This window comes from Seriola dumerili, unplaced genomic scaffold (assembly GCF_002260705.1).
Source record: "Seriola dumerili isolate Sdu_G_001 unplaced genomic scaffold, Sdu_1.0 BDQW01000226.1, whole genome shotgun sequence".
Classification (NCBI taxonomy): Eukaryota; Metazoa; Chordata; class Actinopteri; order Carangiformes; family Carangidae; genus Seriola; species Seriola dumerili.
In genome coordinates this window covers 1420107-1490031 of record NW_019174481.1, presented here as the reverse complement: position 1 = coordinate 1490031, position 69925 = coordinate 1420107, and the positions used below count along the sequence as shown (strand labels likewise).

General features: G+C 42.6%; 7 protein-coding genes across 9 annotated transcripts in view; 4 read left to right on the top strand and 3 right to left on the bottom strand.

Annotated features, from left to right (window-relative positions):
* Positions 1-13126, top strand: part of LOC111228756 (cAMP-specific 3',5'-cyclic phosphodiesterase 4B-like) — a 34790-nt gene extending 21664 nt beyond the window's left edge. For both annotated transcript variants that reach the window (XM_022754780.1, XM_022754781.1), the window contains 10 exons: positions 233-345; positions 7883-7976; positions 9376-9608; positions 9700-9798; positions 10228-10392; positions 10673-10772; positions 11010-11164; positions 11296-11418; positions 11511-11693; positions 11787-13126. In XM_022754780.1, coding sequence (XP_022610501.1) covers positions 233-345; positions 7883-7976; positions 9376-9608; positions 9700-9798; positions 10228-10392; positions 10673-10772; positions 11010-11164; positions 11296-11418; positions 11511-11693; positions 11787-12164 — 1643 coding nt within the window. In that variant the 3' untranslated portion in view covers positions 12165-13126. The remainder of the gene's footprint in view (positions 1-232; positions 346-7882; positions 7977-9375; positions 9609-9699; positions 9799-10227; positions 10393-10672; positions 10773-11009; positions 11165-11295; positions 11419-11510; positions 11694-11786) is intronic.
* Positions 13127-20455: 7329 nt separating this feature from the next.
* LOC111228884 (fizzy-related protein homolog) lies at positions 20456-26107 on the top strand. Of its 2 annotated transcripts, none has more exons than XM_022754993.1 (14): positions 20456-20641; positions 21003-21183; positions 21436-21537; positions 21668-21731; positions 21853-21980; positions 22548-22630; positions 22724-22907; positions 23042-23107; positions 23223-23325; positions 23513-23694; positions 23852-24085; positions 24715-24819; positions 25201-25293; positions 25622-26107. In XM_022754993.1, the coding sequence occupies exons 2-14, from the start codon at positions 21106-21108 to the stop codon at positions 25661-25663; spliced, it is 1464 nt and encodes a 487-aa protein (XP_022610714.1). In that variant the 5' UTR covers positions 20456-20641; positions 21003-21105; the 3' UTR covers positions 25664-26107. The 2 variants fall into 2 exon arrangements, with proteins under 2 accessions (XP_022610714.1, XP_022610715.1); XM_022754994.1 differs by having other exon boundaries at positions 20456-20684.
* A 448-nt stretch (positions 26108-26555) lies between these two features.
* Positions 26556-34915, bottom strand: LOC111228883 (importin-13-like). Its single transcript, XM_022754992.1, has 21 exons — positions 34842-34915; positions 34066-34191; positions 32957-33597; positions 32738-32878; positions 32479-32620; positions 32236-32402; positions 31907-32027; positions 31668-31815; positions 31409-31590; positions 31286-31312; positions 31026-31160; positions 29597-29743; positions 29296-29376; positions 29029-29166; positions 28824-28920; positions 28701-28753; positions 28550-28616; positions 27865-27923; positions 27662-27751; positions 27333-27514; positions 26556-26712 (listed from the first exon to the last, which is right to left on the bottom strand). The coding sequence occupies exons 1-21, from the start codon at positions 34908-34910 to the stop codon at positions 26619-26621; spliced, it is 2907 nt and encodes a 968-aa protein (XP_022610713.1). The 5' UTR covers positions 34911-34915; the 3' UTR covers positions 26556-26618.
* A 658-nt stretch (positions 34916-35573) lies between these two features.
* On the top strand, positions 35574-41426 carry LOC111229120 (protein let-653-like). Its single transcript, XM_022755307.1, has 5 exons — positions 35574-35808; positions 36558-36872; positions 38327-38617; positions 38713-38879; positions 40090-41426. Exons 1-5 carry the CDS (start codon positions 35742-35744, stop codon positions 40132-40134), a joined length of 885 nt encoding a protein of 294 aa, XP_022611028.1. The 5' UTR covers positions 35574-35741; the 3' UTR covers positions 40135-41426.
* Positions 41427-41638: 212 nt separating this feature from the next.
* On the bottom strand, positions 41639-43669 carry mgst3 (microsomal glutathione S-transferase 3). Its single transcript, XM_022755309.1, has 6 exons — positions 43513-43669; positions 43009-43135; positions 42784-42857; positions 42614-42671; positions 42370-42442; positions 41639-42278 (listed from the first exon to the last, which is right to left on the bottom strand). Exons 2-6 carry the CDS (start codon positions 43123-43125, stop codon positions 42145-42147), a joined length of 456 nt encoding a protein of 151 aa, XP_022611030.1. The 5' UTR covers positions 43126-43135; positions 43513-43669; the 3' UTR covers positions 41639-42144.
* A 5012-nt stretch (positions 43670-48681) lies between these two features.
* Positions 48682-56419, top strand: LOC111228744 (leucine-rich repeat-containing protein 52-like). Its single transcript, XM_022754761.1, has 2 exons — positions 48682-49330; positions 56091-56419. Exons 1-2 carry the CDS (start codon positions 48682-48684, stop codon positions 56417-56419), a joined length of 978 nt encoding a protein of 325 aa, XP_022610482.1.
* A 9146-nt stretch (positions 56420-65565) lies between these two features.
* Positions 65566-69925, bottom strand: part of LOC111228900 (protein zyg-11 homolog) — a 7110-nt gene continuing 2750 nt past the window's right edge. The window contains exons 5-14 of the mRNA XM_022755011.1: positions 69175-69351; positions 68850-68914; positions 68467-68566; positions 68192-68242; positions 67691-67852; positions 67526-67573; positions 66903-67103; positions 66765-66817; positions 66112-66209; positions 65566-65857 (exon numbers count right to left, since the gene is read on the bottom strand). Coding sequence (XP_022610732.1) covers positions 65676-65857; positions 66112-66209; positions 66765-66817; positions 66903-67103; positions 67526-67573; positions 67691-67852; positions 68192-68242; positions 68467-68566; positions 68850-68914; positions 69175-69351 — 1137 coding nt within the window. The 3' untranslated portion in view covers positions 65566-65675. The remainder of the gene's footprint in view (positions 65858-66111; positions 66210-66764; positions 66818-66902; positions 67104-67525; positions 67574-67690; positions 67853-68191; positions 68243-68466; positions 68567-68849; positions 68915-69174; positions 69352-69925) is intronic.

Here is a 69925-nt window from a genome sequence, read left to right as displayed (position 1 = left end):
TGAGAGTACGACTTCCCTGAACTTTCTGAGGCGGTGGAGCGTAACGAGATGAAGGAGCTTTGTGTACACACCTCCCCCTCTTCCTCTGCCTCTCCCGGATGTCCTGCGGGCCAGTCCTCAGTACGATCAAGCCACTCTGGGACCCTCGGACCTGCATGCATGGTGTCGGGGGGCTCGGCTATGGACATGGATCCTCTTGGCCCTGATTACGTGTCCATGTGTCTGTTGGCAGATGAGTCCTACCAGAAGCTGGCTATGGAGACCATGGAGGAGCTGGACTGGTGTCTGGACCAGTTGGAGACCATCCAGACCTACCGCTCTGTCAGTGACATGGCCTCCAACAAGGTAAGACAATTCATTTAATATACAATATATTTATGTATGTATATATGCAAACAATGCATTTGCTCAAACGTTTTTATATCCATACATCAAATACTGTGTTTTTTTATTTTAAACGTTAAAAATCTGTTCTCGGATGGATGGGACTTTTGCAAATGAAACTGCAGTTGTTAATGTTGATCCTCATTTAAACGTCTTCCTGTGCAACACACATTTCTCTTCTTCAAACAGAACACTGTAATATTTTTAATATTTTAAACAATTAGCTGAAGGGAATCATATATGGGGGGATCTGGGGTAAAAAAAAAAAAAAAAAAAAGTGAACTCTCAGAAAATAGGGAGTTCGAGACAATCGATAATTCTTTAAGTTCAGCAGCGGAACCTGTAATTTGCTATTGACACATAAACAGCTCTGTGCTCAGCATGTCTGATAATTATAAATGCGTCTTACAGTGCAGCTTAAACTCTTAACATACATTTCACTGTGTCAATGCCTGTTCCACCCAGTGCACAAATGATCACCATAAGATCTCCCAGGAACACAGCACACTGAAACAAAGATTTAGACCAGAGGTGATAATTTCACAGGTTCAATCTAGGTATATCTAATATATCTAACAAACAACTACGTATTCTGTAGTGTTCTGTCAGAAGCCATGATATTGAGACTAAAGGCTTGACTGACTTGTTCACAGCTGTACAATAGGTTTTTGTTGCAGTGTGGTTGTCCATTTGCACAGGGTATGCAAAATGTAAATTGCTTTTTGCCACACTGACGCACTTGCAAAGTAACAGCTGTTCTGTGGTAGGGTATGAGCTGGCATCATCATTTTATGGATCTCTTGTAAAAAAAAAAAAAAAAAAAGTGTGTGCAGTGTTTGTTTTGCATACATGACTACTAAGTTCCTCTTACCTTTGAATAGCATAGCAGGCATAGCATTGCCTGTGTTCCACAGAAAACGTTCTGCTTCAATGTCCTTTCCTTATTCAAACGACCTGAGACACATGGTGTGTTATGCAACAGGCTGTTATACAGGAGTAGTTACAGTGTGATTTAAACTGCACACAGATGCATTTGTCATTGTTTTATGGTGGTGTGGATGTTGGCTCTGTTGTTATGTTGGGCTCTGTGGGACATGGGCACTCTTTCTCAACTGACGTCATCTTAAAAGGTCACATTCAACTGACAGACAAAAGTGAATCCAGACTATAGTTTAAGATTAACAGATAAAATGAAGACTGATTAGACTAAAGTTCAGAGTAGCTTTAACTGAATACCCCAATCAATCAAATCTTCATGTCTTATTCAAATGTAGTCATGACTCGTGAGTCTCTGTTGCAGAGACTGACAATTAAAAACACTCAATTTATTCTCCTTTTGTATTGATATTTTTTCACCAGCTGTTGAGTAAGGAAGGTCACATCTGCTGCATGTCTGCTTTGAAACCAAGAGGCAGTGCTGCAACAATAGCTGATATTTTTCAATTTAGTTCTGAAGTTTATGTCGGACCAAACATTTGTTCTTTGTTAAGAATTTACAAACGCAGACAATAACACAGTTTGGTCAGTCAAAACAATAAATGTTCCCATATTAATTTCACCTATTAGCATGTCAGGAACTTAGAAATGGCGACACGAATGTTGGCAAGCTAAATCCTTCAGATGTGGCGCCGGTTCCTTTCTAAGTGCCATGCGAAGGAGAGTGGACTTGCCTGAGGTTCTTGAGGACGTTTCACCGTCTTCAGTTCCAGACGTTTAACTTCTTGTGGGCTCATTAACACCTCGAGGGTTGTTGGCCATCATGTGAGCCGTTAGGGTCACATGAGTCCTGGAGTGGACGGGTGTGAAGCTGCCTGAGGAAGGAACTCAGGACTGCACTCCAAGTGGCTGATAAGCGGTGTCGTAGAGCGCCTCCTCTGTTTAGCAATGTTTGTTCCAATTTAACGTAGATGACTTGTGTCTTTTTTGAAAACAACTTTCATGGCAATCATCCAATGCTTAATGATTGCACTGAAAAAACAGAAAACTCATGGCGGCTCTGGAGGAAAAGTCAGAAGATCCCCAAAGTCACGGGAACTCATCCTCCAGGCCCCATGAATGTCTAAACCAACCCTGGAGAACCGCGCTAGAGTAGTTAAAAAGATAAAGAATCCATTCTCATTAATTGGCATGACGGACTGGATGAATCCAACTTGTCATTTAAAATTTTAAAAAGTCAGCTTTCTTATTTGTTTTAAGTGAAGCTAAATAAACACATTGTGGTACTGCAAGACTACACAAAGCAGCTATTTAGAACTAATTACTTCCCGTTGCTTTGATGCACAAAAATGCTTCTTGCTGCGTATTTCATTTGTGTAGAGCTCAATCAAATTACTATACACTGCACAGTTTTACTCAACCCCCGAGCAGACTGTGGAGACTGTGTGGCGGCGTCAGATTCTGAACACCCAGGGTGGCGTTGTCCATTTCCGCCTGTCTTCTATACTGTGGTCTGAGGGCGGATCGGGATGGGGAGGGGAGCTGTCATACCGTGCCGGGTGGCTGTGACCGTGACACCAGTTTCCCGTCTCTTTATTTCCTGTGCCCCCCCCCCTCTCCTCTACTCTGCTCCCTGGTTACTAGACGACAATAGCTGCGCTTTGACCAGGCGGCCAGGTTGAGTCTTTGGGACGTCACTGGGACTGTCAAGACAATGAGCACAAGGTCCTGCAGGCGCAGCACAGCGCAGCACAGCCGCCCGGTCGGGCTGGCCGGGCACATAATTTGCCATGACTCAGAGTCTCAATATGAACCAATACCCCCACTAAGAATTGTTGACCAATCATGCTTTTGAAAGAGCAGAGGTCGGCAGTTTATCATGTTCCAGTTTGGATTTATCAGTGGGCTGGATTGTTGTGCAATTGTACAGAGGTGGAAAGAAATAATATCAGTCATGCTTTTATTGCAAAATTGGTGTCAAATACCTTTATATTATTGCACCATTAATGCAGCATCTGCAGACTTTTGCTTCTCCCCAGCATTCATATGACATGATGCCCGACAAAGAGACCATTTCTTTTCGGAACCAGAGAGGATGTAATTGAACCCACGATCAAACCCAGGGTGTCTCCACTTTCAGTGTCCAAGGGCACAGGTGTATCCGGGGCTATGGGACCACACACCCTGCTGACCACCAGTCTGGTCGCTGTGACCTCAGTGCGAGGCGCTGCTTCCCTGCCCCTCACTATCATTAGCCTCGCCACACTTCCATGCTGATGCTGGTGACGGCCTTGGACAAACACTGCCATCTGAATCCAGTTAGAGGAGTTTAGCGCTTTGCGGGTTAGCGTGCGAGCGAGCCCCCGAGCAGAGCGCGAGCGGGTAGGAAACTTTAACTCACGTGTGGTCACTTCATCTTTGAAGCCCCGCCGTCTTCAGTGGGGAAAAAATGACAAAATTATTGAAACAGATGTAGTGGTGGGCCTGTAGCTGTAGCAGGGTAATGGACATTAAATTATAGTGTTGTGATTCCTTTTGACTGAAAGGGTGGTGAGGAGATCAGACAAGCTACAGTAGTGATTATGGTGCCTAATTGTAATTAAAAAGTTTAACCTCTGTAATCTGCTGTTATCATGGAAAATAAGGCAGAATGAGAGAGGTAAATATGAAACCTGTTTCCATGCTTCTTACCTACTTTTGATCAACACCTTCTAGGAAATGTGTCTTTCTAATGTTGCTAAAGTGTGAAAACTTGCTGGGCCTAATCGGCCGTGTGTTGACACTGTAAACAGCCACACATGGGACAGAGGCAGCATTAGCTCACTCTGGGCTTTTGTCAGATTGCACAGGAACAGCTTTGACATCATATCGCAATACCACTGCTGTGCAATCAGGTTTCTGTTTCTGCTGTTTCATTCAAGGTTCAAGGAACTGAGCCAACTTTTAAAGACTTGTCCCAAATATCTATCTTTTGTCGTTTTCCGCCACAGTGTGTCAGCATTACAATCTGCCAAACTTGTTTTCTGGGACTTTTCAGTGATGAGCTCAGGTATGTTAGTTGTTTGGTGCCTGAGGCCATGTTAGGAAGCAGGATGTCTACCAGTAAATGACCTCAGTGAATTACTTTATCAAGTAAAAGGGAAGTAGGTGGGACTACATGCTCGGGCCTGTGTCGGGGGGGAGGAGCCATCGATCTCTTGTTAGACTGTGTAGGCCAGTCAGTCAAGTCAGCTTTATCGCTATACGTTTCCTGCCCGGTGCCACTTCAGAAAACAGAATAGAGAGAGGAGGCAGGCAGAGTCTCAGACGCGCTGAACAGAGTTACTGCTCGTGTAACTTTACGGGATTTCTTTTGTGTTGTGTTTGGGTTTTTTTAAGTAACAATGGGACTATGTTGTTCTGAAAAGCAGAAGAAAAACTTTGGGATGCTTACGAGTTGGAAAAAGGTGAGTTAGTTGTGAAGCTGCTTACACTGTGTGTGTCTGTGAGAGTGTGAGAGAGAGTGTGGTTTGCCACATGGAGAGTGTAATTTATCCAGGAATATATTATAGATTTCATCTAAGTTAATTAATCACCTTATAAAAAATGATTAAATATTTTTACAGATTACATTGAGAATCTTGTGTTGGTTTGGTTCTTTTAGGATTCAGGTCAGCAGGACAAAGCTTGCAGTGTGGTGGTGTATATGGCTTAAAAATCTTTTTAAAAACTTTTTGTGTTAATTTTGACGAGTTTAGGTGTTAATCGTGTTTTAGCCTACTCCCTAACATATCATTTACCTTTACATTTTGCAAGACAATGGCTTCAGGGTGCACCTATTTTGAATATTCAAACTTGATGAGGCATCTGCTCATCAATTTCTGCGAACTGACCACAACTTTTTTTTTTCGGTAGCGTTTATGTAACTTCTCTGTTCTGAATGTATGCATTCTCTGCTAACGCAAAAGGATGTATGAGTTAATGCCATGCCTTGAGTAATCTGTTCTCCTGAGCACAGTCATCTACTTGTCACCATGCCGTGAGCGTATGCTGTGTGTCTGAGCTGAACTACATGACCCTGGGTGACTGACATGTGGCTTTGTGCCTGATTCATTTCCTAGAGGTCACACAAATCCACACTGTTCCGCTGCTTTAAAGAATCAATTACAAGTTCCCTTTGAATGGAATAAAGCCGTCTGATTCCAAGCTCAAATTTTTGTTCTTACGAGCTCTCTTTGATTTTTATGGACTGCCTCTGGCAGTCTGGGTTTTGAGTGCAGCCAACGCTTTGAAAGTGGTATTCAAGTTTCACAGTCAAGTAGATGTTAGCTGTCTGCTTGACAGCTATTAGACAGCTGTTGAGACCAGAGAGAGTCTGGTCCAGTCTGAAAAGAAAAGACCCCATTGTAAGAAATAATAAAAGCCCTGGCAAAAGGCAGAATCATGGTTGATTTATTTTCTCATAATGTTTGAACACATTATAGAAGCAGGAAAGCACAATCACGTTTTCAGGACATAGAATTGATTGCACCATTATTCCATTGTATTAATTATAAAGAGTTTGATGTGGTTTTCCATTAGTGCTTCTCTTTATTCACAAGAAAAGCCATTTTGCACCACTGATCGGAATCTGTGTTCTGTAAGAAAGACAGAGTCTGTCCTTGCAGCTTTCAGCCTAGTTGTGTCTGTCTCGAGCTTCTCTGCTGTAGATTGTGTATTGAATGTGTGTGGTTGTACATGCCTGTGTGTGTGTGTGTGTGTGTATGTGATGTGATGCAATGTGTTTGGAGTAGGGACCACTGTGAGAACGACGGAGTGGGCCACGTGACTCTGTTGCCATGGCGTTCAGGTTGTCGTGCAATTGGTGGTACACTGGTGGGCTGCAGACTGAACACTCTCTCATCTGTTCGTCTCCCATCGTCTCTATTTGTGTCTTAAATACAGAAAACTGCTGCAGTGAGACAGGAAACTGTCTTGGGGTAACATCGTAGACAATAGCTGATACTGAGAACAATACAGTCCAACATAGTGATTAAGGACTGAACAGCAGCTTGTGGTTCCACTCTTAAAATGTAGATTAAAAAAGAGTCAAACCCAGTCTGCTAAATTAATACCCAGCGTCTCCTCGCCCATGTGATAAACACTCCGGTGCTTTGAAGCCTCACATTGCGCAGTATGCGTTGGATCTGTTCTGCATTACTGAGCAGGGGAGCAAATCAAGAGGGGAGGAAGACAGAGATGGGGGGGCGAAAGAGACGGTGGGAGGGGTTTTGCAGAGAGCATAGGAGTTAGGGAGAAAGAGAGAAATAGCTAGAAAGAGAGAGAAAGATGGGGGGGGGGATTCTCCAAACTCCCGTTTTCTGCAGTGCTGTGCATGGCTCAGTTTTTAGCAGGGGTGGGAGGCAGAGAGAGAGAGAGAGAGAGAGAGACTCCACCAGCCTGTCTGCCACAGGGGACACTTACAGCAAGAGTGCACCCCCCTCCTCCTCCTCTCCGCCTTTCTCCGTCCCTCCTTTCCTTTTCTTTCTCTGTCTTAGCGCCTGCAATTTCTTCCTTTCTTGCTCAATCTGGCTTGGGAAGGCGGATATTGCCCCCCCCCACCCTCCCACCTCCCCCCCCCCACCCTGCGTGTCACTGGATAACATTTGGATGGTGGCAAGAGGAGAGAGAGGTTTAGAGAGACGGACGGAGGCAGCGGGAGCGAGAGAAAAGGGAAGGAAATTGATTGCGTCCAGGGGGATTCCATCACTCTCGCCAGTGGCTTGCGATCCTGGAAAACAGTGGGCGACGCTATGAGGAGGCGCATTTGGCCAGGGATGTAGGGGTCCACCACAGCCCCTCTCTAGAGAGTTCAGCCAGGGCGTTTTTTTACCATAGTCGACCGTTGGAACAGCGGCGATTTGGTGGCGCCTTGAGCTTCAGGCAGTAGGGCTGAGCGCAGCCTTGGGGGTCCACTCAGAGAGGAGCATACAGGGCTTCTGCTGGGGAGCACCAGGGGCTCAGCACAGCTCAGCACCATGCCTGAGGCCAACTACCTGTTCTCTGTGTCCTGGGGATACATCAAGGTGTGTCCCAGAGGAGATTTGCCATAGATGGGACTCTGTGTGTGTGTGTGTGTGTGTGTGTGTGTGTGTGTGTTCATGCCTTTTCATTGCAGCTGCTGAAGTGTCTCAGATTACCCACATTGATTTGATTGTGTTTTGATTACACACTTGGATGTGTTTGATTAGCTCAGTGGTTGCGTGCACTGACAAAAATCTGGCGCATTTTGTTCCCCTAGAAAATTGTGCATAAACATTAGCTTTTTGTATATTATGCATTGCAGTATTTTGTTTGTTGAAATGCTAAGCAGTCAAGTGTCTTAGTGGCTAACTCAAACCAGGACCAAGAAAATATAAACACAGACCTTATATGGCGCATAAGAAACAGAGCCCATGTTCTCATGGGACATATTCCAGTGGAAAATAACAGGAAATGCTTCTTCTGTTTGCCTGGAAACAGAAGTAAAATGATTTAATGAATATGTGTTTGCTTGTACAGATAATTTAACCTGATGTATTTTTTTAAACCTCTTTGCCTCTAGTTCAAGAGGATGCTGAACCGGGAGCTAAGCCACCTGTCTGAGATGAGTCGCTCAGGCAACCAAGTGTCAGAGTACATCTCCAACACCTTCCTAGGTGAGCACTGCAACACACTCACACACACACAGACCATCACAAAATGTATTGTATGCATCACTGCAATGGGAGACTCAAATGAGCCAACATCCTCCAGGACTCACACAGTCTGTTTGTGGCAGAGGTTGTGAGGTTACGCAGGGCATGTGATAAGTAGTAGAGAAACTCATAGTTGGTCTGCACCACTGCTCTCAAACCAGTCTGATCTGGTCTGAGGGAGAGAGAGAGAGAGAGTCCCCTCGCTCTGACTGCAGAGAGATGTGTGTGTGTGGGGAGGGGGGGGGGTTAACTCAGGGAAGACTTCCCTCAGGAGAGATCAGGGCAGTGAGTGGGGGAGAGGGAAAATGTTTGTGTGCACACAGTGCCATCAGGTCCAGATAGACACTGCATTATTCATCATCAGGACAGCAGTGTTTCCTTGTCTCTTACAAGCCCGGCGGCGTTTCGTGACTCGCAGCCAGTCAGCCAGCTCGCTCGCCCTGCAAAACAGACAGCCAGTCTGCCCCTCAGCTTTTCCACCTTCTCATCCAACAAGGCGATGGATGATGCATGGTGGAGAAACTAGACCTTTCCTAACAATAGAAGTGGTGCAGCGAAAGCGTTTTCTGCACGAGGAGAGGAGACAAAGGCGAGAACTTTTCTTTGAAGCTTTAGCGGTTATTGTTGTCATCTGCATTGCAGCTAACTCCTGTCAGGTGTAGAGAGAGAGAGAGAGAGAGAGAGAGAGAGAGATCTTTCTCTTCCTGTGCTTTGTGGAGGATGCAGCTGAGATATTTTTTCTCACTGCGGTGTGTGTGGTGCACATGCACAGACTGACGGAGCCTTGCACTCACACACACTGTCAGCTGTGTGCAGCATGTGAGAATCACACTCAACCAGCAGACAGACTTGAATCACATGCTGCAAACAAACCCGCATATTAATAAGTCCCTCCTCTAAACATTTCAGCTCAATATGAACCAGTTTTCCACAATTCTCTGGATTGTTATTACAACAGGGCTCAGTTTCTCCGAATCCATGGGCCACTGACTCATGGTCAGGTCACTTGACCCTTTATGTTGTAATAACATTCTCATCACCTCTGTATTGGAATATTTCTGTATGTAATTAAAACAAATTTTTTTTTGTCTTTGCTGCTGGCAACAGAAATGTATTCTTAGTGAAGAAGACTAACTGAAGAATTGTTTGCTAATTAGATAACTGTCAGTGTAGTTTTAAAGTGTTGTCATGTAGGTGTGAGAGGTCAACTGCCTCCCTGTGTTAACTTTGTTTACTCAGTACAGTGGCAACACAAGCCGGGGTGCTTATCCAACAACCCGTAGCTTGGTTTGTCGTCGTGTTTTTTGTCTGAAAAACATTGTCTTAATCTTTTTGTGTCTCCCGTCTCCATTTTCTCCAGACAAGCAGAATGAGTTGGAGCTTCCATGTCCAGTTCCAAAGTCCAGGGAGAGGAAGAGGAGGCAGGGCCAGCAGCAGCAGCAGCAGCAGCAGCAGCAGCAGCAGCAGCAGCAGCAGGGTGGGATGATGACTCAGATCAGCGGGGTGAGGAAGGTCAGCCACACGCCCAGCATCTCTGGGAGCACAGGCAATCGCTTCGGGGTCAAGACGGACCAGGAGGAGCTGCTGTCGAAGGTAGATGACTGACAGATTATACAGCAAACAAAATTAATAAATTATGTGATTTGCTGAGACGCTCACAGTCGTCTTATTTATTCTCTAATAGGACCTGGAAGACATCAACAAATGGGGACTGAATATCTTCAAAGTGGCTGAGCACACCCACAACCGACCGCTCACATGTATCATGTACACCATCTTTCAGGTCAGTGTCCTGCCTCTTCATCCTCCTCATCTTCCACCATCCAGTCAGGAAAAAAAACTAAATAAAAGTGTGAAAGCATTCATACATACAGACGCTGCTATAGAAGGCATGAAGCGTAGCCCACGTCGGTGTGTACAGTACGTTCTCTGTGATGTATCACTGCAGGAGCATCTGCTAGAGGAACATTAGCAGCTGAAATTGATTTCTAGCCGTGCATCATCTTGGCAGGAGAGCGTATTTTCATATTTCAGCCTTTGCTTTTCTGTAGTATATGATTCACAATTTGATGAATGCGGTTTTATTAGTCTGCGGATGAACACATCCACCGTAAGAGATGCTTGAAAAGACAAACAACGTGCTGTAACGTTATCATTTAGGAATCGCTTAGGCCTTGTTTTTCTCATTTTCTTCCTCTTGTGTCGCACGCAGGAGCGAGACCTGATGAGGACGTTCAAGATTCCAACTGACACCTTTGTGACGTTCATGCTGACCCTGGAGGGCCACTATCACTCCGACGTGGCCTACCACAACAGCCTGCACGCCGCCGACGTAGCCCAGTCCACACACATCCTCCTGTCCACCCCCGCGCTGGATGTAAGTCGCTTAAAATCAGTTTCGGTCGAGAATGCAGCTGAAAAATAGTCACGTTTGATTAGTAGGTGCAACGTGACATTATTAAAATGTCCTCACCTTTTTCTCAAGCTATTTACTATGATTTATTGAGGCGACTGGCATTACCGTCACCAATACTGGCATGATTTCAAAACTGCATTCCTTAGAGGACAACACACTGAACAATCAGTCTCTGTTTAGCCAGTTTATTAATTGTGAAAGCTCATCTGTGTTTATTCTTCCTCCGTCTCTTCAAACGCAGGCGGTCTTCACTGATCTCGAGATCCTGGCAGCCATTTTCGCTGCAGCCATTCATGACGTGGACCACCCAGGAGTGTCCAACCAGTTCCTCATCAACACCAGTAAGTCCTCTTCACTGCCACTTGTCTGTCGCAAAAGTCAAGAGCTCTGATTTATTTAGTCTGCGTGAGCATAATAGGCAGAAATATGTGCATGGTTTAACAGGATATGTCTCCAAAGGCAACAACGTGGGTTTTTTAGGGACTTTGAATGGTTACCATAGTTACCTGACCTGAGTTTAAAAGGCTCAATTTAATTTCTCCCTTCCTGTCATTTCTCCCTCCCTCCTCTGCCTTTAGACTCGGAGCTGGCTCTGATGTACAACGATGAGTCAGTGCTGGAGAACCACCACCTGGCCGTGGGCTTCAAACTGCTGCAGGAAGACAACTGCGACATCTTCCAAAACCTCTCCAAGAAGCAGAAGCAGACGCTGCGGAGAATGGTCATAGACATGGTGAGGAAATGTCTGCATATCTGTCGGAGGCGGCACGCCAGCTTTAGCATTCAAAATGACGTCTTGGCTACTTTATTGCTCCTTTCCTGAATTATTTCTTACATCAATCTCTATGTCTTTCTGTCTCCTAGGTTTTGGCAACGGACATGTCTAAGCACATGAGCCTGTTGGCTGATCTGAAGACGATGGTGGAAACCAAGAAGGTGACCAGCTCTGGAGTCCTGCTGCTGGACAACTACACAGACAGGATGCAGGTAAAAGGCGTGCGTCTTCACACACGATACACACTCTTATACATGCCACAGAGATATGCAGTATGCTTAAATTGTTGATTTTCTTTCTGCAGGTTCTGCGTAACATGGTTCACTGTGCCGACCTGAGCAACCCCACCAAACCTCTGGATCTGTACCGGCAGTGGACAGACAGGATCATGGATGAGTTCTTCCACCAGGGAGACAGAGAGAGGGAGCGGGGGATGGAGATCAGCCCCATGTGTGACAAACACACAGCGTCAGTGGAGAGAACACAGGTAGACAACACACACATCCAGCTCCAGAGATGAGGAGTTAATATTGTGATTATTTTTCCTTTTTACTGACGTCATCCCTGTTTGTTTTCCCAGGTTGGCTTCATCGACTACATCGTCCACCCTCTGTGGGAGACGTGGGCCGACCTGGTCCACCCCGACGCCCAGGACATCCTTGACACACTTGAGGACAACAGGAACTGGTACCAGAGCATGATCCCCCAAAGCCCCTCCCCTCCCTTCTACACCAGTGACGGAGAAGGAGGCCCACACGGGGAGTTGGAGGGGGGGCCTGTGGCGAGTAAATTTCAGTTCGAACTGACTCTGGATGACCAGGACAGAGAGGGTGGTGACGAGGAGAGCGGGATGATGGAGACAACTGACGGATGCGACGCTGTGACACTCCAAAGCCACCCCTCTGATGAAGACGGGGTAGAAATGGCGACGCGCGACGTCTCCCCAGCGGAAACATAGCTGAACTGATGGTGTTCTTAGAGTGCAGCACGTTTTTGCTGTTTTTGGCTGAATTCATTTTATTGCAGTGGAGCAATCCTGCAATCTGGCTCCTTTGGAGCTGCCTGGCTAAGAGGGCCTGACTAAATGTGGGGCACCCCTGCAAACGAGGCTTGGAAACCCTGTGGCAGTTTGTTTTTGAGCTCTAGAAGGGAGCTGGAAGAGTGTGGCCTCTGTTCTTTAAAGAAGGGACTACTGTCAGACTGCACAGGCAGAGCTGCATCTTGGTCCTCGCAGACATAAAAGGTGAAGTGGACGATATGAATCCGTGTACTGGGACAAGTAAAAAAAAAAAAAAAAAAAAAATCCAAAACTTGCACTTCAGGACATTTTTTATGTTCATTACGATTCTTAGTATTGTGTCAGGATTGGATGCCACCAGGTAAAGTGTCCAACCAAAACTACTGGTCAGCAAGTTATTTGTAACCAAGTAGTTTTTTCTAACACTTGTCTAAAAAAAAAAAAAAAAAAAAAAGTTGTGTGCCTTTTTTTTTTTACAGCCGTGTCTTTTTTGTAAGTGTTTTTATAATTTATTGAACACATTCATGTAGCTGTAAAATGTGTCGAGTTTTCTACAGAGAGGACATCTTTGTCTCACACAGTCTTCCTAATGTTCTGGCAATAGTATAAGCTTGTTCTCACAAAAGCGTTCAGTGGATGTATTTCTAAAAATCAGTTGACTTCCCAGCACAATTTGCACTTTGTGGCATACAGAAAGAGGAGTGTGTAAAGCATCAGTAATTTACAGACTTTATTGATTTATCCAAATATTTTTTTCCAATAATTCATTACATAAGTAATTAAATAACTCATCGATCAGATTCCTTGAAAGTGGGGAAAAAACATTTTATATTTTTGAGTCCAAAAACAACCAAAAAAAAAACAAAACTCCAAAGATCCTGTAAAGAAAGCACTTTGATGAATTCACTGCCACCTCTGACAAGTGTGATCACATGCTAATGTAACAAGTCAAACTTCCAACCAGAAGTCAAATTAATCCCTCACATCTTCCTGTAGCTTAAAAAAAGATCAGGCCATTGAAAGTTAATTACAAAGTTAAACTGCACCAAAAATATCTTATAAAAAAAAATCCATAACCTTGTATTGTGCTGAGCTATATTCCAGTATTAGAAATCTGTTTCCACCTTGTAATTCCTCTTTTCATGAGCTCACACACACACACACACACACACACACACACACACACACACACACACACCTGTTGTGGTGAACTGCATTCCATCCTCGTGAATATGCTTTACACCGTATCTCATTTTGAACTTTGAATGACTGTAAGACTGCGTGCACATTTATACAGACACATGTCAGTAATATGATAATTGTATCTTGTAGTTATTATTGCAGCACTTTGAATATGTCGACAGTTCTGCAGCTGGTCGCTGATCTGTCCAACACTACCTTAAAGGTACCACATTGTAAGGTGCAACCTTCAGAATAAGGCGGAGGTTAATATCGTGTCATGACATGATACCTCCTGTGTGTGTGTGTGAGCGTGTGTGTGTGTGTGTGTGTGTGTGTGTGTGTGTGTGTGTGTATGTAAGTGGTTACACAGTTGCACAACCTTGTTGCACCCAGCTGTGTTGTGCTGACCCTTCAGCTGTTTGTAACAGTGTATTTATTATCTTTTCCTTGTACATGATAATATTGATATTGATTGATAATATTCACTGTATATTTGTTATTATTTATATGCACTACCACGTGTCAAATCAGTTTGACTGAACTCGTCTGGTGGTTCTGATTTATTGTATTCAGCAAGCTGTTTTGCTATAAGACCATAACATGAAGTTATGCTGCTCAGTTTTGGCAGATTTGAAATGTTTGGTTTGAGATTTCAGCCAGAGAAGTTTGTACAGTCTGAAGCAACAACACCTCACACGAGGTGCAGAAGAAGCTTTTTGTTTTTTTGTCTCTTGTTCCTGGCGGATTATGAAGGCTGGATATTTACTGCAGTATATTGTGTACGGTGACGGGTCATTGTACAGCTATAGGAATATTTGCTGAAATATATAACATTGTTTCAAATGTATTTTTTCAGTGTTTTCCTCACAATATATGGTAAAATGGTGTATGTTGTGCTCAACAAATGTTTTCTATCAGATTATTAAAATGAGCATGTATTACAGAAAGCTGTGGTCTGAGAGATTTTTTTTATCGTCCTCTGATCAACCTGGAGGAATGATGAAAAATGTTTGACGTACATGTCATGGCAGCCAGATGTGTTTCATTCATATCCAGCTGCAGTGAAACAATCATACACAACTCAGTTTAAATCAGTCTTCAGAGCCACAGGCACAAACATGCAGTTACATTAAACCAGCTAATGTGTTTGTGTTCACACCACGGTTCCAGTTTTGGACCTCTGAGCGGAAAACCAAGCGGAAATGACAGAAGGAGGAAAAACATCTCGAGTCAGTCTTTAGTCACTTTCCTGCAGTGACACCAGTGACATCTCCTCCCTCTGATATGAGTCCACTGGTGCTGGACACTGAGGCAGCAATGTAAACAGGAAAGGTAGAGATAGTGCGGCTATGTGCTGGGCCCTTAGGGCATTCACTCTCCCATAGCCGCGAGCACCTTGACCCACTGATAAGTATCTGGAATATGTGAGCAGCAGGAGGGCATGTTGAGTGAAATTAGCATGAAGGCAGAGATGACTGTAACAGATTTAAAGGCCTGACTAAGTGCAAGAAAGCAGAGGAGGGAAGACTTAAGACATTTACTGATGTAATCTCGTTTTCACTGCTTGTGTTCTGTGGAAGCTCAGTGACCTTTGTGACGACAATGTAGATTCAGTGGAGGTCTCTTTAATAAACCTTAAACCTTAATAAATAGTCAGATATTTATTCTGCCATCAGTTCTCAGGTCTGCAACTGACATACAGAGCTCTGTGTGTCTGTTAAAAGCCTACCAGGTGGTTAATTGTATTCATGTGGTCAGGGAGGTTTGAAAAGGCGTTCATTACTCAGCTATGAAAACTACACGCTACGACAAAACTGGCAGTAGTCATGGGCCACTGCTGAGAAACACTGATCTAGACGTCCTTTGTTCCAGACACAATGCAGGGCTTACTCATCTGAAATGTGCTGCATGTGTGATGTATAATGAATGAATCACAGGTTAAATGTTGAAGAACACATGTGAGACATTAGACTCTGTTTACTTTGGAGTTTCTAGATGTCTGGGTGACAACAGGAAACATGAACCATCCTCCTCTTCCTTTAGATTCAGCAAAAATGAGGTAAGTGTTTATGGTAAACACTTGCACAGACAGGGACTCGTGTTTTCCATGGTGGTGGTCCACAGCGCCATAGCAATGGGCAGTGAGTTTGTTTGAAAGTCTAACACAAGTCTTGTGGTCTGTTGGTGACTGACGTCAGCAGGGTGAAGGCGGACTTCCCCAGCCCCAGCAGCAGTGTCTGGGTTCAGACTGGGCCGGAGGCTCTCGCTGCCAGTGGATCCAGCTGACAGCCAGTCAGCCTCCTTTCTCCACTCTACCAGCCAGGCCCTGAAAGGGCCCACGGCCCGGGGCCAAGGCAGGAGAGGAAGAGAACCACTTCCAGCAAAACAAACCTGCTCTCTCCATATCCACTTTATAAAAACAAATGTCTTCCTGGAGTTTCTCCTGGCCAGCTGCTGTTTGTTTTTAGTTGGGTTGACAGTAAGGACTGAAGTCAACTGGGCAGTCATTGGGAGGAATACAGGCTAATATGGGGCATTCCAGGATAATTCAATAGTGGTCCAGACGTGTGTGTGTGTGTGTGTGTGTGTGTGTGTGTGTGTGTGTGTAGATGGCAGAGATCAGCTCAGAGTGGCTGAGACAGATGGGTGAGGAAGGGAGCTGAAAAAGACAGTTCTGCCCTGCTCTAAAGAAAATGATGAATCTGGAAACGATCAGACGAGGCAGTTAGTTCCTCTAAGGCCTCTTGTATATGTGTGTGTGTGTGTGTGTGTGTGTGTGTGCGTGTGCGTGCGCGTGTTTGTCTTGTGTTTCATGGACTCCAAAATGCAGGATTAGGACAATAACAGGATGCGTCCTTCCCAGAAAATGTCACAAATCATTGAGTTATCGAACGCGGCGGCAGTCATCATAGATATGGCATTTGTTTCTCCCAGTCTGGTTTTTCCTTTGCATGCAACTAAATATCCTCAAATACACAGAATGTGTATGGCAGCAGTTATATAATACACAGAAGGAGCAAATGCATGAGAAATGTCAAAACAAACCCAAAACATAAGACACAAGTTCTTGTGACCTTTCCATGAGGTAAAGGAAGATTATGCATGCAGCGGTTAAAAACAACTCTGAGTAACATCAATCAACCTGAAAACTGAGTAATATTAGTCACGGTTAGATGTGTGTGGTACAAACATATTGTGGTAATTCTGTGTGATAAATGCATTTCTCTTATGATATTGAATTATTCCTTGCTGCTGTGATTAAAAGATAAGTGGATCCTTGGACGTTAGCCAATGTGTGTAAAGCACTTGTCTGTGTCAAATCACATTTAATCATGATGCATTTAAGGACGTGGCACCAGCCTGACATTTGTGCTGCTTCCTCAGGGCTCTTTACCCAGCGTGCAGCCAGTGCGGGAATTGTTCGGACATGGAACGGAACATCCCTGTGGGGACGCAGCGGCACACAAGAGCACACTGTCATCTTTGTTTGCCAAAAAATAAAAAATAAAACAGAATAAATAAAATAAGATCACCCCTGGGACGCTGGGATCATACATGCATACTCAAAGATGACACATGCACGCTTGCACACATACAGGAACACACAGTGAAAACAGATGTGACACTACACGTTGTCGGGAAAGATGGAATAGAGATTACGCCTGTACAGACACACAACCGAAATCCACACAGCACGTCTGGATGTCAGGCTTTCTATCAATTTCCTGCCACTGCAGCCACACAGACTGTTGGCTTTCTCACCAAATAATCAGCTCCTGTGTCTGGGCTGGTCGAGATAAAGGTCTACTGTAAACCAAACCACGTTTAATCCACATGCCCTCCCTCTTGATTTTGCCCGGATCAATAATTGTCCTTATTTGACACAAAGACAAAGAGCGACACAGAGAGGGAGCGAGTGGGGGGGGGGACATGCAGCTCTGAAGCTCTCTGGTGTGTCAAAGTAAGCAAGAGCGTGGGTGGAGATTCTCAACATGCTGCTGCGCTGATACAGTCTGTGGTGGAGGAAAAGAAACTGAGAGAGAGAGAGAGAGCGAGAGAGAGAGAAAAAGAAAAAGGAGAAATGAGAGGCCTACACAATGTGAAAATATCAAATATGTCACATCTATAGAGATCTCGCTGCAGCGAAATGTAAACTCTTGAGATGCTATCAAAGGTCATGTGGATCTGGGCCCAGGGCTTAGATCTGAATCTGCCTGTATTGTTTCATGTTGTCCCCATCACCAAAACATGACTGTCTACGTAAAAATTGTCTTTAATTGTTCAAGAAAATGTGGCTTATATTATATTATGATATAGCCTATATTAGGATTTTTAGATGCCATCCAAACCATTAGTAAATAATATGGGCTTTGACTGTACACCGGAGGTATTAAACAACATGTGGGACTCTTCTGTTGACATGCTTTAAAGATAAGCTTGTTTTACAGTATTAAAACATGTATTAAACAACATGTGGGACTCTTCTGTTGACATGCTTTAAAGATAAGCTTGTTTTACAGTAATACTATGTTGCTGCATTTTCCAGACCTCAGGTTATTACGCACCAGCATTACTCTTTCCACAACAACTTTCTCTGCACATGCGTTCAACACCTACAGTGATACAAAATAAACCTCTTTTTTTTTTCCCCCATATTTTATTTATCATACTGAAACTATTATTTTTCCCGTCATCACACAAAATGAGATTAGTCAGAGTCCTATTGTTTGTTTTGTTGTGAATTCCAGTAAGGATCTGAGAGCGTCACAGTCTGCAAGCACTGACCCGGCTTCCTCTGTGCCCACTGAGCTGCACTGTATTACAGGAGCGATAAGGCCGCAGCGTTTCCCCCTCCACCCTGACCGGGGCAGACAGCTGCTCTACAGCCCTAGACGCTGCCCTCCTTGTCGGCATCGAGCTGCTCAAACGTGGGCCTCACTGCACGTTGCTCTTGTGTGGAACCGATGGAGGATGCAGATAAGAGGGGCTGTTGTGACTGGGCTGTCTAAAAAGCAAAATGCGATCACGGTCAGATAGCTCTTTGTAAGTAAGCCTGGTGTGTGTGAACCCCTGTGCCTGCATGGGTGGAATTTGTGCATGTTGAGTGCTGTAAACATGCCTATAGTGTATAAAGTACATTGCTGGAAAAGTACTTATGTCCCTTATGGATGTTGAAGTACCAATACAACAATCTAAAAAAATACTCCATACCAAGAGCTGCCTTCAAAATTATTACTTACCCACAGTTGAGAGGTGGTACATCAAAAAACTCGAGCTCAACTACCTTGAAAAAAAAGAAATTACAATTTGAATAATAAAAAAAACAAAAAAAACCATATCCTATCATATTTAGTCAGTTGTAAAACCATGTGTTGAGAGTGCATGAAAACTATTTAGCAAGTGAGCAGAGAAACTAAAAGTCAAGGATAAACGGTTGAAATGAAGGGGTACTTGGGTTCATTTGACAAACATTGGATTGTTTGACCTCTTTGTGCCTCAAACAGTTACTTAAATGAAACCATGTGAAAAGTCTAAAGGGGAAATGTCACTTTGGCTGAACTTCTCTGATGGAACAAATATCTAACACGTGACAAGGGGCCCCAACAACACTGCTTTTTGTGAGATGTCACAAGCCCAAAAGGTTGGGAACCACTGGAGTATTGTATTTAAAAAAAAAGAAAAAAGATAATCTCCTCTGTTATCGTAAAATTTTCATCTCAGAAGTACAACGTAAACCACAGAGTTCTGCACTTGAGTAAATGCACGTTGTTACCTCCACCACTGATAGCGTATGTATGTCTCGTGGTATGCCAGCTGATGGTGTGGCACACGGGCCTACGTGCAGATCAGCGTGCCACCAAAGATGCCATGCCTTGCCTCCACTCTACCATGTCAGTCAGTCTCATTAAAACCCTGGCAGCAGCAGGCCACTTTTCCTGTCTTTACCGCTCCCTCTCTTTCAGCGTTTTAGTGGTTCAGAACAAAAACCAGACATGAATAGAGTTCAAAGAGTAAACCTTTATCTGCCTGTTTGCAAAGTCTGCTCTGCAGTGCTATTAACAGGTGGATGGAAAATTTAGTGTCGGCGAGGGCAAATGGAAGATCTTTATTTACTTTGAAGTGAGGGGCCCTTAGGCAAGCATGTGCTATCAATACTCTCATTCTCTGCATGACACACAGCTATTGACGACAGCACAGATGGCATACAAATTAATGCAAGAGCTTGATTTTAAAAGTTAATGAAAGTGTATTTACATGAGAATCCAGGGCTTTTAGGGACCTTGATGCTCGGGGGAACTAATTTCCCTACATACTATACCGCTTTACTGACTCGGTGTAGGTGTTGTGTGAGGAAACTGTTGTTACTGGAAACATTGTTTGGGGTCCCACAATACTTTATGTATAAAAATGATATAATAATTGCAGAATCAATATATTTTATATATCATCTTATTGTAAGTAAGAATTGAAGTGATTCCTTTACTTTTGACACAATTTGGGCTTTCACATTAAATGATGGTGACAAAATATGGAACGACAATTTAATATTGTTATTGCACCAAATGTTGAAATATTTAATGTTTTATTCAGGCTTAGCATGAACAAGAATATATTCCTTTTGTTTGGGATATATATTCTGAAACATGACATCAGTTTAAAATCACTGATTGTTATAAAATTAAAAGTTATGAAGTATCAAGCTGAAAAACAATGTTAGGTAAATTGATATATATTGAAGAGGGGCCCAGGGTTATACAGTATACATGACATAGCATAGCATAGCATAGCATAGCATAGCATAGCATAAGCCTCATTCATCTAATATATATTTCTATGTTTTCTGTTATACCACTTCCACTAAAAACGTGCATGTGTACTAAAAAGACACCTCTGTGTACATGGAAGCTAAATTAATTTGTAGTGCAGCAGCGACGCCATGTGGCCACACGGGGAACAACCAAAGTGCGTCTTTAACTGCAGGGAGTATGCGCTGCCAGCGGGTGTCGCTGTTGAGCGCCGCTCTGACTGCACAGACCAGCCAAAGAATTTCTGCTACAGCTGATTCGGTCGCCATCTTTGTCGCGAACATAAACAACGCCAGAGAGTCGCGTTGGCATTCGGATGTATCGCTGTTATTGTGGAAGAAAGCGACGAAAGCTTCCCCCGCCGCGGCGCTGATCTTTTCAAACCGAGGATGGCAGTTGCTTTGGCCCCCTGAGCCACCGTGTCAGTCGGTAAGAAAGCGGCGGTGTCGAGCGGCGGCGTCGTCAGCTGACGGTAACACCGCTTGTTTAAAGGGGTTGTTGTGTGCGCGAGCATGATGCCATGACAACGGTGCGGCTGTCATTAGGGCACCGTGGAGCTGTTAAGGGATTTTGCTTTGATACTTGTCTGCTTTTAACAAACAGCAACGGTAGAGTTGCTCTTTTAAGCATGTAACGACAACAGTAACCCAAACTAAATGCGCTGAAATGCAGGGACACCAGGCTAACCAGGCCATTTGGTATGTCTTCACCTAGCCAAAAGCAGCAGCTGCATGTATCTCCGGTCCCTCCGCGGGGATTTCTGCTCTGAATTTCTGCTGTTAATTCACAGAGATGGGGATCCTTTGCGGGTTGCCTCACCGGGAGGGAGCGGAGGTTTAAAGGGGGCGGGGGAGGGCAGCAGAGGGGCCTTGCTGCTCGTCAGCCCTGAAGACATGGACCAAGAGTACGAGAGACGGCTGCTCAGGCAAATTAACCACCAGAACCTGCCGACAGAGGCCCGCCTGTCAAAGGTAAGGAACAGAGCGTTCATGTGTGTGAATGCAGGTGCACACACGGTACTTAAAATAAGGGCTCAGCGTAACATAGCCTCACATAACATGAGTGCATGTGACAGCTGGATGATAGTCGGTATGGTAAGGTATTGTATGGTATGAGGTATGAGCAGAGGTGTTGCTAGCCCTTTCTTAGTCATGATGGTTGTAACCTTGCTGGGATTTTTTATGGTTTTACTGTCTCTCTCTCTCTCTCTCTGATCATCCCAGTGTGTAAGTGCCACCTGCAGTCCTGTCAGTGTTAAGTCAGGGGATCGCTTCATCCCCACCCGAGCTGGAAGCAACTGGAGCATCAACTTTCACTACGCTAATGTGAGCAGTTTATTCATTTGTCTGCTCAGTCATATATTTTCTTGACTTGTCACATTGTTTCACAGAAACAGGTACAGCTCATTAATCAGTGCCGGGATCATGGTTAAAGTAGCTTTCCTCTCCTCCACAGGAGAACTGTCGCTCTCCAAATCAGAACCATAAAGCAAAGGATGCCAGTTCAGATTCAAGCAAAGGTCAGAAATCCCTTTGATGTGAAATTGTAAGAGTTGCTTAGGAGTTGTGTGAGTTTCTAGTGTCTTAATTCTGAATCATATCTCTCCACCCTCTGTTTGTTTGTCACCGCCACCCCTCCAGACACTGTGGCGTATGCCGCCCTGTTGAGGAATGAGTTGCTGGGGGCGGGGATAGAGACCGTGCCAGACCCTCACACAGACGACCGGCGGCACACAGTCCTCTCTCAAGACTCTCACAGCCTTTTTAGGGTAAGTGTCTTTTTTAACTCCTAAGTCATTTGTTTCCAAATATGTATAGACACCACTGATCATGACATTATTATGAGGAAAATCTAAATCTAAAAGTAATGATAGTAACACTATGTGGCATGAAGCTGTGAATGGATTTTGGTAGGCTGATAAAGATATATACAAAATGTTTTGTATCTGCTTCTTAGATAAATAACAACTCAACACATAATATAACAGCAGTTCATATAATCTGTGTAGTGCTTCATTTGGTTGACTGGTAAAGCTGCAAAAGCTCTAACTGTATTTGTTCAAATACACACACCATAAGCAATGAGAGGAATTAATGAATAATCTTATAGAAGGCAGGTGCTTGACATTATGATTAAATATTGCATTTAACAATTGTTGTTAATTAAGACAGCATTAGAAAAATGGACATAATCTACTTTTAATTGATATGAATCCTTTCCTACTGAATAAGTTACAACTGCAAAGAAACAACAACTAGTCAACACTGATGTGTGTTCAGCTCGACAGTCAGCAGCTTCTTACTGTGCTTCTGCTTTGTGTGTTAATTCTCTGCAGTACACTGTCCACACTAAGAGAGTGCCTTTCGATAGTGATAATGAAGTCTCACCATACTCCCTTTCCCCACTTAGTAACAAGAGGTATGGTTCATCTCATTCGCTGCAGACTGAACAGAAGTGGTGCTGAAGCTTTCGTGTTAGATTCTGATTGTTAAACATCCTCCGTTTCCACAGTCACAAGCTGCTCCGTTCCCCTCGTAAACCAGCACGGAAGATCTCCAAGATCCCCTTCAAAGTGCTGGATGCTCCGGAGCTGCAGGATGACTTCTACCTCAACCTGGTAGACTGGTCAGCGGGCAACCTGCTCAGTGTCGGCCTGGGAGCCTGCGTCTACCTGTGGAGTGCCTGCACCAGCCAGGTCAGAGGAGGGCGGGAAGACGGTCATTTACAGTTGGAGTTTTATTGTGAAATTTCTCCTCCACTGGCCAGTGGGAAGGAATAAAGTGTGTGTGTGTGTGTGTGTGAACGTATACTGTGTGTCTGTCTCAACAGGTGACAAGGTTATGTGACCTTTCAGTGGATGGAGACTCGGTTACGTCAGTTTGTTGGAATGAGAGGGTGAGCTGCCAGAACTGAATCCACTGCTTATCTATGTTTTATGAGCGCAAGAGGAAGTGTTTGCAGAATAGAAAGTATAGAAAAAAGACAAATTTGATCGCTCTGGTTCTAACAGGGAAGTCTGGTCGCCGTTGGAACCCACAAAGGTTACGTTCAGATCTGGGACGCAGCTGGAGGCAGGAAGCTGACCAGCCTGGAGGGTCACTCAGCCCGTGTAGGTCAGTCATAGCTGGAGTGAAGTGGAATCACACACTGCTGTTTGAAGTGTGTTTGAGTCCTAAAAAAAGAAACCCTAAGTTCCTTCATGTACTGCATATATTGTACCACTGAGCATGTGTCATAAAAGCAATACCAGATAGCCAGAGTGAAATATGAGACCTTCCCCTCCTGCCCTTTGTGCCCAAGGTGCCCTGGCATGGAATGGGGAGCAGCTGTCGTCGGGAAGTCGGGACAGAGTGATCCTCCAGCGGGACGTCAGGACCCCCCCTTCTGCTGAGAGGAGGCTGCAAGGTCACAGGCAAGAAGTGTGCGGTCTCAAATGGTCTCCTGACCACCAGCACCTCGCGTCCGGAGGCAACGACAACAAGGTGGGAGAATTTAAAGCTTAACTTTTATTTTTTTGTCAGTGCTTTTTTTTCTTATTAAATGAACTGGTGTTCATTCTAGGTTAATTCTAGGGTAGCATATTATATAATCTATGAAATTCAATGTTCAAGCTTTAATCTGCTTTCTTTCTCTGGCCAGTTATTGGTGTGGAACAGCTCCAGCCTGCTCCCTGTGCAGCAGTACAGTGACCACCTGGCAGCAGTGAAGGCCATCGCCTGGTCCCCGCACCAACATGGGCTGCTGGCGTCAGGGGGCGGCACCGCCGACCGCTGCCTGCGCTTCTGGAACACACTGACAGGTCAGGCGCTGCAGAGCACAGACACCGGCTCCCAGGTCTGCAACTTGGCGTGGTCCAAACACGCCAATGAACTGGTGAGGAAGCACGCATCTCTCTCTGACCACTTCTTAGACAATTTCAATTTTGTTGAGTAGTGACCTTGTAGCAAAGGATAATAACAATATACTAAACAATAAAATGTGATGTAACAATTTGAAAAAGTATTACCCTCCTTAATCTATTCATGTGATAAATTATCAGAAAATGTAATCACATCTTCAGATAAACATGGTAGCAGCCAGACCCCCTGTATATATATGTTATTAATATAAGGCTGGAAGGTGAGAGAATGTAAAACATTTAATACAGTCTGAGTGCAGAGATGTCAGGACAGTATCTAGCGATTAAGTAACATTTTTTTGCATTTTTCTCTGACATTTTATTATATTGATAAACACTTAGTTTACAGTATTCAGTACCGATGAACAAGCTGTCTGCAATAGCAATGTACTGTATGTGAAGGAAACATTTTCTTGTTGGTACAGTATCAGACAGGTTCTGGTTCAGCTGTATGGGAAGTCCTCTACTTCCTGTATGTAGATGAGGATGGACTAAAAAATTAGAAGCGTCTTTTGCTATAATACAGTTTAATACAACGCAACAGAATTGTTTGTGTTTACATTTTTGATATGTTTGTAATAGTTAGTTATGTCTTTATTTCCAGGTGAGCACTCACGGCTACTCTCAGAACCAGATCCTGGTGTGGAAGTATCCATCACTAACACAGGTGGCCAAGTTGACAGGACACTCCTACAGAGTGCTATATCTGGTAAGAAGTCAGGTTTAAATAAGTGGCGATGCATTTTCAGTGTTGATTTAACTGGATGAGCAACTCATTGCTGCTTCTAGTGTCTGAAATAGATAGAATGCATTTATCCTGTAGAGGTAGAAGAAGTATTCGGATGCTTTGCTTAAGTAAAAGTCCTGCATTTAAAATCCTGTGTACGCAAAAGTACAGAAGTATTATCAGAAAAATGCACTTGAGAGTATTTAAAGTAAAAGTTCCCATTATGCACCTACGTTTCACCACTGGATTTATTTCTATTTCAGTGACCTCAAGCTTTTTCTCAGCATTTTGAATATCTATCTCCCACTATACAGAAGCTTTCACCCCTTCACCAGTTCTTCTTCTCTTCATCCTCCTCCTCAGGCCGTGTCACCAGATGGGGAGGCCATTGTTACAGGAGCAGGGGATGAGACACTACGTTTCTGGAATGTCTTCAGTAAGACACGCTGCACCAAGGTACCGTACATCTACCAATTACAGTGTGCACGGGTCTGACGCCTTCGTCGTTTGAAGTTTCTGAATGACGTCTTGAAAGTGCTTGATGTTTGTCTAATTCCCAGCTCTCTAGAAATGCTGATGGCCCTGTATTGACAAAATCATAAGTATATAACAAAGTCTATAAAATGTCTTAATTTTAAGTTTAAGTTAAGTTGAATTTCAAAAAGTTATTTTAAAATTCCTTGAAATCAACATTCACCTGACAGATAAAGGCTGCGTCTTCAAGGGTAATTTGATATACTGTGATGTTTCTGACACATGTAAATAGTATATTTGTTTTCCTCAGGAATCAAAGTCGGTGCTGAACCTCTTCACAAGAATACGATAGTGAACGGCCCCCGTCAGGACTGGTTCAGGCGGAGCCTACAAAGCTGCGGTGGAAGTGCACAGTCACCCAGCCACGCTCACAGACTAACCGTTACAGCCCTCTCATCTCAGCACCATCCTCAACAAGCACCAAGAAGACAGCACTTCTCGAGTCCACTTTTTCTACAGCCTCAACTTCAAACGACAACTGCCATCCCTCACAGTGACATCACTGATTAAAAAAAAAAAAAGAAAGAAAGAAAAATGAGCAGTCTATTGTCAGGACACGTTGTCTGCTTGAAAAAAAGTTTGTCTTGTTTTCTTTTCTGTTGTGGAAGTGATGAAATTGTTTTACTATATATTAGCAGAAGTATACATCTACAAGAGTTCTAAACTATATAATGTAACAACGTCACATTTTTAAAAAGGCTCTCCTTTGTAACAGAGAGAAGAAGAAGAAGCCTGGGTCGGGTGGGGAGGGTTTCTATATTTTGATAATGTGTGAATATGATCTACAGCAGTATACAAATACAACAGAAGAAAAACAATAAATACATGAACACACACAGTTGCTCATGCAGCTGCAAAGAAAGATCTGTTTATTGGTGTTTTGTCAGTTGTCAAAAAAATGGTTTGTTTATCCATGTGTATGGAGATAAGAAACAGGCACTATGACACTTTTTCTTTCATTTTATCCTGCTTTGGAACTGACAATGATATTTTATTAAAAACATGTTGCACAGAGGCCCATTTATCCTCACAACAGTCCTCTTACTCTGTGGTTTTGCTTTAGTGCAGTCCAGGTATTATGGTTTTTTATAGTCCAGTGTCACCTATTTGGTACCATTTGTCATGGAAACAGATTCAGATTGTTGTTTTTTTTTTTTTGTTTTGTTTTTTTTGAGGTTACTTTACTCTGACCTCTCTCAGCAACCTGCTGAGGAAGGAAAAGTCAGATGCAACACTAGCAGCTCTGGCTAGTAATCTGAGTATCCAGACCCCTGCAGGCCTCGACACAGCAGAGAAAACTCCTTCACAATCTCCTTAACGCGGCGCTTGTTGGTTTGCTCTCTGGAAGAAGGAAACAGATATTAAAAGAACATTTCTGACTGAGACATGTCTCAAAAATAAGAAATATTTAACAGATAAATAGTTTTAACTTTGAACAGCACCTGTATCCTATGATGGGGCTCATGATTTTGATAAATGAATTTCCCAGTTCAGCCTGAATCCATCATAAGGATGATTGTTATGTGCCATGCTGACAGGCACAGCGCTATCCAGTAATGTGGAGAGTTTACTCATGAAAGCTGAGGGTGCTTGAAATGGTGCAGCATCTCCCGCTACTGGCATTCCTTTGCAATTTTACAGTCCCATTTTTGATTAATCCACAACAACTGATTTTTTTAACCATATGGGGGAAATGGACCTCACCTTTTAGAGCTGAAATGGTGTACTTGCTAGCAGACTAGCTATTAACACGACCATCAGTAACACAGTGTCGTGTTTCTGGACACCCAATAAATGTTCCAGTATTCACTCTGTAGCTTTTCCACCAAGTTCTGTGGGAAATATGTGTTTTTGTAGCCACTGAGGCTCAAATATGTTCAACAGTTGGCCAATGAAATATAGTTTTTAGCAGTTTTGAAGTAGATCAATCACTTGCCTCTTAACAACAGATGAGTTATTACCTTAGAAGCTGCTGACTGAAGGTGTGTTTCTGCTCTGTGGAGACCTGGGCAGAGGGGAATCCTGGGGTCTGTAGTGTTTCTTTCAGCCACTGGGACAACAGAGCTGGACAGTGTCTGTTTAGACTTAGCAGCACCTCAGAGAAATGCTCTGCCAGACTGCGAGGAGAGCCGCCTCCAACCGCCTGAGACGAGGATAAAAACAAACAGTTCGCTAAAATTATAGGACAGTTTTGAAAAAGAAGAAACTACAACCTGAATTACAAGCTAATGGTTGTAGCAGTTCTCCGTCTAGTTTTCATATTATGTCCTCTGTCTAAAGCCTGGTTCACCTGGAGGATGGTCTCAGTCAGGAGCTTTCCATCGCTCTGAAGCACTTCACCAAGAGATGGCATGTCTTTACAGCGAGGCAACAGCTCTGTCTGCCGGGGACGGAGCAGAAAATAACAAGAACCTATCAGCTGACTTTGACTGAATTTAGAAAAAGAAAAAAAAGGTGTGAAATGAAACCTTACACATCTCTGCCTCCACTTACAAAGAACAGACTGGCGGCTTTTACTGTCGGTGTCTCTGGAAACTTGAGTGATAGGATCCCTGGAGAAAACATATTGAACATACATATTTAAATTATTTTCTAAATGTTTGCTTCAGCTAATGAGTCACACAAATGTGGCTGACTGGCAGATATGTGAGATCATGTAAAAACAACAAAACAACAACAACAAAAAAAGCTTCATAGAAAGCGTCATAAAATATGATCTGATTTTCATATCATAAGTCACAGACAGACAAACACAATATGCTTAAGTTAATTACATAAGGAGGCATTTCTCCTCCTTATGGAGCTGTTTTCAGCTCTGACAGATTCTTAGGATGTCTGGTGTTGAGTGGATCTCGATCACTCCACAGCATCTCTGCTAGATTAATGTCTGGGCTCTGACTCCAACAGGTGGATTTTCATTGTCTGGAGTCATTCTTTAGTAGATTTACTTTGATGTTTAGGGCCATTGTCCTGCTGGATCTCTGAGCTTCTACTGAGCTTCAGCAGGTGGGCACACACCTTTTGTCACAGACTTTTTCCAGCCTAACACTGTGACTGTACAGTCACAGCAACATGTAGTTAAAATAGTATCTTAATTACATGTAGCTCACTACTCACCAACACTTAAGATATTATGTCTGGACACATATATACATATATCTGTGAGAATAATACTCACCACAATAAAACAGAGCTTTTATGTCCAGCTGCTCAGACTGGTACAAATCAGGCTTCCTCTTCAGAATCTAAGGGTCAAGAACACACAGGTGCTGTAGGTAGGAAAACCTTTAATCTGATGATGCATAAACAGACGAATGCATTCAACCAACCTGAGCGTGAAGGTGCATAAATGATTCTGCAATATCAGGATGATCCCGCAGACCTGTGAAATAAATGTAAGATGAGCGAGATGAAGCAATGGCTAAAAACAAATAGAAATTTCATTGCATCACCTTGTTGAAATATAGTTAGTGTAGCAGAAGTCAACACTTCAGTGAGGCCCTTGATGTTAGAGATGTGATGTTCATCTCCAGCGAATATGTGAACCATCTAAAACCAAAGAAAGAGAAGATGACATCTGATGCCAAAAACATGTGAAGAGCATTCGTTACAGTTGGAGGGAGCTTTTTATTCGGGCCCTGATCTGCGGGGGCGTACCTGCCGTGCCAGGTCCAGAGCAGAGGCTTGTGGGAAGGCACTATAGATCTGCCCCAGCATCTCGCTCAGCTGAGCCACCATGGGCCCGAAATCATGTAGGAGGGTTCGGACTGATTTATCAAATACCCCACACACTGCCTGGAGGGGGCAAATGGAGTGCTGTGAGTGAGTGTGAGTCACCAGACACACACAGATAAATCATACATGTACAGACACTCACAACATCACACACACACATATTTATGCAAGCAGTAAAAACCCTCCTACCTCTACTACTTCTGAGTCATCGAGCCACTTGCTGAGGATGGTCTGGATCAATGTGAACACTTGTTGTAGCACAACCACAACCTAAAAACATTACATGAAATATGAAAATACAAAATAGGTTCAAATATATTTAATATTATATATAAAGCCAATATTTAAAGAAGAAAAAAAGAAAAAAAGGAAATACTGATGCTCAAGGTCCCTTCTGAAGGATGACAAACAAACCACTGTACAACTAAATAATCACAGAAGAGGCACACAGTGTTTATGAAGGTTTTGTTTGCTGTTATTTTGACCGTACTGGATTTTGTGAGCTCTGTGAGGCTGGGAGTCTGGGACTGGCTGCTCCCTCTAAGCCGTCTGCTTGCCTGTTGATGTCCAGAGTGGTGAAGAGACTGGACAGCATCCCCAGGATGTGGACAATGGACTGTTTATTAGCAGGATCGGGCTGTAGAGGGAGACAAAGTGGCTGGCTTTGATATGAAGCTTTGTAATGACAGTGACAACTAAAGAAAAAAAGATCTTGTCAGATGGACAGTCTTTTCAGACACTGAGCCCTGTGGGTCGGTTTCACAAAAATAAACTTTGACTATGGCTTAAATATGACAGATAGTCAGACGTCTAAATTCATCCGATGCACAAAGCTGTTTAGTTCTTGACTATCTTAAATCGGACTGTGGTACAATGAATTCTGGGTAAATTAAGACTTTTTTTCAACAAAAAAAAAATGGCCGACAGAGTCACCACATCCAACCGCTCAGCTCCGTGTACCCCAGCAGGAAATGTTTGTCTACCGGAAGAATTCGACAGTTACAAGGACGTTTTACTTGGGAAATTCAGCTTAGAGTGTAACAATAAGGAGAAAAACTCATCAGTAAACAGTGTCAATCCCACCGTAGAAAGATGTTTAAAAAAAGAAAGAAAGAAAGAAATGTTTAAAAGAAGAAATCCTGAATCAGGAGCACGACCACAGGAAAAGCTTGAAGACGCTACAGAAATTGTACTGAAGATATACGGTTGGGCCTTCGCCTCTGTTTTGGGGGATAAACGGTGGACGACAGAGCGGAGTATGTGGGGTTCAACAGCGGTGTGACTGGGGCTCCCGTACCCACACCGGCCAACACCAGCAGCCTCCCGAGAGGGACAGACAGAGGCCAATGACAGCTAAGATAACACAGGTAACATTAGGCCAATAATGTCTCTGGTGATTATTTAAATGACAGCAGTCAAAAGAAAAAAGAGTTTTACTTTGTGACGGTGGTTTTGGTATGCTAACGGTTGAGCCGGTAGCTAGCTGCTAACGATTTAACGTTGCAGCCTATGTGCAAGTTACATGTCAACAAACGCTACAACTTGGCCTTCAGAATAAAGTAGTACAGAGTAGAAGTAAATTTGTATATTTCCCGCATAAAACAACCGCGAGGCAGTAATTTTACTATTTTTATATTTTAACTTTAACTGTTGCTTATTTCGGCGTAAATATTCAATGTGAAGAGAAATACGGAAAATTTGAAACCAAGTTTTCAGGGGCCAATAAATGAACAGTTTAACATAGTAACATTCACATATATTTTTGCACTTAAATTAGGCACAAAAACAACAACACAATATACAGTATATTATATACATGATATAATAGAATGAGCTTTTATTTGTTCTTGGGCATAAGCACCTACTCCAGTTATTATTTCAGTCTTAAACTTGCACAAGTTTCTTTTGATGCACAGTACCTCATGTTGGGCCAGTGTGTCCAGCCGCTGGACGTGAGGGGTGATGAGAGAGTGAAGTCTGCCCAGAATCTCGTCTACCGGCAGGGCAGACAGCAGGAAACCCAGAGCCTGCATCAGCCACATGCACTGGCTGCTCTGCACACAGACACACAGAGACACATACATCACACCTCATACATGATGTCCTCAGAGAGAAGGTTGTTGCCGTCATGTTTACAGAGTGAGATGGAGCGGGGAAATGTTGAAGGCTGTTTACTCACCTTGTGGATTTCTTTAACCAGTACATCCTGCAGACAAAACAGAGTCAGTCAATACTTTAACATCACACCATGGTTAAAAATACATGTAACAATTTTCTAATCATGTGAATCTGAGTGTCTGACCTGTGACACAGTCAGGATGTCCTGAGCATAGGGGCCAAGGTCATGTCTGCACTCTCTGCAGATTCTCTTCAGAGTAGACACACTGGATACAGACAGCTCTGCCTTCACAAGACCCTGGAGCACCATGGGTAATATGCCACCCAGCATCACCGGGTGGTCAGCCAGCCACTCAGCCAGGGATCCTGTGCAACAAGGAAAATACAGTAAGGGCATGTGAAACTGAGTGTAAATGGCGCGCATATCAAAAGTGTGTGTGTACCTATGGTGTACATGACTGTGTCGGCCAGCATGACGTTGCTGATGTTGATTCTGGGAATCAGACCAATAAGACCGGGGATAACATCAGAGTAGTTCACATCTATGGTCTCAGCTATGGACTGGAAGCCAAACAACAGAGCCTCTGTGTCCTTAAGAAGGATAAAGATCAAGAGAGGAGGATGAAACACAATCTTAAAGCAGTAGATGTAAAGATCTGCACAAAGAAAGAAAGGACATTACCTGCCATATGGCTGACTGTTGGGGGTCCATCAGGTGTCTGCCCAGTCTGTCGTAGAGGTTACTGAGCAGTTCTGCCCCCAACATCTCGTACACATACATCAGAGTGTCAGAGATGTCTACCCTATGAAGCAAAGCAGCCAAGGAAACACAGTTAAAGATGCAAACCAAAGTTAAATCTGTAGCTACCGTTTTTAGCCACGTTAGCTGAAATGTGTTGACAACTATCGGATGGACTATCATGAAATCTAAAGTCTTTCTCTTCATATGAGGGAGGACTACAATCCAATTTTATGGCTCTTTAAAAGCTTTTACCAGTTTCCTGTGCTTACCTATAAATTCTGAACTGCTCCTTGTCATCAGAGGACCAGGAGGTGTATTCCTCTTGGGAGGGATAATGGGATTTATGTAGCAGCACATCCACCAGTTGGAAGTAAACCGGTCTGTAAACCTGCAGGTAAACTGCCTGTTTCTCCTCCTCAAACGACAAGATGTCATCCTGAACACAAGAAATAATAAGAACGAGAAGAACACACAAGTAACTAACAAAACCTAAAGAAAAAAGGTGTCCACACCTGCAGAGTGTACCAGAAGGTGAGTGTGAGGGAGCTGGTGGTCTCGCTGACGGGGTAATGACCAGGGATACCAGTACAGTACAGAATCATGTTGACCAAAGCCAGGTACTCCTGCCAGTGATCCACCTGTTCCAACAAAACCCTGTCATACACAAACACAACGATCCAAATTAAGAAATAAAAGCCATGTACTGATGCCAGGTTGTAGGTTGAGGTTTAGGTTGAGGTTGAGGTTGTGAGTGTGTGCCTCAATGCGTACCTGGAGTGTGTCTCTCCCATAGCAACAGCGATACGGCAGATACCGTGTGAGGTTTCCATGTCCCCATCTTGAGCCGCTTTCTTCAGCTGGTCATGGAGACCCAGCACCAGAGGCATCAGTTTCACCAGAGCATCGATGTACCTGCACACACATGTTCTGATTCACACGCCTGAAAATTAACTGTCACCTTGTGACCTTATGGTCCAGCACGTTTCTCACCTCTGGCAGTCAGGCTGTGAGATGGCGTTAACTATCGTCTCCACAGCCGTGTCAAACAGCTCCGGATTGGACAGCGCGGTGAAACAGTCCTGAACCAGTTCATGACTCTCCCCTAAGGGCACATCCAGCCCCACCCAGCTGGACAGGCAGCGCAGCACCTTTTCCTTCACCTGGTTCGATGAGTCCTGGCTTTGAAGGAGCTGGCGCAGCATGGGACACACCACCACCCACTCCCGAACCAGGGCCTCCCTCAGCTGGGTGCGGCGAGCCTGAGCCAGCCGGCCGCTCTGGAACTCCTCTGGAAGTACGGTGAGGAGCTCCAGCAGTGCCAGGCAGTGAGCGTGGGGGTCCTGAGAGGCTTCTGCACCAGAGCCACCTTCAGAGTCAGGTTTCTGCGGCTGGAACGCCCTCACCATGTCTGCCACCGGCTGAGGCCAAGCCTGGGGAATTAAGTTCAGAGCCATAGAAGCCAGGGCCACGCACAGACGAGTCAGCACCATTTTGGGCCCTGAGGAGAAGTGCAAGATGTGGGAGAGGAGCTGCATCCTGAGGCTCTCATGCTGGTCTGCGGGGAGGTCGCTCCAGTGACGGGAGATCTTGGTGTGGAGGGTGCTGGCGCCGAAAAACTGGACCTCTGGGAGCTGCAAAGAGACAGAGTCACACTATGAAGGTACTGTAACAGATGTAATAACCGCTTTGAACTCAACACAGCAAAAATGACTGCACTTGGGAACACTTGTTATTTGTCTATTTTATAAAATTTGCTCTCTGGTATTTATTTATTCAACCTATCTGCTGCTACCTGCACTATTCTATGTTGTACATGTTATGTTTTTAATGGTGTGCTTTGTTATTTGGATTGTATGTATTTTTTATTGGCTTGAGAGGCCGAAGACAAATTTCCACTGAGGGGGACAATAAAGTCAATCAATCAGTGAATCAGTGAATCAATCGATCAATCAATCAATCAATCAATCAATCAATCATGTTTTCTGCTCTGAAGAGCACTCTATGGGGATCTTAACCACATTGCCTAGTAGTTCACAGTATTAGTGGGAAATGTAAGCTCAGCTGTGTAGTTGTAGAATAAATCCACACACACATCAGACCTTGTCGGGGCTGAGCAGGGCCCAGCAAAACTGCCATGCCTGTGCAGAGCCCTGGGCCTGGGTCAGCCACTTCTGGGCCACATTCTTCAGCTCCATGTCTGGATCAAAGTACAGCTGGTAGAGAGCCTGTAGGAAGAGAGACAAGCAAATTAACTCCTAAACAAAATGTGGTAATGACATGTAAGGAGTGGGTGCTGATCAATACTGATAAGGAGAATTAGAGAAGATTAATCAATACTCCCATATTTTGTTTCTGTTTTGATTGAGGAGGTGTGGTAAGGACAATAAATACATGAACACAACTGATACATGAACTGGCACAAGAGTTCATGTATCAGCTTTAAAGTTAATTGATGTAGGAGCTGTATTTTCAACAAGCATTAATATGGATGCATACTGGATGACCAATTGTTTGAATAGAGTAAAAAAATGTGTTGTCATGGCAACTAATCCAAAGCACATGGTGTTAGTTATTATTAGGACAGCATATGCTTATAGCTGGTATCATGTTACAAAAGGTCCAGTTTGTCTAATCTCCTTATGTGAAACTACAATGAACAAACCACAGTTTTGTGTGAAGACGCTGCTGTTGTTTTCTTATTACTGGAGTTATTGCATCAAATAAAATCTGTGCATATAAATAGTAGATGATGCTGCAGCTCTTCTTTTTCCACAAACATGCATTCAGATCAGCAGTGGTGTTTCGAGCTGCATCCGCAGGTCTAATTCAGTAACAGTCATTCATTGAATTGGCCGGTTATTGACAACTAACTCACCGATTCCACGTTCTCCACCGTTAACTCCAACTCCACCGGGCTGTCTCCCGGATTGGCTGGAGGCTCCATCTGGCGCAACGTGAAGGTTTCCTCCTGCTGCCTCTGGAGATCCTTTAGAAATAAAAGCCTGGTCGGTAGAAATCAGTGATTAGAGCGAGCACTCACTGTCCTCTAAAGTGTGTCCAAGCAGGCTGACAGAGGACGCAGCGGGTCATTCAGCTGTCTACACACACTACAACATGTGGGCAGTGCGCTCAGGCGTGACGACATACTGACCTCTGTGGGGACTGAAAAGTTGTTGTCTCTCACTAGCAGCCAGCAAACACACACCTGTTCAGCTGTCGCACTTCTAAACCGAATGTCTGCACCAGTACCTACAAAACACAGTGCTGAGTAAAAGTTGGTCACAGCTTGGCGGTGTGTGTGTATGTGTGTGTGTGCGTGCGTGCGCGCGTGTTCAGTGCTACGGCGCTCCACAACAGGCGCTCCTGACGCAGACAACTGCGCCTCTGACGCACTGACAGCTGATTGGAGCAGCGGAGCAACAGCGGCCGCACACTGACGCGTTTTAGAGGAAAAGATGCGGGGATGAGCGGCTGTGAGTGGAAAAACACAGACATGGAAGGTGGAGCGTGAGTTCGTAGGGGGGGGATCCGCGACACTTTCAAAAACAGTCGCGTGTGTCTCTTCTGTTGCTCCGCACCGCCGCCCGCGTGCAGCCCGCCATGCAGCCCCACCCCTGCTCCTCTTTCTGCCCGACTCCCTCAGGATATTTTTAGCGCTGATGATGTGCCCTGTCAAATCACGTAACGGAAACAACCTCAGAGCTGAAAAGCAGAGCCGCCGTGGAGAGCCCGCTTGCTCAGTTTCATATTGATCTGCAGGGTGGCCGCGGATGAAATGAAATTTGAAATTAATCTGGTGTTTTTCGTGTGGGTGGTCCTTACCGGCTCATCGCAGACAAACGGTAAGGTGTGTGTGTGTTTGATATCCTGCTGACGTGAGCTGGGCTCGATATTGATTCAGCACATAATGCTCTCGATTGTCTTGATATTATAGAAAGTTGCTGCCCGCTGGCTTTATTTGATCATTATTAAATTATGTTTGGTTAATTCATCAGCTTCTTATATTGGACTCAGCACCTCAGCAGGGTGTGGGCAGATCACTGTGATGTGATCAACAAGGTGACTATTTCTTTCTCATGGGAACTCACTGTTTTGTGATTTGTGTCCATCAGCCTCCTATTCATCTATTTTAACTTTTAATACATGTAGATTTAATTTAGACTTATCGGTTTATCTCATTTTCGTAATTAACCCCATTTAATGCTTGGCAATCAGCACCAAAACACAACACTGAAACCAACTAAAATTACCCAACATGGCTATTAGAAGAATGATGTGTTTGTTGATTAGTTGATGACGGAATTAATTGTCAATTATTTTGATAATCAATTAATCATTTTGAGTCATTTTTTAAGAAACAAAAAAGCCAAACTTCTCTGATTCCAGATTCTCATGGGTAAATATTCCAGCTTCATTTCATCTTCTGTGACAATAAACTGAAAATCTTTGGATTTCACTTTTAAATATTTTACTTTTAAGCGCTGAAGAATTGTATGGAGACAATTTTACCATAAAGACACAATTTGATAGACAGAAACAATCATAAAATGAATTTCTATCCCTTTAGGAGGATTTATGTTTTCTGTTACAGGTCAGAGCAGTACTTTGCCGCCTGTCCTCACCACACCTGCCCTCCAGCATCATGCTGGCACCTCAGCATCTCCTGACCTGACAGAGGATCCTGGGAACAAGGTCCCAAAGTGGACACATAATCCTGCCGGCAGGGATGAAACCTCGCCTGAAACCACAACCAGTACCAAGAGCGAGGGAACAGTCCATTCAGAGACTGTGACAAATGAAGGATTTAAAAGCCACTTGATGAGCACGAGCTCTGCAGTGGCAACATCTCCACACACGGATGTACCCGTCGTCATGATGGCTAACACTGGTACTGCCTCTTCTTCAGGTAACCAAGACAAACCTGCATGCACTGTTTATGTGTCTCTTTTGAAGTCTGGGCCTTTATGGGAAGCAGTTATCGACACAGAAATTATAGTCATCTTTTCATCCATAAGTCTATAACTCTGCATCTATAATTTTGCAGTCCATTCTGTTGACTTTGTCCAGACTAGACTCTTAAAATAAAACTACCCACATACTAAAAGCGGCCTGTTTGCAAACACAGACTCTTTCTTCAGACTCAGCTCCATTGCCAGCAGCGTTTCAGGAGCATAGACCTCCTCTGACCCCCACATGCCTGCACTGAGAAGGTGTGTCGTAACCTCTTTTAGATTTAGAGATTCCCTTTTATAGATCAGTTAAATATAACCCCCTCAGCTGATGCCATGTTGCCTCTTTGAGGAGCACGGAAATAACAAACAATATGACTCAATGGCATCCAGATCACACCTTTGCCCCCTCTTTAGCTGTCGCTGTCACCTCCCTCAGCTCTCTGTGGAATAATGCAGAGGTTGTCACTTTAATGGCTAAAACTTGTATCACTGGTTTTAGTCATGCGTTTTTGTATCAAATGCAGGATATGTATATTTTAGTATTTTTTGCTTTTCGTCCAGCATGCTTTTTCTGACTGTGTTGTGTTGATTCGACTGTATAATTACTGAGGCTGTAACCCATGATTATTTTCACGACTAATTGGTTCCACAAAATGTCAGAACATGGTGAAAAATATCCACTCCAGCTTCCCAAAGTCTATGTTGACATTAACAGATCACTTATTTTGTTCAACAAACAGTCAAGTGGGGTTTTTTTGCAGATTAATTTTCCATATTTGGATGTGTTTTTTAATATTTTTTCTCCTCTGCACATATTTAGTTGATAGGAAGTGGACGAAGTATTAGAAAAAACATTTCAATATAATGCTGTCCAATAAAACTTTCCCACAATGTTCAGCCTCTAAATTTACCCTAGAAGAGAGAGTCAAAACTCTGTTTCTATTTTTCTGGTCACTTAGTTCAAAGGGGCACAGTTTACTCATCACAAGCCTAGACTGTAAATAAAGATGGACGTAGTATCTGTGACGTTACCGTTAGGTATCTGAAGAGCAGTTTTGAAACCCAGAGCGGGCTGCTCCACCACCACCATCTTGGCAGTGCCTGACTCCACCTAACCCCTGGCTAATCCAAAAATGGGCAAAGAGGTGGGGGGTGTGTGTGTGTGGAGCTGAGACATCAGTGAATGCCGGTTGGCGCCGTGACAACAAAAACATCCAGCACTGCAGCGTTAACGTCAGTGGGAGTGAGCAGGGTGGTGTATAGTAACAGTTACCTCTGACTGCTCTGTGTGTGTGTGTGTGTGTGTGTGTGTGTGTGTGTGTGTGTGTGTGTGTGGTCCATGTCCTTTGAAGACTTCTCTGTACTGTTTTGAACTGACACAGCACTACCCTCACATCCCCACTTTCAGCTGCTGCAGGCGGCCTTTCATCCACACCAACTCCACGGAGCACCACCCCTCTACATCACGTCTCCACCACTGAAAGCAAAACGCTCATGACCAGAGACCCCACTACCGCTACCACCACCTTTTCATCTCAGCCAGCCCACACAGTGCAGGATGTCAGCTTCACAGCCCACACCTCCACCACTCAGCCACAGTCTGAATCACACACCACAGGTCGTCCTTCAACCTCAGCTCCAGACCCTGCGGGGCCAACGCACCAGGAAGTCCCATCTGAACTTAATGTTGGAGATGAAGGTAAGGTGATGGACAGGTGAGAGAGCATTATTTTAGGCCTCCTAGTTTGACACAAAATGGGTTTTATTACGTTTGTCCATTTCTGTGTCACGTAGACCTCAAGGGACCCCGATACCACTCAAGCTCCCCTTTAGACCCCCTGCTGGCTGGTCTGCTGTCAGTGTTCATTGTCACCACTGCTATCGTCTTTGTCATCCTCTTCCTCAAGTTCCGCCAGCGGACAAACCACCCAGAGTTTCATCGACTGCAGGATCTCCCCATGGTAAGACTTTCCTGTGCATACATCACAGTGAGGTTGTTACCCTCCCTGAGTTTAAGGGATTAAAGGGGCACTCCACCATTTCTTTCTACACAAAGTCAGTTTACTTATCATGAGCAGTACTGCTCAGCCTGAGAAAACAGTTGTACAGTGTCTAATGTGGCTTTAAACATCAGAGAAAAGTCAGAAATGAATGATAGATTTCAGATTTTTAACATAAAGCCTTGGATGAGTTTGATACAAGAGGCCGTTTACAATACAAGAAGAATCTAATGCACTATCCAGCTGCATTGTGGGAAGTGTAGGACTTTAGGAGCTTTACCCATACTAAACGTCAGGATATCTCAATCTCTGCAACAACAGTTTTGACCACCACCACCTTTATGCAAGTGTAATACATAACTGCTGCACCTTCAGTTGTACCCCAAAATCACTACATTCTATTCACAGCTTTACTGTTGATGATTTGAAAGTTAACTGCAAGCTTGTTGAGTTTAAAAAAGCATGAATGTAAAAGAAATTTTGGGGCAAATCTTCTCCACCATGTCCCTCTGTCACCGGTTGAATTGGTCTAAAGAGGGTCGGTGGCCTGGATAAATAGATATACAGTACAATCTAAGAGGAACTATTAAATCCCACATCTCAGAACAACCAGGCCTTCTCAGATGTATCAGTGCATACTGTTCACAAAGAGATGATTGTAATAATTTGTATGGCACAGTATATATATATATATTATTTAAAAATATTTTTTGAGACTATAGGGGCTCCATCGATGCCATCATACAGATTTAGATAATAACATATCAAAAGTCAGATATGTGCCTGTGCCCTGTTCAAAAAAAACAAAAGTGTCAAGCTGGACACTTACCCACGTACTCACTCACTATCCCGGGAGTTCTATATATAAATATATGTATTACTTGGTTAGTGACCATCAGTTATACACTACTTTTCATGATGCATTGTGGGATACTATGAGTCCACTATATAGGGTATAATAATTCTCACTGTACATTCGGACAGCACTACAAAATGGCGAACTCACTATACAGTGGACTATATACGAGGAGTGAGTGATTTTGGACACAGCCACAGTCTATATGCGTTATAGCTCAACATTCTTGTCTTATTTGGAAGTATAACTTCATAAATTAGGGCTTTAAAGTCATTCTTAACAACTGTACTTCTCTGAAACAACAATCTCCTCCAGGACGACTTGATGGAGGACACGCCGCTCTCCAGATACACCTACTGATGGAAGCGTCCTCAGTCATTTCGACCACTCGGAGGTAACAGAGACAGAGCAGACACCAAAGGAGAAGACCAGTGTGGATGTGAGCAAAGCCTTTGCCTGACGCAGCTGCATCTCTGCTCACGAGTTTCCCCTTGTGACTGTTTTGGGTCAGTGATAAACATGTTTATCTGTCGCTCTGTGAGAAGGATTCTTATAGAGTCTTTTAAATAAGAGGGTTTTTTCACCTCAGCTTTTTTCCACATTCCCTTTAAAGTTAAGGAGATCTTCAGTCTGGTGGGAACCTTATGTTTCCTTTTGTCTACCTTACTGGACTCCTTATGTTTGCACAGCACTTTAATGTGGCACAAGTGGTCACAGTGCCCTCTAGGGGACATATGAGGTAATGTGGATCAAGGTTGCATAAAGTCCTCCAATGTAAATTAATTGACCTCAGGTTACCAAGCGAGAAATAAGAGAGTGAGAGATAGAGACTGAAAGAGGACAGGAAGAGCTTTGAGACACATGGGAAAAGTTGCAAACATGAACAAATCGATTAAGGAATATAAATTATGATCCCTCAGGCGACCAAATATTAGTGAAGTGCACTTTCAAACCAAGTTGCCAGGTTGTTGTCTTAAAGCTGAGGTCTTGCAGAAAAAGCCATAACTCTGGAAAAACAGACCAGTTCTCTTACAGTAGAAGCCTGCCGTCATTCAACTGCTCAAATTTATTACCTAGTCACTCCAAATTATGTATGGCAAATATTTATTGTTGCAGCTTTTAATGTGTAGTTATATGTGTCATGGAACTTGTATCATTATAGTCTGATGCTGGTATATAAAACCTGACTTTGGTTATTCTGTTCTTAATGATGAATATTTAATCCACCAATGCACACTGAGAAGACCCTGCTACACTAAATAATCACTTTAATATGAGTCAATTGTAAAGGTAAAACAAACTATTGTTAAATGTGTTCATATTTATGGAGGATGTAAATGTTTGCGCACATAGCTTTCATTCAGCGGTGGAGACGATAAGAAGCAGTATCAGGGTGGTTTTCTTCCCTGTATCTGTATTAGTTAAGTATCATGCAGATGTGCTGGATTTAAGCTGTTTTTAACCTAGTGTTACTTTACTGTTAAGTGCCAACAGTGATGTATGATAATATGCCATTTAAATGCAGACTGTAAGAATTTATTGAGATAAAGATTTCCTGTTTGATAATAAAATAGAAACCACTAAAAAGCTCCAAGTTGCATATGTTTACAGGGTGAGATGTTGTTTTATATTAGCTGTCATTGTATCCTGTATTAAGGCCGGTTTCTTCTGTCAAACATGAAGTTGTGTGAGGGGTTTAAGCTCAACAGCTTGTGAATCTGTTTATAATGGACTTTGAACAATTACTCGGCTAATAGAAAGAAAGCCACTCCCTTAAACACACTCAACTGTTACCAAGGCCTTAAGCTAAATCAATAACCCATTCAACACCCAATGAAAAAAAAAAGAACGCACAAGATTATTTATAACCAACGTGTGATATTTAATATCACTTTTCAGTATGAGAAACAACATACAGAAAAATAATCATGAATTATGAAGTTTTTTACTTGACAGCAGCATTATTTATGACCAACCTTATTAATGTACAAAATTGGACTTTCTCAGACAGTGGGAGGTTTGTTTCCCTCTGAAATCTCCTTTTATTACATTACCTTCATTTGCTTATTGCAAAAATACACGATATGAAAAGTCACGTGGCCAATCCATTTAGGTGAAAATGAATATGAATGACAATATTAAGACACACTGACAGATCTTGCATGTAGAAAGAGTGCCAGTCTGTGATTACACCACATTCATTATCCTACATGAGCTATATCCCTTCAGGGAGAACCGGTCAGGTCACCTGACATGAGGTTTACCTGGTACATTAATCAGAGGTTAACACGCAGACTTCAAGGTTTATGGTTTATGTAGTGGTCTTGATTGTAGTAATGATTGAGTGAGCCTGGCCTGAAGACTTTGTCATCAGTGTGCGTGGCGGAAGGGCCCCATCCGTGGCCCCGTCCAGCCCAACAGGTGGCGGCCAAAGCTGGCTGTGGTCAGAATCATCCCGAGCAAGGCCACGTTCCCAAACGCTCCCCGCATTCTCTTCTTAGGATCTGAGTGGGATTAATAAGAAGAGTAAGTTTCAGTTTACTTTGAAACAGCAGAAAATCTACATGAAACAAGAACTGCCTGACATTTTCTTACCTCCTGTAGAGTACCCATGTGCGTACACCTCTCTGCTAATAATCCATACAGCTCCAAGTCCACTGACTAGATGCTGTGGCCCCACACACACACACACAAAAACACAAACAAAGATCACACACTCAGGTAAGACAAGATTTGAGACTAGTAGACAGATCAATGCAGAAGAATTTCTTTGTCACACTTTGGTTTCAAGGTTGTACGCTAGTGCTGTGGTACCATGACAGTGCAAAAATCAACTCACAGGACAATGCAAACCACCAACAGCCAGGCAGAAAAGGAAGGCGGGGTACAACTCCAGGCTGATGAGAGGTGATAGCAGCATGTTAACTTCAACCTCCTTTTACCACAGTTACTATGAACCATGAAAGCTTGATGCAACATCAGAGTCAGACTGTGCAAATCTATACTTACGTGTTCTGGTGTGCACGCTGGATACAGTTGAAAACGTTCCCATTTTCTGAGTCATCAGAGTACATCTGAGGATACTGCAAGACAAAGCAGGTTCATTTGTATAGGCGAACACCTCTCATCAAGGTAATTCATATGTCACAAAGAGGCACCGCCCAAGCGTGTCAACGAACAGGAAAGTTGCCATTATATTCTGATATATATCTGAACAGGAATACTTCCGCTCACCGGCACGTTGTACTTCTTGCGAGCTTTGCCAACTTTAACTGCCAGATGTCCAATCATGACCATACTGGCAACACCTGTCAGCACCACGTATCCATACTCTTTGGAAAGCACAACCATCCTGACAAACCTGAACAAGGAAAAATAACACAATCAAACACATTTCATATGTTTAAACGCATCTTTTTTTTCTTTTAACTATTGGTATTTTTACTGTCCATTTCTGTGTAAGAACAGGGAGGAGATTTAACAGAAAACCCTGTTTTTTCACGCGTATGAATACATAACTTTTTTTTTTTTATTATTGTTTGCCTGTACCGGTCAACAACTGTGTATAAATCTGTCCAAGCTTAGTAAAGAGGTTGTAAAATCAACAGCAAAGAGCAAGGACGTCTTCAAAACGAAAGGTCAAATGAGGATTCAAGCGGCGCCATTAATATTTACACCAACATGTTTTGAGGGCAAACGCGGTGAATCCGCAGCACTCACTAAAAATGCAGCGTTTACCTTGAAGATGTAGAGCACCACTCCGACAGCTGAACCACCCCGGTGGAAACACAGCGAGAAAACAAGACCACACTGAAGCTTTCTACCGGGTTCTGCGTCTGTGTGCGTGAGGCTTACGTAACACCAACACACGGTGAGGGCGTAGTGGCGGCTTGTAGACGACTACAGAGAGGGTCTGACTCTGTAGACAATGAGTTAATCAGCAGCTTTTATTGCTAATGTGTGCTAAGAGTCAGGGGGAAAACCCGGTTTCGCTTCTCAATGCAGTTGTTCATATTTACTCTGAGCAGCTGAGGTTTGCTTTTACGTTACGTACGCAGTTGTCAGGTAAGTTAAAGAGACAGGTAAAAATAGGTCCTCATATTCAGTCTATGGGTCTTCAAGAAGAATAATAAACAGGTATAGGCCATTTTTACTCTACTGTTAGTTTAAGGCAGTGATGGATTCGCGTTACTTGTTTTTACTTTATATTTTAACTCCACTACATTTCAGTGGGAAGTACTGCATTACAGTTATCTGACATGCAAAACATACGATAAACCTATAAGATATGATGCACTAATACCGATAGATTCAGTGGTGGAAAGTAACTACATTTATTCAAGTACTGTACATTTTAAGCTACTTCATTACATTTCAAAGGGAAATATTGAATTTATGACTCCACTACTCCTCTAGTGTGTATCCTCTTCTTCATCTGACAGTTTTACTCACTTGTTACTTTCCAGATAAAAAATTTACACAGAAGACCTAAAATAAACTTTTGTTAAGGGTTAAACATAAATAAATAGTAACATATTTAAAGTGTGGTAGTTAAAATTAGCTCCACCTTGACCAGCTACAACATCAATAATAGGCTGATATAGTAATGATACTTGGATAATTTAGTATATGGTTCAGTAGCATTACAATTGCAGGGGCCATTTTGCTGTTAATGACTACTTTTACTTTTGATACTTTAAGTACTTGGTGAAAACTTTCATTTCATAGACCTGAGAAAAGTGGGTTGCAAGTGGACACTACTTAATTTTTAGATCTCTCAAGCCTTCTCTGCCAAGGAGAAGCAGTTGTTTCCCTCCAGAAATTTCTGACAAAGGAAAAGAAAACCTGTATTTATCTCATAAAGCAAGCTACAAAAAAGAGGATGATGTGATGGCATATGGGTGGTCACCTCATCCTCCTCCTCCCTGGTTACTTCCAGAGCCACATGTAGTCTAAGAATCCAAGCATTCAATCCATTCATCCATTTATCTGACAGTGTCAACTTTTACTGCAGTTACAATCCTATTTTTATGACGGACATTTTGACTTGACATAACAGGAGCTTCAACTAATAAGATTAATGACCTTGTTTGTTTTAAAGTGTCCCAGTAAGCAGTGCCAGTGAGCGAGTTTACAATATGGACTATGGAAGGCAGCTAAAAAATCTGCCCTCCGTTGAGGTGACCAAGGATCTGACAGGCCACAGTTTCCTGGATCACATAGCAGGTCAAGCAGAGGTATTTGTGGTGTCTGTCGTTCAGCAGACCCAGGTTCACTAATACATGAGCTGCTGACATGGAACTGAACTCATTATCATTTAGACATTATTATATTATATTATATTATATTATATTATTGTAAAGACCTGATTTACATCATCAGTTGTTTTGTATTTCTTGTCTTTTTTTTTATCTTAAAATGAAAATTGGTATTATCACTAGTTATTGATAAGATGCAATTTCTGTTTGGTTTATGCTAGCGTGTATTAGAATTTATTGAATATATTTTTGTGCATCTATAATAAGATTTACCATTCGATTTTTCATAACTGTTTGGAAAATGATTTAATTCACAGTTAACATATATATATCTTATAACATGTTCTAAGGCTGGTTCATTACTGAGAAGGTTTGATAATAATTTTGTTTAATTTGTTAATGTAAAGGAGTGTGATTTCCGGTCGACCTCCTGGTTCAGGGGAGAGAGAAGTTGAGGGGAGATAGCATGGTGGAGAACAAACTTGAGCACGAGTGAGAGACGCCGCGGACTATTAAGTGTTTACCGGGTAGTTTTATTCAGCTGAACTGTGGACTGTTTGCTAGTTAAGTCGCTCCTCTGTGTGTGAGAGTTTGTGACTGTTAGCGGTCAACGAGGTATTTTTTTTTTCTCCCCCCACTGTGGAGCGAGCTAGCTTGATTAGCTTAGCTGCCGCCATTGCGGGAGCGACAACCACCTTCTTCACCTGGATGGACGGGAGTGGAGGAGCTTCAGCGGAGGATTTGCTCGACGCTGAGGACGGCCTGCTATCAGAAAGATTCCCGTTGTGTGGTTCCGGCTGCTTGTCGCCTGTGCGGACCGAGATGAGTGTGACCACAGGTGTTTTTGTCTCCAGACCTGGTAGGATTCACTCTCACTCCATGCAACTGTTTGTTTTTTCCATGAGCGCCACCATTAAGCGCGCGCCAACAAACCTTGTTTAAAGAACAAACCAAAGTAAAAAGTGCACTGAGGTTTAAACTAACAGAAAAAAAGACTAAACAGACAGGTCTTTTTCTTTGTTTCATTTATGTTTTTCATATCGGGGGTTGTGTCTGGCATGAGATTCCTGCATTCAGTTAATACAAGGTTCAAAATGAGGAAATGTTTTTGTGTTTTTTCACTGTATATGCTGAATAATTGATAATATAATTACACATTCTGTAGTAACATCACATTGGATTATTAAAGCTAGAATTGTTCCCTTAGCCTCTCAGTAGTTATTATAGGGAATCATACTTTACCCTAGAGGTGTACATTATTCAATGAGACGTCACTTTTACAATTTTACTAAGTTTGAAGTTTAAAGGGGTTTAATACTTAAGTTAATTATGTTCTGAATAAAGTGTTCACACATTACGAGCTGGTGGTGAAAGGGTTGTATTATATTATATTATAACTCAAATCGAAACAGGACGGCCTATGATGATGTCTTTTCTTGTGTTTGTCCTATAACATATAAAATAAATCAATGGTTGTTGTGGCCAAAATAGATCTTATGAATGCAGATTAACCATAGGAATAAGTATGTGAGGCCAGCTCCTGCGAATACAACTTGACTAACATAGAGTGACAGTGCGGATGACAGTTGTAGGTGAATCAGAAAGTAAGAAGGGCATGCAGCATTTGTGGTACCACTGCATGATCATACAGGCTGAAGGTGGAAGATATGAGAGTGTAGATGAATATATGGCAGAGTTTATGTTTCTTGGAGACAAACATGTGGCCTGCATCTTGAAGAGATGTGTTTTCCCTGATGCCACTATGTGTATGGATGTGTCACCCAGAAAGAACTGGTTTTACCTCCTGCATTCAAAGTTGTGGTTGTTGTCAGTACCATAGTATAGATAGAAGTAGTAGTAAACCTTAGTGTACAAATTTCCCTTTGTTTTTCCCCTGAAGAAGTGTTGCATTTCGAAACGGAAATATTCTTGATGTCTTCAGCACCATTTTATACACATTTCCCCAAAATTCAGCCTGACATGTTTGGTATTTTTGGAAACTTTTGGATGTCCACTGGAATTTGAAATCAAATCTCTGTGGTTTTGAGCAGATTTGGCAGCGCAGCTTGAGTTATGTCTGGGCTGCTGCTTTTCTAGAGGTTGCAAAATAATTGTGTGTCATCAGAAATAATTTACGTGAACTTGGATAGTCCTAAGCTAAGGTCTCTGTATCAGTGAAGACAGTATATAAGAAGATTGTTGCACTCTGCAAAACATTACCAAGTATTCGTCACTAGATGTCCTCATAAAGTCACTGAATATCCTTGGCTTCAAACAGCTGTGTGGATTAGTTCAGTCCACAGGATGGCAAGTGTGAAACAGCATTAGGTTATCTATGCCTGAAGGCCTCCTGCTCTTTCTTTTTCACACCAGGGAATGCAGGAAAAGGGCTGAACTTCATTTTTGTGGATGTATGTGTGCAAGAGAAATAGGGTGAGTGTGGTCACTGTGCAGCTGGTTGTTGACTGTCAGCTCGGGGTAGTTTTCTTTCACGGACTGTCAGCGGCACATCTGTCCTCCTCCTCCTCCATCATGCTGAGTCTGATTCAGCACTTCAACACCTACACAGAGAACCAAGAATAGACTCAGGACTCTTACTGAGACTGGAGAGATGAGGAAAACAACTGCTGCCTGAGACCACCCTGTCCCATCTCATTTCGTCCTATCATCTGTTGGATGTATACTGGGTAGAGTTTGAATTGCCTCGCTGCCTATGGCTGATATGTCAGTTATTATCGTGAGAGTCTCATCGCACATATAGGCCTGAGTGTTGTCGATGTACCGATAAGGATCCCCCCTCTCGACACATTGTTATAATTGCCACACTCTTGTTTCAAAAGCCTAAATCCTCATGTGATGTGATCACACACAATATGCCTCCCAGGTGTCAGGTGCACTGCACTCTTGTTCTACCTCCACACACACATACACACCTGAGGCATATGGCTGATAAAAGTGTAAGCAACACACACTCATGCAAAAAGATGTTTACATACTGTACACAGAGTCTTTTTTTAATCTGGTTGCAGCTTCCACTCTCATGCACACACACACACACACACAAACACACCTGCAGCTGAAGCGTTATAGGTCACCTTTACCACAATAGCTCTCATGGATTATACTTTGCTGGCCTCAATATTTAATGTTAGCCTTCCATTACCTCCGCTGCCCAGAGCTTCCACTCTCGCTCCAGCTCTCTCCAAAGCGTCAGCTCTCTCCACAGCGCACCCCCCACCCCCATCCGCCGCGCAGCTCAGCGCGCCCCCCTCATTTGGTTTCTGTTTCGGAAAGCGAGACATGGCAAACATGTAGTGGAGCAACTGACCGTGATCATCGCGAGCAGCGCAGCATGAGAGGACGTTGTGAGCGTTTATGATGTGTGAATAGCTGTGTTCTGATGGAAGAGGCTCGATAAATCAATGACATCTGAAACAGCATGAAAGCATCCGGCTGTCAAGTTCCAGACAGTGGATGCGCGCTGGATCCACTGAGACATTACGCGCAAGAGGTTGCCACGGACAAGCGTTAGGTTTGACCTCTGTGGAAATCATTTCTGGGAGACATAATTTGGGGAGAATGTATCAATGAAGAATGTGACTGCGTATGACTCTCTCCAAACGGGGTGGATGAAGCCCTCGGCGGTGTCATGCGTCTTGCCCCGCAGCCAAGCGCGCAACCCTTGCGGCTCATAGTTCTGCTCCTCCTCTCCACGGGGGTGATCACATCCCCGGTGCTCTCCTCTGGCTGCCCGGACAGGTGTGTGTGTGATGACCAGCTGGTGGTCCAGTGCGCTGGGCAGCATCTGACCACCTTCCCGGTCAACTTGCCGCTGGCCACGCGGCAGCTCATCATCTCCAACAACCGCATCGTGGAGCTGCCGCCGCTCGCGCTCAACTACCTCTCCGATCTGGTGTACCTGGACTGCAGCAACAACTCCCTGACGGAGATATCAGAGTCCACGTTTGGGAATCTACGCAAGCTCGCCTACCTGGACCTCTCCTTCAATACCTTGATCCGAATCGAGGACAGGACGTTCGGCCCCTTGACGAGTCTGGTGATGCTGAGGATGACAGACAACCCGGGGCTCTCGGAGATTCATCCGGACGCCTTTGCGGAAAACGCGGCCCTTCAGGTTCTGGATGTGAGCCGGAACAACCTGACTGTCCTCAACATCACCTCTCTGATCGCGCTGCCCGCCCTGCGCTCGGTGGGGCTCAGCGGGAACCCGTGGAGCTGCGAGTGCGACAACGAAGACCTGTGTCTGTGGGTCCACCTGGAGGGTTTCAAGTTCCAAGGTACTATCAATTATATACTCTATTTTATTCTAATGTCATGTAAAGTGGTATCACATAAGGACTGCTGTGCTCCATATTATTAGATAACCTGGTTATATAAACTATTGGCCTTTTGTGGCTGCAACCAATAACAGGCCTGTATCCCATGTCAAGATGAAAATGTATTTATCTCCTTTAGTGCAGCTGTAAGTGTTTTTATATTAAGTGGGAACAAATTCGAAATTGTGATGAAAGAGAAAGCAGACAACTTGAATAGCAGATTAAGATATTTCTTACCCCTTATTAAGAGTTATTAAGTTGTAATTAATGGTGTTATAAATTGTTCATAAGTCATTTACTTAGCTAATGCTTTATCAGTTATAATGACAGTGTTTGAGTTATGAGGGTGTGAGAAATTTTTATAGCTGGGTTAACATGCTTCTGGGCTTCGGGGCAAAAATTAGCCGCTGCTTTGATTTTCAAGAAGAAAACACAGCAAAACTGAAATAATGAAGGTCTCAAGTGTCAAAAGTGCATTTGGCCACAGGGGCCCTCTTCAAGACAGGGCCTCAAGATTACCTGAAGGCCCTTATCATGCCAGCTGATGATGTGTGATTGTGCTCTATATGGCCAAACACATTTTCAATGAAAAGCATTAACCAGTTAATACACTCAGGGCCCCGTGGAGCTGCGAATTCGTCTGGTTGGTAACACAGCCATGCTGATGTTTATTGGCATGGGTGATTTTTCCCAACCTAAAATTGTGGTCATTAATGGTTTACAACTGATATGTAAAGCTTTGTGAAATAATATATGTACCATTTATAAAGCCTATGTTAATCCTTAATAAAGGGTGCCTTACTAAAAGAGAAAAACAAAAAGTTAGAAAATAACCTAATGTAAAAAAAGAAAAAATTGAGCTTAAGTGATTCCTAAGAAAATAGCTCCAAAGATATTCTTTGGAGCCCTCTAAAGGAAGGAGTGACCCAATGCCAGCCCTGTGTGGAGGCAAATGTCACGTCAACATGTCACATCAAAACTCCCCGTCTCGTCTGCACCTCTGAGCTCACACAACAGATAATCTCATACCATCAACACCCACAACTGTGTTATTCTCAGTTGTAAAATACAGTGTATCATATACTAATTATGTTGTTGTTTGTCTATTATACAGATATGTAACCACAGCTCAGCTATATGCAGTTTAGTGAGGTCCACAAAGTTCACCCCTTTCTCAGCTTTCAGTGGGATGAGGCGCAGGTGATGGCAGTGGAGCGTGACAGCATTCGGACTATCAAATAACAAAGAGGGTGAAAGAAGATCGGAGGCAGGGAGCCATTTGATTTCTCTTCTAGCAACTGTGTTCAGTAACTCAGCCCCTGCTTTCTGCAGTTTGTGAGGAAAACAAGAGCCTTTTATCGAGAAATGACAAATCAATTTCTTTTCTATTTAGCGACTGGGATGCTGTGCTGCAGGTGTGATGAATGGATCACAGTTGCACCATCAGATATCGATCATCTCTTTGTTTTATTGCAGTCAAGCTGATAGATGTGTCTGATATTCCATTATCTTTCTTACATTGAGTTATTATGCTCATGCTTTGGTGTGGATGTGTCACTATGCAAAAGGGCAGCTATTTATAGTGTGTCTTACTGAGCAAGAAGCCGGTCATAATTCTAACACCATAGCAAGAATACACTTGCCACACTTACTAAAAAGGCATCCCCTGTTTCTTTCTCTCTCCCACACACACACACACACACACACACACACACACACACACACACACACACACACTACAGTTCACCACAGTCCCTGTGAAGCTTATAGTTCAAGTCCAAAACGAGTCCTGCAAGAGCTGTCCTATTTTCCTGCTGCTCATTGCCTTTTGTCTCGCTTAATTTAGAGTGAAGCCTCTTCCAGTGACAGCTGCCAGCATGGGAGAAGGCGGACACATACATACACACACATTTTCTACTGCTGTTATGTATACACACAGTCTGTCCATCTTGTTCCTGCAGCCAACAACACAGACAACACCTTATTCTCCCTAAAACTGAGCACCTTGTCTCTTAAACTCACACACGTGCGGACACACATGCATACAAACCCACAACTACACACTCGGCACACTTTTTGTGCTTGGGGGGGGGGAATGGAGGAATAACATTTCGGAGACGACTGTGTTTTCGGCTGCGAGCTCTGTCTCCAAAGCCTTGTTATCTCTCGTCTGGGTCTCACCTGCTTCACGCAACACAGCTCGCATGTCTCCTTGGTTTAGGAGACGCATCAATAGCAAGCGAGTGAGCGAGAGAGAGAAAGCTTCAGGAAGGAACCAACAGATTCTCCTCCTGTCTCGCCTTTCTGGCTAGATTAACACTCTCTCAGCTGTTATATAAGGAGAGAGTCTAGAAATAGAGCAGAGTGTGGATGGGGGAAGGAGAGAGGGAAAGCCCTCTTCTTTGATGCCAGTCCCTTTAGGGGGAAGGGGCTGGATGGTGGGGGTGAAGCCAGAAGGGTTTCCTTCCTAGCTGTCAGGCACAAGAACACACACATGGACACGTGCAGACACACATTAGCAGACTCTGCAAGGGCACGGATAGAAGATGGGAAAGTAAAGTCTTGTGGAGGGGGTTTGTGCATGCATATAAGAGAGAGTGTGCATATGTGTGTCTCTACATGGATGAACGTGTGTGTTTTTGTTATAACTAGAGCCTAACCGCATATTGTGTGAACAATGTAGAGCAGCAGTCTTTGAGAGGATCAGAGTTGGCTTTGAATTCTCTGTGGTAGATGGAGCTTAGAGAAGCAAACTGTCCTCATGTTCCTCAGCTGCAGGCTCGTTTTCAGATCTGTGAGCCACAGAAGAGCTTCTCTGAGGATAAGAACGGATATTTATGCACTGAGTGAATAAAAATATTAGGAAAATTTGAATTTCAGTCATCCTATGAAATGAACATGAAAAGTGATTTGATTGAAAGGTGCAGTATAATCTCTCTCACCCTCTGTCAAATCAGACCTCCCCCAGTTTCAACATCTTAACAACACGTGCTGCCACTGAGAGTGAACAAAAAGTAGTGTGACAGCTAGCAGCAGTTGAAATAACAAAAAGTAATGGATAAAGGGTTGAAATATCACCTGAAATTATTAAAGATTTAAGGAGGGATAAGTTGACAAAAAGTAGGCTTATGGATAAATGGTTTACATGATTAACCATTTAGGCTAACCATTTGAAATAGTCAAAAAGGCCCAAAAGAAGAGTTACTCTAATAATTATCTAAAATTAATGGATAAACAGGTGAAACAGTTAGCTAAAAGTAATAGATAAAGGGTTGAAATATTAGCTAAAGATATTGGATTATCAGGTAAAATAGTTAGCTTGAAGTAATAGAAAAAATACTGAAATATTAGTGATAGGTAATAGATGAACCAGTGAAAAGCAGAAGATAAATTGAGATAATAAGAAAATGGCGAAAAACAACGATAAACAGTTGACTTGATTAGCAAAAGCGATTGGATTATCAGATGAAATAGGTAGAACTGAACCAACGCCAGGGTTCAGTTTTAGTTTTGGCTATAGCTTCAACGCGCAGTCTTCAACTTTTAATAATTATTAAATTGCCATATTTTAACATGTTTTGCGAAAAACTGACTTGCAAGAATTTGCTTATGTTCTTATCAGCGCACAATCTTTTCAGATTAATATTTTGATGTAAAATAATCAATTACAATGTAGTAATTATTATATATTAATATATATTACTGATACATATGCGACTATATGTGAATTAATCAAAGAGACCATTTCATTGAAAGTCCAATAGTCTGCAGACCTGGTGTGCTGGAATACTTTGATCTTGAATGCTGCATTATTCTTGCTCTGGTTGGCTCTCGAAGTCCGAGTATAAGATGTTAAAAAAAGGATGAAATGAAATCAGTAAAGTCAATAAATAAAAAAAAGTTCAAGTGCAACAACCTCGTTTGATCAGACAGAAGCATTGCAACTATAAAGAGTAATTGCTATAGATTCTTTTCAAAAACAGAGCCTTGAGGTGATAAGTACAACTATATAATAGTGTAGAGTATATAATATTTACATATTTTGTAGGTGGTTTAGGTGTAAGCTGCACATCATTTCAACCTGTTTCTCGTGAGAGGTTGTGCCATAGATGATTAACCATCAACAAATATCACAACATTTTTTTGTTACTTATCCACTTTAAAGTCATTTCAAAGGAAAAGTTGAACTGACTTGTCAGGGTTCATCAGACAAAAAAAAGTTTGGGAACCACGTATTTAAAGACAACATGTTTAATGAGAGTGTTTGTGTCTTTACTGCGTAATACTGCAAGTAATAAATTATTGCGTTATGATCCACATTTTCCTGAAATACCTTGCAGGGTGCTGAGAGTCAAAGCAGCACACGTGTCCCTGCAGATTCTACATATTTTTCACGTATTCATTAGAGTTGCATGTGTACTCAAACCACATTTTCACTATATATTTCAATATGCCAGCAAAATGAGAGTGTGTATTTTAAAGCTGTCGGTGTAGAAATAAGGTTACAGAAAACTGTTTCCTGTGCAGAAACTTCCAAGTCTTTTGATCTCTCGCAGTGGGAATTCCCCCCCCAGCACAAAAGCTTTGAAAAAAACATAAGCCAATTAAGAACAGTGGCCGTATGGAGATGGCAACATTCTGTTGTGTTGCACCCAGTTTTTGCTCTCGGTAACAAAAGACTCGGGCTTCAGGATTATTTTCTGAAAAATGCTTCTCTTGTCAGCCGCTGCAGAGCTCAACATCCATCATGCGGTGTGGTTAATATTGACTGATAGGCCTTTGAAATTCCATCCATCTACTGTAGTTCTGTGAAAGAGATGGGACTCAACATTTTTATTAGGATTTGTGGATTTCAGCAAGGTCTTAGTCGTAGTCATACCCGGTGCCTGATGATGAGGAACCTTATTATCTGAGGTTTCAGGCAGACACAAAGGCCCAAGTCACTCTCTAATCCTGTGGGGGAGAAGGGAGTTTGAATAATTTATCCATGAATTTTTTGTAATTTAATGCTGCATCAACTCAAGACTGTAGTACACGGAAAGCTCCTAAAGCCTCCTAAAGTTTTCTGATAAGAATGCAACATTGATATGCTAGTGCCGTTTTCTGGATTTGAGTCTTTTAGGAATGTGAACCTGAATGGATTGTGGATATCTTCAGCTCAGATTGCTGCCATGTGCCATTTACAAATATTATGTAAAATGATAGGTGGTAATATGCTTGAATTATTTAACAGGCTGCTCTGGTGAATTTCAATTGTATAATATTTTCCTTGCTGAGTTACTTGTGCGTTTTGTTGTAGCTCTCCTAACATCAAAGGATCCTTGAAATCGTATGTTAATACGATTACAGTCTACACCTGCTCCAAAGGTGCCTTGAGATAACTGTTGTGATTTGGAGCTTTATAAATAAAATGTTAAGGCTGTGATGTAAGTAAAGTTAATTCTTTTATTCAAAAGATATTTGCAAAGGAGATCAGCAGTCAAACACACTTTAAAGGCTCTTGAAATATATTTTCTAAATCAGCTTCCTACTTGTGTGACGGGTCCTACATGAACACATTATTTTCCTCCAAAGTTGAACCAGCTTAAGTTTTTTCACACGAGAGATTTCTTTATCTGTGTTTTTGTCCCTGGTTTTCTAACTGGTTTGAGGTGGGCAGTTGGAACATGGTGATGTCACATGCTTTTGTGCACCAATCAGAGTTCGACAGCATTTGACTCGTAAGGTGTTGTCAGCTGTTGGGTTATGTTGCCATCAGTGTCAAATAAAGACCTGAACTGTGTCCCAATTCAGGGGCCGCACCCTTTGGAGGCATGTTTTTCTGGGCAACGAAGACTCCCAACAGGTTGATCCTTCGTGGCCTTACCTATCCCAAGATTCATTGTGCGCCGGGTAATGAAAATAATATGGCAGTAAACAATCCTGACAGAGACCCAGAGACACTGTAAATGTGAGTATTGGGTTTCAGTTGAACAGCTAACAGTACAATTGTTAAAAAGCCAAGGGCCTTAAAAGGTTGCTAGGCAATAGGAGCAGTGCAATGTGACGAAACGGTACGGGTACAGCTAGTGATGCAAAGCGGAAATCCTATGTAGGCCAGGCCTTCTTATTTTGGTTTTGATTTCGCGGTCTGTGATGGCCATGAAGGCCACGTGGACCACGTCGTCTGAAGGATGCGGCCCCTGAATGGAAACACAGCTCTGATGAAGCAGATCAGCTCAGTGTTTGGGTATTTTTTTTCTTCATAAATAATAGCCAAGGAGGTTTTTTCACCAAAATTTAACATCAATTGTTGCTCATTTAGACATAAATATTAATGTAGATCATCAAATATTTAATTTAAAACCAACTTTTCAAGGGCTTTAAAATTAATTATGTATGCATGTACGTCGCTTTGACCCACTGTAGTCTAATGCAGTTTTACTTGCTGCTGTCAAGGAACAATTATGTATATTAAAAATGTCCTAGATTGGTGTTATGAAGAAATGCAAACCCTGCACATTCAGTCAAGAACATGATGACTCATGATGCTACCCCAGGACAGCTGACCTGTTTACTGTGTGTTGTTTGTTTCAACACCATCAGCCTGGAGTTTATATAAAAAAAAAAAGGAAAACAAATTTCTGTTTTCAGTGCACTTCAGTGTGATGCTGATGTATTATATTCTACAGTCCTATGATTAATCCCCATCATTCTTTCTTGGTGTGTCTCTGTGTGACAGATGAGGGCCAGACAGTGTGTGGCTCACCTGCTGACATACAGGGCCGTCGACTGGGTGAGGTGGGCATCCAGCTACGGACGTTATGTCACCAGACACTGGGCTCCTGGGACTATCTTTTCTTTGTCGTCATCGGCTTTGTCATCTTTGCTGCTGGCACCGTGTCGGCCTGGGTGATGGGCGTCATCATGGTGCTCTACGAGCGATACATCAAGAAGAAAGACGAGCAGCTCGACGTGGACAACGAGGAAGAAACCAGTGAGGCGGGTCGTACCTCACGGGCCAGGAGTGACCATGGCAACGGGAACATAAAAACCTCACATAATGTTTAAAAGATTTATTCTTACCCCGCCCGCTACGGATTCCCACAGTGCCTCCTGTCAACTTCCAGGACTGTCTGTGAAGTCTAGTGAAACTCCAGTCAAACTTATTCTGCTTAACTCTGAAACAGAAACGAGAGGATTCATCAGATAAGGGGAATGTCATTCTACTCTTTTGTAGTGGGCTTTCGGTAAATGTAACACACACTCTGGCTGCCATAATGGAGGTCTGTGTAACTTTTCGCTAAGTAATGGTCCGAAAAAACAACCTATATCAGTAAAGGTGGGTATCTTGGAAGCAGCTAGCTCGCCATGTGAAATAACATACTGGTTTATCATAAGATATTCTGAACATACGCTCATTTTGGTTTATGTACCAGTATCAGTGGTCCTATTTCCCGCCTCAAAGAAATATTTTGACATTTAGGAAAATGCACTTTCTTGCCAGGAGTAAAATGAGAAGCTCAATACCACTCTGTCTGTGCACTGAATCTGAAGCAACAACCGTAACCTAGCTTAACTTAACGTCTGGCAGAAACAGCTAGCCTGGCTCTGTCTAAAGGTAACAAAATCCTCCCACCAGCTGTTTCCCGAAATTTTCTGCTTGTATGCGAAATGAAGCTAAGCTAACTGGCTGCTGTGGCTGTAGCGTTATATTTAACAGACAACTCTTGGCAAGAAAGCACATACGAATATTTCCGGAAAATGCCTAACCTTTTCTTTGACCACCATCAAGCTAAGACCAGCTAAAGAAAAGCAGTGCGTATCAAAGACCAGCTCAGACCACCAACCCACATAAGATGGTGATGGTTGCCAATGGGAAACAGGGAAAAAAAATGATTTCCGTCACTTTGTAAATCATTTTTAATTGTTAACGGACGTAATTTGACCATTAGCCATTATATCCAGTAGAAACCATAATTACTTTTTGTAACCTAAAGGTCTTTTCCTGAAAGTAGAGGTAGAGATATTATTGGACTTGTTGTCCAGTAACCCAGGGGATGTTTTCTCAATAAACTAACATAAGTTGGGCTATTGAATAAGCATGCTATATTATACAAGTTTGTGTAATACTCTTGTGTTTATAATATTACAAATTGGATAGATACACTTGCTACTAATTAATATGACAATCTCTTTCTAGATCCCACTGATATAGCATTGTTTGCACACAAAACATTCACCATTGGACCTCCATGATGGCATCAAGCATTGTTGGAGAATTGTGACTTAGCCTCACAGCATCTTTGTAAAATTGAAAGTGGTGTGGTCATTCTATTCATTAGCATGAAAGGAGAGGATTAAATGCATTTTGTACAATCCATTCATGTCCGTGTAGATGAGCAAAGGGTTAGAGTGTATGGCTGTATGTGTGACTGAGCTTTTGCTGGTGTGAATGTGTCATTTTGTGCTCCAGTGATGTTTGGTTTTGTACTAACAATTCACCCCTCCCCTCAATTATTAGCCCAGAAACTGCAGTCAAGGTATTTGTAGTGAGGATCTACAGTATTTGTGAAGTTGAGAGCCAACATGTACCATCTGCTGAGGTCTGTTTTGGCAGCGGGCCCTGCTGGATGGCAAGTAAACAGGAGAGTGTGATAATTGATTTAGGCTTCATTGTCCCTGTGTTGGGAAACTGGCTTGAGTGCAGTGACTTGTCTGTTTCTGCATGCACTGTTGATGCACCAAAAAGCCTTATGAGGTGTGTATAAGCTGTGAGAGCAGTTCATTTCAATAAAGAAGGAAATAGAATTTACTGCAATATACAAAGGATGTATAAAAGATAAATATATAATTTCAGTCATTTTGAGAAAAATATGAAAATATCTTGATTTATGTTTATTCTTGAATTGATTAATCCAGCCCATGATAACAGCTTTTCAGCAATAAGACAGCTAATGCTGTCAGGGAGGAATTCATTTCAGTCCACAATTATAAACATCACTTAACTGTGTAATCAGCACCTGCTTTGCTTGAGGTTTTGCCTACAGTTTGTGATATGAGATCGCAAACTTAGCATATTTCTGCTTATAGTTATCTATATATATATATATAGTTATCTATATATATATATATATATATCTATATATATATATCTATATCTATATATATAGATACATATATATATAGATATAGATATATATATATATATCTGGGTGTACCACTCCACTGACCATGACATTGACTGTTATGAACTTGAGAAGGAAAGAAACAAAACTCTTGTTGGACAAGAGGAATCAAGAGGTGGCTACACCAAACCGTGTGTGTGTGTGTGTGTGTGTGTGTGTGTGTGTGTGTGTGTGTGTGTGTGTGTGTGTGTGTGAGTGTGTGTGTGTGTGTGAGAGAGAGAGAGAGAGAGAGAGTGTGAGTGTTTCAGAATTATTAACTTTTTTTTAAAAAGCAAAATTGAACCTTTGAGGGACCTGAGAAAGAGCATTCTCTCAATAATGTTTGCGCCAGCTGTTTCCCTCATTTTATGTTGTGCAGATTTTACTTTATACAAGTTTTACTCGGAAACTGTTGGATTGAAAAGTTTGGATGTTTGCTCGTCTGAGTTGGGGCTGCTGTAATAATAGTGATATCTTGAAACTAGCGCAGAAGACATTTTGACATGTTGCAGTAAGAAACGCACAGGTGTAAATAATAAAGGCAACTGTCTGAATTTCATTCAGCTGCTTCAGTTTCTGAGGCGTGCTGTGCATGCTGGCTCACTGTCATGGCTTATTGGGGCAATTGAATAGAACGGAGCCATCACTAATGCTATTTGTAACCTGTGCTTTTCCAACTGTGACAAGTCAAAATGGCTTTTGTTAAAAACACCTATTATGTTGTTGTTAACTGACTTTTATCCATTAAATTGTTGGACTGCATACCAGGCTGGGAGAAGTGAGGCTGTAATGGTGCTACCAAATGCAACTGTGAGGAATTGGACTATCAGCATGAAGTAATAGTTGTTTGGCACTTGTAAGATGAAAAGGTGGTGAAGAGTCAACACAGTCTGTTCTCTTTCTGTGATGTGATCTGCAATACAAGTGAGAAACCTTTCTTCACACATTTACTGGCACTCACGTGCATATTATTGAGTTGCTGGTTCAACAAATGAATCAACAGTATGATAATAAAATGGTATAACGCATAAATCTGTGACTATTATAGGCCTTTTTCACTGCAGACATTTTGACTATAATAACTTGGAAAGCAAAGGTGTAATCAACACTTGCACCGATGATTTCAGGTTGTGCTTTCAGGGCCTTGGTGTCATACATACTGGCTCAACAACATGGTTTACTCAGACACTTAATGGACACTTAATTCATGTTATTAATTGCACTTGTGCTTTTCCTGCTATGATAAGTCAAAGTGTTGTTTTGTTGCACTTAGTAAAATGTGGTGTAAGAAAACAAAGAAAGTCTTTGGTATAAGTGTAATATTTCTTCATTACACCACATATATAGAAGACACTTAGGAATGAATCTTGTGTGTGTTTGCTTGCACTCATCATGTAAGAAAGTGATCCTGATTCATAACAGTATGCATAACTATGCATGTACCAATGTACCGACCTACACATACTTACTGGCATAGCATACGTAACTGGATGCCAAAAGTGTCCGTCCATCTCCTGTACAATCACCCATCTAATGTACCTGTAAGTTGCCTACTGTAACAGTATGCTGAGATGCCTCTGAACATTTCAACCATTGGTTGCTGGTTGCTCTTATGGCTTTGAGTGTAATATTTGCATGGGTTCCTACAGTATATACAAAATGCAATGCATCATATGCATGTCTATTGAGGTCTGTGTAAACTCTCATCTATATCTACATACAGTGCATTCATATACCAGATCTGAACTGTGAGGGTGTATTACATTCAACTAAGCACACCGATCAGGCCATGTGTTGCCACAGGCAAGGGTGAGGGTGCTGCCTGGAAATAGGATAGCTGGCTGCTCTAATTCATGCCAGCACAGTGACACAGATGGAATGACAAGGGATACCCACAATAAAAATTGCTGTTCGTGTGCACCTCACACGAGGTGAACACCTGGCTCTGAAAACTCTGTATTGACATTTTTGCTCCATGGAGCTTCTGTATAACAGCTGAATATGCTGTTAACAGCATATACTACCATTAAGTGGTATACTAAGTGGAAGAGCTGAATTTCAACATTCTGCACTTTTTACACCCCCACACTCCAAAATCACCCCATATTGAGGCACATGTATGCATGTGCTCAGACACGCAGACAAAAGCATCAGTTCTGCATCCATAGCCGACTCCAACTCAAATCACCTCTCAGTACACTGCACTGTGTAAAAGCTTAGAAGAAGTGCTCTATGCTCACAAAACGCTACATTACAGACAATTACCAGAACAGCATCAAAAGAACAAAATATGAAATTTAAAAGAGTTCGACATTTTGGGAAATACACGGATTTTTAGGTTTCATGCCGAGACAAAGATGTGGAGAGTGATGACATTCTGATGTGTGTACAGTAAAGAAGACGCCACAGCTAGCAGCTGATTAGCCCAGATTAGCATAACGACTGCAGACGGGGGGAAACAGCTAACCTGGCTCTGTCCAAAGGTAGAAAAAAATCCACCTGACGCTCAGTAATTAACACATATATTCTTATCAAATTTGTTTAATCTATACTAAAACAAAGTCTAAAACTGTGGTTATCCTAGGAGTTACTGTATGTGTTGGATTATTCCATGGCCTGGAGCTACAGAGTAAACTGCTGAGTGTTTTTTTATTTAGTGCGTGAGTGAATGAAGGAGTGGTTTCTGACACGATGTAGGATTTTGTTTAGCAAGGTTGAGAGGTGCTGTTTGGCAGATTTTTTTTATCCTTTCGACAGAGCTTTATGCTAAGCTCAGCTAACCTGCTGCTGGCTGGAGGTCACATCAAGCTCTCAGCAAAAAAGGTGAATAGCCGCATTACCCGGGATGTTGAACTCTTGCTTTAAGATAACATATAGCGGTACTAATGGAGATACTGTTTACTTCTCTCTATCCCATCATTCACCAGCCGGGCTGATGCAGTGGTCAGGATGTGCTTCAGGACAGAGATGCACTCAGCTGGCTATAGTCACATCAATAGCACAGCTGTGACTGCGAGCCAGTTGAGTGAATAGACGAGGAAATTCACATGGCTCTGGGATACAGAAGCTCCTGCAGCCCTGTTTCCTGCCCGTGGTTGTTTAACTCATATTTTTGCACCATTGTGTGCATCCACTGAGCTGAAGGCAAACTGGCCACTATAAAACGCCTGCAGATGGGAGATGTGACATTAAGTAAGAGCGGCTCTAACCGACCGTAATAGCCCTCTGACACATCTACTTACAAACAAGCTCTCTCTCTCTCTCTCTCTCTCTCTCTCTCTCTCTCTCTCTCTCTCACACACACACACACACACACACACACACACACACACACACACACACACACACACACAAACAAAATGGGAAGAAAATCCTTTAGTCATGGAGCAGTGGAATGACTTGACACCAAAGTTAGAAATGAGGGATATTTTTCCAGTGACTGGTGTGTGGAAACTGGGTGTCTGTTTCAGTAATTTCATGAAAATTTCATCATTAATCACTGCCACATACGGATAACGGCACTAAATTACTGACAGCGACATCCAAACCACCCAAACTGCTGCGCCAAGCTGGAACATGTCATGCTCTGGAGCTAGAACGTAAAGCAACTGCTGCAACTTATATTAAGTTAAATATATTTCTAATGCTTACAATTGTAAACTTACAGCCAGTGTGTACAATGAGTGCTCCTGTTTTGTACTCTCATTTGCTTTAATGGTTTGTCACTTCATATTTTGACCACAGTGAAAGCACGGAAACGAGGGACAGGAACGAGCATGATGCCTGGTTTTCATTACAGGCCAAAAATGACTTCTCTCCGAGTTTTCACCAGTTTCATTTCCCCCATTTTCTCCATCATTATCACACTGTATTATCAGCAGAAATTATTTGTCAGCGGGGATTTATTTCAAATGAATTAAATGATTGTGTTCGATCCTATGTTGCATATTGTACGTTTTCTGGTGGACTTGATATTGACAAGCTCTACTTAGCCTTCCTCTGGGAAAGTGGCTATTGATTGACGGTGAAGAGTGAGCCCCTGCCTCCACTTGGCAGACAGTAGGATGGTCCTACTGCTGTTACATATCTGCACATAGGCTCAGGGGCCTGCCAACTCTGTATCCTTCCCCAGCAATAAAAGGTCATTTGAGAGGAGATGGTGTGTCCTTTTGTGCGTCACAGTTCTGCCTGGAGAAGTGTTTTTTTTTTTTGTTTTTTTTTTTGCTTTGTCTTGTTGTTCGACCTCTCTTCCTGCTCTTTGAATGTACTTTTTCCCTCTTTTGGTCTCTGGGTATTTAGAAGGTTAGCGGGTGTCTAATTAGCATCCAAGTCAAAAACCCATCGACCTCACAGTCTACACTGAGGCCCTGTTAGTTTGCAGACTTATCTGCGCAAATACACATATGCACTGTAGAAACTGCCTCACACAAGCAAACAGGCACACACACACACACACACACACACACACACACATGCATCCTCACAGCTGGAGATGTGTTGCATTTTACATTAGTGTATTCTGGGTGCGCAGACTGGTTCACAGTGGTGTTAATCCATTAGAGCTGCCTGCACAAGTGAGATAACGACATGCTTACTCACACTAAGCTCCAACTCAAAAGCAGCACAATGAAATTTCAAACTAAGACAGGGAACCTGCAAATTGGTCTGTGGTATTTTTGCACAAACAATTGTGTAGCATGAAAGGGTTTTTAATATCCTTTCACTCACTCTATTCCTCTCATCTTCAGCATTTCTCCCTTTATCCCTCCCTTGCTTTATTTATCTCGTCTAAAGATATTTTTGGCCATAAGTCAAATTTTTTTGCACCTGTCAGTTTCACTTTAGGCATTTCTATTTCTGTCTTTTTTTTCCAGTCCCAATCTTTCTGTTCTTCCCTTGACTTACGCGTTTTACGTTTTGTGAAATTATATACTATTTGTTTTCTTGCTGAAAGTTAGATTGATTCCTCTCCCACGTCTGTACGGAAAACATGCCGCTTCAGCTAGCAGCCAGTTAGCTTTATATAAAAACTGGAAATACCTAACCTTGCTCTGTCCAGCACATCTAGAGCTCACTCATTAACACATTATATGTTGATTTAATGCATTCAAAAGCCAAGGCGTAAAAACGACTATTAGCCCTGTATGTGACGGGCTATTTCTTGGCCAAGAGCAATGACTTCCAGGAGCCTCACATAAAACCACAACCGGTTGTTTGTTTTTTTTTTTTTAAACTTTGGCTTTCGTACATATTAAACAAACTAAATATAACTTGTTAGTGTTATGAGCTTTTGGTATTAATGAGCCTAGCGGGTATACAAATTTTGTTATCTTGACAAGCTAGCTGTTTCTAGTTTCAAGACTTTATTCGAAACTAAGCTAACGCGCTGAAAGCTTTAGCTAAATCTAAACGGACATTGTTATATATTGTTTGTTTAATCTTTACAACAACCAAAGTGTAAAAACGCCAAGATACCAGACTATTTCTGAGAGTAGTTGCTATAGCGACCAGTAGACACTCCAGGCAGTCATTGCAACTAGCGCTGACATAGTCCAGCACATAGCTTCTGAAATTGTGGTTTTTGACTCTACAGTTGTACAGATTGAATGTTACTCATTTAGCTTTAGTGGTGTCAGTAGGTGGATTTTGTTACCTCTCAATAGAGCCAGGCTAACCATTTTACCCCTGTTTTCATGCAAAGCTAAGCTAACCAGCTTCTGACAGTAGCTTCATGTTTCGGGTACAGGCCTGAGTGGTGTCAGTCTTCTGTTCCAACCAAATAAGCACATTTCTTAAAATATCTAACGACTCTACTATAATTATTTCCTCCTTTGTTTTTCATCCTCTGTCTATTTGATACAGTCTTTCTGTTTGTCTCTGTCTCATGTGTCACTTGAATATTAATGCACTCTTTGAGCCACAGATAGAAACTGAAGACCTGATTAACGCAATTGACACCACAATTACCCTTTTGGCTCCTCCGTTACCTCTACCTCCTCACTTGCAACATTTTCCACGTAAACAACTGTCACCATGCATAATGCAGATAAAACCTACGGCCCCTGGAAAGCAGGGAAGTTTCCCTACAATTCTCAGGACTTGAACTTCTCACGGCAACATTACGCCATGTTCACTATAGGGCACTTGACCTTTGATCCCACAGGCCTGCCACTGTGAGTTTAATGTTCAGAGGTTACAGCTTACCGCTGATAAGGCAAGGACTGACCTGTCTGAATCACAGGCATGCAAAGCCATTTTCTATTTAGTAGATTCCTTTGAATTCCTTGAGGGGATTTGACACTAAAAAGTTGAACATGGTGATGCAACTCAAATATTCATGTGAGCTTGTTAATCCACTTTTCAAAAGGAATTATTAATAGGCCAACTTAGAATAGACTCTGTAGATGCCTACAAGCAGTTCTGTCTTCCAGCTGTGTTACATAAAATATAATGAATTCAGCATCATCTCACCAGGGGAGAGAGAGAGAGAAAGAGAGAGGGAGAGGAGAGGATAAATAACTTGTTTCCAAGCATGACTGGTTTATAATGAGGCCCCCAGTACACACAGAAAAACTCAGTGGATTCAGGCTGCTTTAGTATCTTGTCACTTGTATCATGTATGATACTGAATCTATACATCTAATGCCTGGGTGTTTTACACAGACAGGTCTAAAGAGCAAAGCAGCCCTGAAGCTACAGTCCTAAAGCACCCTCTAGTGACGGGTTTTGGATCTATGCATGATTTACAGCACAAGCTTTGGTCTCCAATTTCAGTTTATTTGGAGCACTTCATTAAAATCAGACTTTTTCAAATCTAGCTGCAGTTTTACCTCAAAATAGTGCAATTTTTTTTTTAAAGGATATTAACTATTCTCTGTAAACATTTCTTTTAGTTTTCAAAGGATTTTATCTGCCACTATCATTAAAGTAGATAATAAGAAAACAAAAAACAAATAAATAAGTTTTCACAACCAGTGATTAAACTCTATATCAAATATATTTCTATATATGACATTCCATAGCTTATTCTATTGAATATTAATTCCAAGAGGACTGACATGAACTGCCTGTGCATCAATACTGTATCTGCAACCTTACATCGAACACATTTCGGGCTCAGCTCAAAGACATCACTTCAAATAAGTTCTTTTACATTTTTGTCAAGAGTTTCGAGGCCCCGTCTGGTTGCTGTAGGCCCCCGAGTGACTCTGGTGTTGCTCTACCATTCCCAAGATGGTCTCTGATAGTCCTTTAATGTCGCTGTGTGTGTCGGGATGTGCAGCCAAAGCCATCAGAAGTTCAGTCATGCCTTCCCTCTCCAGCATGCCGCTGTAATGTGACGCTAGAAGATGAAGGAGGAAGAGGAAGATGAGCGAGGAATAGACCCTCAACCCCAACACCACCTAACTATTAATAAACCAGGCGGGTCTATTTTAATCAATTATTATTACATAAGGTGGTGATTTTGTGGGAAACGCAAAGTAATTAAGGAAAGAATACATATACATACACATACAATAACCACTAGATCCCCCTATATGCTCCCCATAGTCAAACCTCCCCTTTGATCTCTACAGTAGCATTTGTGTGTCTTACTGTTTTGACTGCAGACCAGATGTATGGCCCAGACTGCCCACAGCTGCACTCCTGAGGGCTGACGAGTCTGAAGCAGAGGGCAAAATGGACGGAACGACCTGAAATGTTGGCATCACAGTATACTACGATTAAAAAACGGGCAGAGTTTTAAGTAATTCTTAACATTTTTCATTTATTTGTTTTGTGCTTGAGATTCCAGGCGGTCGATTTTCCTCGGCATCAGTGCAACCCCGGGAATGAAAAGTGAAGTGTCACTGGCAGAAAATCATTTTCAGCAGGTTTGAAAATGTTTTCTTGTGACTGTCTGAGCTTTCTTTAGCACTTATGACAGTATCCTTTGTGACAAATCCCTATAGCAGATATCCAATTAAAATAATCTATACAACAAGTTGCAATTATGATAATGTGCTCAGTGTTTCATGCCAAGCATACATTAAATACATAAAATCAGCAACAGCAGGGCAAAATGTTATGTAAAAGTGTTAGAAAGAAAGTAGGATGTGTAATTGATGGGAAACTATTTAAATAAAGTGTTATGCAACATGTAGCTTCCATTTGATGTTGAACTGAACAGACAGAATGAGTAAATGCATTTAAAACGACGGCTTCTGAAAAGCTTTCTTTCTCCTCTGTCCAGTTTGCTTTTCTCTCACCTGTAAGAGACCATTTCTCTCTCCAGTTGGGTCCATGTCATTATGGAAGTATGCTGCAAAGAAAGAGAGGCGCATTGAAAAGAGCCAAAGGTGAATTTTATTGTGCGTTAAATGAAAACCAGCGTCCAAAACACACACCATCTGCTTCAGTATGGTAGTGCGGAGCTCCTCCTCCAGGGTCCAGGCCTCCGGTCTGGAGGTGAGATGCGCCAGAATCCCCCCGGCGAAGTAACGGACCCCGACCTCCACCTGGGAATCCTGCAGGAGGCTGAGGACGTGTTCCAGCAGGTCCTCCTCCAACAGGTCTGCTTGCAGCTCCTCCACCTCTGCTATATTGTTCTGTAACACAGGGAGACAAATGATAGCAGTGATGACAGCAACAATAATGTAGGATGTAACTTGAAAGGTGTTAGGGGCAGAAGGGACACAGGAAATGTTTTATATTAGATTCTACAGAATAACTTCATTTTGTTCCTAGCGACAAATTAACTTAAAGTATTTGGGGGTATTATGAAAATGATTTGACATGACTCCCATATTCAGATGCTGCCTGTTGTAACAGGTTTAAGCCCTAAATCTAGGAACGGCTGCAAAAAGAAAATGAGAATAACGTTATTATGGAAGATACATTCTCATGCAGCTATGGCATCTATTAGTGCAAATAAGCTATAAAAACAAGAACATGCCGTGCTGGCCTGTGGCACATATGGCATATGGTCAAAATATGTTCACAACTATTAACACACACACACAGAACCCACCAGGAGGCCAAGAACTTTCTGTTGAATAGAAGGTTCAGTGTAGTACGACTGCAACGCAGAAAAAAGGGGAAAGCATGAGAGGGAAAATGTTTGTGTTTCTGAGAATCTCCATGTAGGTGCATTTTCATCATCTGTACATTATGTTTTATTTTTGGGCTCCTCTACCTCCAGAACCTCCTCGTACAGCTCCAGGCCCTGGCACTCGATGAAGTTGCGGGCCGCAGCGGGCATCTCATCCGTCAGGTTCCACAGAGCACTCAGGGCGAACTTCAGAGTGGAGTCCACCACTCCCACCATCGCCTTCTGCTGCACGATAGCCAGCAGCTGCTGTTAGACAGAGCCGAGGAGAGGAGAACACGGGACAGAAGAAAAAAGGGAAGTAACATCCATTTTTGTTAAATAGATTTGTAGAAATACGAGAAGCATCCTCTGGTAGGGAGACATGCAACATTTGTGGGATGAAATGATTAACATATTAATATGTGGCATCGGAAATACAATAATTGCTTGATTACATACATAATGAGAGAAACGTGATTGGATAATGGAGTAACAGTAAATAGAGAAGGATGTTTCGTGGGTGACGGTGAGGAGATGAGTATATACGGTAGGTGAGAGAAACAGAAAGGAGAGACACTCACTCTCACTCTGAAATTGTGAATTTACCTTCATAATAAAGACGTCCTTGCTGAGCTGTGCCGTCTGCTCTGTGGACAACTGCAAATAAAACAAAAACATGAGTTATTCTTTGAGTTTTCTAAATGTCAGACTTGAACAGCATGTTTCATCCCACGGGGAATATGGCCCCATTTAACAGGACTAAATGAAAGTGTAAAGCTGGCTGTTGAAAGCAGTGTCACAGAGCCACAGGCGCTGACCAACAGGTGCCATAATATTTTCCTGCAGCAGACTAATGCACAGTAAGTGAGCAGTGTCTTGACCTTGGCCACCAGAATGGAGATGACAGCCACAGCCATCCTCTGAAGGGTCAGATCCTCGTGGCTGCTCAGCCAGTTAATCACCAGCGTGGCAGCTAAATACCTGAAGCATGATCACAGCATGGGCAGAGGGAACACAGCATTAGAAAAATATACCAATAATGTACAGACAAGCTTCAAGAAAATCTGAGTTCACGTCTGCACTTTTACATCTGGAAGGACTATTTCTTTTGGCAGTTAGACTTAAGGACTAAATATATTCTAGCTGGATCACACTCTATTGGAAAAACATTATAGCGCCACGATGTTAGTGCAGTGATTATCTTGGCTGCTGCATGACCGTCGGCCCATAACTCATATTATAAGTGAATGAAAAGTAAACTAACTTGTCAAATGGGACATCCTGAAGGATGTAGTCACTGCAAAGTGCCAGCAGACAGTTTTTCTGAACCTGGAGGGATGAAATATTTTATGAATTGAAAAAACATATGGGTATAAAAAAAATATGAGTATGAGCAACTACAGATACTGTCTGAAGGTGGCAGGATGGGAGCTGTAACCAAAAACAACATTTAAAGCAGAAACATTTAGATCAAGATGCGATGCATGACAGTCCAGCTGGCGGTGACATCTTTGTCGCAGTTACATCTTGCTGTTGTGTAACTACATGATATCATTATGTGCTGGGTAATCTGAAACATAACATCTAACCTGCTGGTGGCCGGGGAAGGTCTTCATGGCGTACAGCAGCTGGGTGACAGCGGAGGTGATCAGGCTGACGGGCATGGACTCTGCCAGGTCCTGAGTGGTCAGGTTGAATGCGCACGCAGTGGCCACCAGGTGGACGTGCAGGGAGGTGGGGTGGCTCTGCATCCCACTCAGCACCAGCTACAGGAAACAGGAGGTCCGTGTCATAATCACATGTGTTTTTAGGATCAGAAACTCTTCGTGTTTGTGACTCTTGTCAGTGGGCTGGAAACTGTCGAGAACAATCCCCAGCTTTGTATTAGTGCGTAACCTTCCTACCTCCTACAGCCTCTCACAGAGCCAGCTGTGGAGCTGCACTGTGCTCTCTATCTGTGCAGCTCCACTAGAAACTGCCTCATTACCTCCCCTCTCATCACATCTAAGTACAGTAATTATAATGTCAGATCACAGGACAATTTTACTTTAGCTGCTCTGCATGTTCTCACTGAGCTTGGACAAACTATTTTAAAATAAACTCCTCACAAACAGAGCTGGACACAAAAGACACTGAAATTAATATAATAAAAATAAAACAAAATCTCTCTTTAGAAGATTTTAATTATACTCAAGCTTTCTGAATGCCACAAGAATTATAAATTAATGTGAATTTCTGTGTGTTTGCCTATGCTTTTATTATATATGTTTATTCTTATGTACTGGTCTCCCTTGAAAAAGTTAACTTGATTAAAAAATGGCTTAACTAACTAACTAACTA

Coding starts and splice junctions, on each gene's coding strand:
- LOC111228884 (XM_022754993.1), top strand. CDS start 21,106: ATGGACCAAGAGTACGAGAGACGGCTGCTCAGGCAAATTAACCACCAG. Junction 21,184..21,435: donor CAGAGGCCCGCCTGTCAAAG/GTAAGGAACAGA, acceptor TGATCATCCCAG/TGTGTAAGTGCCACCTGCAG. Junction 21,538..21,667: donor TCAACTTTCACTACGCTAAT/GTGAGCAGTTTA, acceptor TCTCCTCCACAG/GAGAACTGTCGCTCTCCAAA.
- LOC111228883 (XM_022754992.1), bottom strand. CDS start 34,910: ATGGAGCCTCCAGCCAATCCGGGAGACAGCCCGGTGGAGTTGGAGTTA. Junction 31,591..31,667: donor CACAGTCATGTACACCATAG/GTACACACACAC, acceptor CTTGTTGCACAG/GATCCCTGGCTGAGTGGCTG. Junction 26,713..27,332: donor TTCAGTCAGCAGCTTCTAAG/GTAATAACTCAT, acceptor TCCTTCTTCCAG/AGAGCAAACCAACAAGCGCC.
- LOC111229120 (XM_022755307.1), top strand. CDS start 35,742: ATGAAATTTGAAATTAATCTGGTGTTTTTCGTGTGGGTGGTCCTTACC. Junction 36,873..38,326: donor TGGTACTGCCTCTTCTTCAG/GTAACCAAGACA, acceptor CCCCACTTTCAG/CTGCTGCAGGCGGCCTTTCA. Junction 38,618..38,712: donor ACTTAATGTTGGAGATGAAG/GTAAGGTGATGG, acceptor TGTGTCACGTAG/ACCTCAAGGGACCCCGATAC.
- mgst3 (XM_022755309.1), bottom strand. CDS start 43,125: ATGGTTGTGCTTTCCAAAGAGTATGGATACGTGGTGCTGACAGGTGTT. Junction 42,858..43,008: donor GCAAGAAGTACAACGTGCCG/GTGAGCGGAAGT, acceptor TTTGTCTTGCAG/TATCCTCAGATGTACTCTGA. Junction 42,672..42,783: donor CAGCGTGCACACCAGAACAC/GTAAGTATAGAT, acceptor ACCTCTCATCAG/CCTGGAGTTGTACCCCGCCT.
- LOC111228744 (XM_022754761.1), top strand. CDS start 48,682: ATGCGTCTTGCCCCGCAGCCAAGCGCGCAACCCTTGCGGCTCATAGTT. Junction 49,331..56,090: donor GGAGGGTTTCAAGTTCCAAG/GTACTATCAATT, acceptor TCTGTGTGACAG/ATGAGGGCCAGACAGTGTGT.